The 72,089-nt window shown below is 41.5% G+C and overlaps 1 protein-coding gene across 1 annotated transcript; it reads right to left on the reverse strand.

Annotated features, from left to right (window-relative positions):
• Positions 1–6,406: 6,406 nt before the first annotated feature.
• On the reverse strand, positions 6,407–40,444 carry LOC124595888 (hemolymph lipopolysaccharide-binding protein-like). Its single transcript, XM_047134796.1, has 5 exons — positions 40,308–40,444; positions 30,515–30,678; positions 30,305–30,440; positions 12,113–12,367; positions 6,407–6,753 (listed from the first exon to the last, which is right to left on the reverse strand). The coding sequence occupies exons 1-5, from the start codon at positions 40,411–40,413 to the stop codon at positions 6,581–6,583; spliced, it is 834 nt and encodes a 277-aa protein (XP_046990752.1). The 5' UTR covers positions 40,414–40,444; the 3' UTR covers positions 6,407–6,580.
• Between the last annotated feature and the right edge of the window lie 31,645 nt (positions 40,445–72,089).

The raw sequence follows: 72,089 nt of genomic DNA on the forward strand, positions 1-72,089 counted from the left end.
CGTGTAAAACATAGCATCATAATGATGAAACGTTTCCAACAATCTGAATTTTCCAGTCTTATGAAATATTTTGAAGACATGTTGCATAAGAATCAGTATCTTTCAAACCCATACAGCCCCTCAGAACTCATCCGCATTTGCTTAATCAAACTGCCTGAACATTTACGACATATTATTTTGGCAGGACGTTGCAAAGACGACATTGAAGCATTTCAGGGACTCTTACAAGAATTAGAAATTGACATTGACAATCGCGGAACGCGAAACCAGGAACACAGCAACTACAGGTCACATACGTCACAATTCCGTGACGACAGAAACAATAACTGGACACGACAAGGCTATTCTTACAACGCAAATCGTGACCAAAACAGACACCACCCGTATGACAACCGTTGGCAGAGTAGTAATAACTACAGGGAAAGATCACCTCTCCGTGGTAATGACTATCACAGAGATAACCACAGAAACAGACAATATGGGAACCAAAACAATTATTACCAGGGGAGACAGAATAACTTCAGACGCAACAGTTCAGCGCGGAGTTACGATTCAGGGAGAAATTCTCCACCACGTGACCGACAAGGAAGAAACTACGGATTCTACCGAAATGACGACAGACGATATGATCATAACGACAGACGTCAATTGCATCAGAACTGGCGGGATTCAAACAGAGCAGGGCCCTCTCGGCAAGGTGAATTTGTAGAAGTTAGGTCTCCTAATCCCAATAACGACGCGCGCCAACAAAGAGACAGACAATGACTCGCACAGCAGGCAGCCGCGTGCGCCCGCTGGCTCCGAGAAAAATAACATAAGACGCTAACCTTGAGAAATATTCCAGTATTCTTTACCGACGTATACCGCACGATAACTGGGTTGATGTTGAAACTCTGAGTACTATGAAGAGTAAAAGATTGTACCACATTTCAAATGTAAAACCGTTTATTGAAAGATAATCTGCTTTTTAACTTTGTCATTACCATAAAACTTTTCACTTTACATTACTAGTATGTTTGTCAGACTTCGAATCTGTTAACATGCTACAATGTTTGAAGTACAATATCCAGTCTAGAACCTAGGGAACATTTTTAAACAGAAATGACGAATGCATTGTTATAGTGAACAGACGCCGCAGTGTTGTTGTGTGTGTACATTCTTGCTTGTTTGTTGCACGATTACGTAACGACTATAAGGCTCACATACTTAGAACATTTACCAGTACTGCTAATGAGATTTTAATGCAACATTTTGGTTTATTTGAAAATACATTCTGAATTTAAAGTGCTTTCTGAGAGATACCAGATGACACAGAGGTTAGTTTATGTGACAGCTACACGATTTTTATCACGACGCTACTAATGAGTGACAATTTACAATGTTGCTTTTGCAGTGTTTCTGTTTTATATCCGCACAGTTTTTCTGAATTCTTCTGGAAAGCAAAACATGTTTTAGTAGTAAGCTACAATGTGAGGGCCTTTTTCTTAGCACAACAATACTTTACAGTATAGTATTTTCTTGATCACAGTAATGTACATAATAATTATGATATCTATACACAAAGCATTTCACTTTGTTTATCATGAGGTAAGTACATTGACTTATGCAGAACTTAGCTTTCGGAGGACGATAAGTACGACACTTCCACAGAATTATCTTGCAGCAAGACGCACATTTAGCGCTACAGGACACGCATTTGAGTGATTAATTTTGTACTTAAAACATTTATTTTTAAAGATATTTGAAGTACAATGATACAAAGGTTTTCAGTGATACATTTCATTTCATTGCTGTAATCTGTAACACCTGAGGGTATAATTACATTAATCCTCAGGGGGGTACACGCTTGCTTTGTGTACCATGTGTTTGGCAAGCATAAGGAACCCTAGCTAATATGGTATTTGCTTATACAACTTTACACTTCGGTACCATATTTCTCTAACACACAATTACACAGCTATCTGATTATTTGACAGAGAAACAAACATTTTTTTTACTATGTCAGTGACAGATGTTTACGCAATTACAGAGTTGGATAACTTCACACTTATGAAATTTTATTTTGTCTGTACTTTGTAAACTGTTCATATTTTTTTGGAACCATTGTGATACTATGAGAGATTTGAATGATATATTTGGTAAGGGAGCATGATTTTAAAGTACGTTTGAGGTAGATGACACTATTGAAATGAGCAGAGAATTTTTTTTACGTTTTGAAATTATTGGAGGAAGTTACGACGATTTTAAGATTTGACTGAAGTGTTATGATGTTATTATTACGACGACGATGTGTATTATGCTGTTGAGGTATGTTTATGATAAATAAGCTGATGCTATATGAGGAATCTGATTATGCTATGTAGCTATTATGATGAAATATTGAAGACGTGTTGATGAATATGAATATGTATATGTGTAATAAGGTAAGGAATAAGGAGTAGGGGTTAGGGACTCTGATTTATGAAAAGGTTGTTGGAAACCAAGAATCGTACTTTAAGAGTTATGAAATGTGTGTGTATATACATGAATGTATCACAATGCCACTGAAAATTTTTTTGGACACTGTTATATTTATAGGGTTTTGTTTCTACAGATTTGCAACGCTAATTCTTGACCTGTGAAATATTTTTATATGAGCCTACCACGGTAGCAGAATCTCCTGTCGTAAATATTTCCATACGAAAGTTAAGTGACCACCTGCACGTAATGCGTCGCGGGCACCCAGCTGTGTCAGACGCCTGGAGAAAAAGCCATTATTGCGAGCCCTTTTCAGCGGCACAGGTAGCACAAAAAAAAGGGGAGGCCATTATCCTTGGAAATATTCTTACATCTGCAAACCTGATAATGACAAGTGCCTTTCTACGAGAATTGAGAGCTACTGACTTACGAAATGCCATATAGCTATTGAATGATGTTTTTATGCTTACTTCTATGTGCATTTTCTTTTACTGCTCGGACTTTGAGAAAAACTCTGCATTTTTACTGTGATGAACAATGTGGACTGTCTTTATGGACTGTGAGAAATTTTGATCTTTTGACCAACATAATATTAATAAGTGTGTGCATTTTATATCTTTGTTACTGTAATTGTGAAAAATTTTTGTCAAATCTGTGTTGGCCAGTGCCCTACACCATTTGTAAAAATTTTTGTGGGGAGCATGGGGGCTATGTAAGTAGGCTGTTTATGTTTTCTCTATGTAAGTAGGCTGTTTAGGTTTTTTTATTGGTAACGCCACCTCTGTATGACAATCACTGGCTGTGCTGTGGGCAGTCTGTGTCTGCTTTGCATTGTTGTAATACTCGCCATTGTAGTGTTAGGCAGCTGGCTGTGAACAGCGCGTAGCGTTGCGCAGTTGGAGGTGAGCCGCCAGCAGTGGTGGATGTGGGAGATTTGTAATTTGTCATGAACTGATATATATATATTATGACTTGTGATGATATCAAGGTAAATACATTGTTCGTTCTCTATTAATATCTTTCATTTGCTAACTATCCCTATCAGTAGTTAGTGCCTTCCATAGTTTGAATCTTTTATTTAGCTGGCAGTAGTGGCGCTCGCTGTATTGCAGTAGCTTGAGCAGCGAAGATTTTTGTGAGGTAAGTGATTTGTGACAGGTATAGTTTAATGTTAGTCAGGGCCATTCTTTTGTAGGGAATTTTGAAAGTCAGATTGCGTTGCGCTAACAAAATATTGTGTGTCAGTTTAAGGACAGTCTTGTAAGAATTGTTTAAAGGGGACGTTTCAAAGTGTTCCACCGGTACCATCCGACCGCCTTGTCATCCTCACTGAGGATGCGGATAGGAGGGGCGTGTGGTCAGCACACCACTCTCCCGGTCGTTACGATGGTTTTCTTTGTCGGGAGCCGCTAGTATTCGCTCGTGTATTTTCACAATTGGCATCACGAGGCAGAGTGCATCCCGGAAAATGGCAACAGCGAATGGCGGCCCGGATGGTCACCCATCCAAGTGCCGGCCACGCCCGATAACGGTAAACTTCGGTGATCTGACGGGAACCGCCGTATCCACTTCGGCAAAGCCGTTGCCTCCTCGATCCCACCAAGAACTTATCTGACATTTGCCTGAAAAGTGGTTATCTCAACAAAGGTTCATTCTCGAATATCCTGCTGTGGCCAAAGAATGATAATTACGTACAAAAATGCTGAAAAAAATGTTCGTGGCCTACGGCAGACGGACTGAAAGCGTTGAATATGCCATAAATAGAACTCCCTTAAACTCATAAACGGATAGTCAAACACACACGGTATTCTTATTTTTTTTTAGACATATTTGTCCAAAAGTTCAGCTCCGATTTTGCCTTACCGGCTAATATTTTCGGTTTTGATGTGCAGCAAATTCTGGAATTCAATCTCGCCCTCCAAACCACACACACACACGCACACACACACACACACACACACACATACACACAATGTAACATAGCTACAGCATGTAAATTATGATTGATATTCAATTTTTACACAGTTGGAAACATTATATTTACACTTAATATATCTAACATGTCATCAAGATTACATAAATGTGCAGAAAGTATAAAGTTACGTAAAGCTGACAGAAATGGGTCTGTTACCACTGAAGGCATTTGCATTTACATTTATGTTCATTTACGCACTACACAATCTAAGATCAGCATTAAGCTTTGAGACTTTGAAATGGTATTTTTTCCTGTATGTTCTTTGAACTTAGTATTTTCTAGACACCATATTGGCTCCCTTCAGTGTTCACAAATCGTGATCATGTATTTCATCTAACACAACAGGGGAAAAGTTTCTGTTAGCACTGGCTGTATTTTTATTTTACTTTAACATTTATGTTTTGTACATCCTTTCAGTCAAAGACAATCACAAAACTTTGAGGAACGTTCAGAAACACTGCTCGTTTTTCTCTGTTGCACAGTGACACAGGGTACTCCACAGTCGTAAAACTACACATAAAAGTCATATCAGGCCACATAAATTCATCTGGTGATGGAGATTTCAACACGTTGTGGGAATAAATAATGACTGGTAACAACCACCTAATCTGTGCTTTCGCCGTCCTGACAGATCACTGAAAACCAACACGAGAAATAACTGCCAAATTTTAGCTAAGTATGTTCACTCACTTCTCAGCTGAGAGCCTCAGATAGAACATTAGATTTTTAGAAACCCCCATCCAGTTCTGATTCGGAAACACCATCTGTTAAAGAAGTAAAGGAAATAATCAACTCTTTGAAGAACAACAAGTCTCTCGGCGAAGACGGAATCATAGCAGAAATATGGAAAATAATATTAATAATGACCGGTATCAGTAAAACTGTTGTTAAATTCGATAAGAGCAACTATTTCACTTCAGAAATGTGATATGAATTACCACTTTCCAGTAGTGGTCACCCTCAATAAGTGCAGTTTCGTATTGGAGGCCTTCACTTCTGCTCACCTGTACATTGCGAAGAAACTGAAGTCCACGGACAGATCCAACACTAATACAACGCTCTTGGTGGCCATCTTCCTAAAAATTTGAGTCATCACGGCTTATTATCCATCTGTATCGAGTAACTAACTGTTTCTGTGGTGACGCAACCGCTGTTTGTGGTTGACAACAATAGGCGGAGTCCTCGCTTCTGTTCGAAAGCGATGCTCACTCACTCACACGCTAAGACGTTTCCCACAGATTCAGGTACGAGAGATGAAGTGCGCAACAATGGGCGAGGGTGATGGCTACAGCTTTGTTCGAATTGCAAGCGGCAAATACTGAGAGACTATGTAAGGAGCACCGATCTGGAATTCTCTCGCAGTTCGTCTGTGCATGACAAGCATGATTTTAGTAACTTTACATCAGGGTCAGACAGAGATTCCGAAATTGCAGTGCAGCGTCGCTCATTCATCCGTCGCCCGCCAAAGTTTACATTTTTGCCTTTTCCATACATCTTTTTTCTTGAAGTGTTCCGCAAAGGGCATGATCAAACAGTGGCCTTCCACTTTACTATTTGAATACTGCAATAAATCGTCTCAAAACCGGTGTCTGCTCACATCTTTCAAATTGCGTGTGTTTCTTGAAATGCACATGCATAATTGTTGCCAATGAACGAAACCTAGAGTTCGTGCGAAAGCTTTCCTGTATGGTCGCTTAAAGGGTTAATTGTACTGGTCAGTAGAATGAATATGAATAAAAACTAGTTGCTGCAAGCTCTCCCTCAGAACTGACCGTTTTAAAAATATAAATTTGCCTATGATTCGACGTTCTTAAGTTTAAAGAATAAACACGGCAATAATAATTTTCATTTCGCACGGAAGGTAAATACACACTAGCGTTAATTTAAACGTGAAAAATTTTGATACAAATGGCAGTATAATAAATGCAACTCTTAGGAACATTCTCATTGGCTCCTTGTACGAATAATCAGCGCTAACAGAGGAAGAAATGATTTTTATTTTATGTTTTGCTTTGTAACATCTTCCTATTGGCAGAAGAAGCTGATGCGCAGTTTGTTTCTTCCATAATTTGCAACCAAGCGCAGGTGTTGAAGTTTCAGCAATTCACAGCTAACTGCAGGATACAAAATAGTCAGCCCCGACAAGCATTAGAGACTCTGTTCGCACACAAATGGCATCTCCAGGGTGCACCTGCAATCGTTGATGGTTCCGTCCGCGTAAATATTCCCGCAGTCCTCGCCTTCCGGAGAACCGGGGAACATCCCGTTATTGGGCTCCCCCTTTGCCCACCTTACGCGGCCACTCGATTTCAGAGGTTCACCTGAAGCATAGGAAACAATCATTTCAGACACGTAAAATTTATTATTGGAATAAATGTTAAATTTGAGCAGTGAGCAAAAACCCTTATTCCTAGGCTAAATACGTTTTGCAGGCTCGAAAAAATGGCACTCATTTATGATAATCCAAGTTCCCCACGTCATCTTCCGGTCCTTTTGCAGAACCAAAGTCGAAGTTTCAAATTTTTATTGAGTTCTTACAACTGAATATCAAATGTGAAGTGACCCAAACTGCTTCCTATTGAATCACTCATTTTCATGCTAATGCAGCCATAAAAAACGTGTAACGTGCTAGCAGCTGAAATGCGATTCAGAGGCCCACAGGCACGTCGTGTCCTAGAAGTTTACTCACTCGCGTGGCTCAGTTTCAGGACATGGTTAAATGTCAGAAGTTCACGGGACTTGGACGACAATGGGTGCACGCTGAAGGTGCAGGGGGAGTGGGGGATTTAGAGATGTCCCACCGACTGTACATGTAACGTGTTGAAATTATAACCTACATACTGTACTCATAGGAAAGAAGTAAACTGAAATTGTAACCTACATGTGATGTTCATGTAGTGTACTGAAATTGTAGCCCATATGTTGCACGTGTAGATGGTGATTCTTTCCATCGTGTACAAATTCTAGGGATTGATGGATGAGAAGATACGGAACAAAAAAAGTCTAATGAACTTAAGTTCAGAAAAGCTTTGTTTGCATGCCAGAGACCATTTATTCAATCATACTTTGTTGTAGAGACAGCGGTCTAATACGCGCTGTACAATACAGCCACAGTTACAGTGTGCATCGTTTCCTCCTAGAGGGTCGTACTGTATCTCATACGTCACGCCCGAGTGCCCTCTCCTGTCATGGTAATTGGTAATGTTGCGTTCGATTCACTTCTCTTGCTAACTCACCTTGTAGTGGATTTGATACAGCATTGTACACAATGGTTCCTTATGGTCACTGGCACACAAGCTGCACTTTGCATCGATGATAATCACGAATCCGCGGCTCTCAGTGCCTCTCTGATGATTGCTCAGTCCTCACGTCCTGTCTTCTCTCTAGGCTGAGGGCTCTCTTCTTGATGCTGTGTTCGGCCATTGTTCACCCATTCTTGCCAACACTGTCGAATAGAGACATCGCTCGTATTCAAATGTAGAGCGATTCGCCGATTACTGCAACCGCTTTACTCGACCCCCTTCGAATCGAGAGCTCGCCGACATGGTGTTTACTTATGGAAAGGCAAATGGTAGTGTGTGGCAGCCATCAAGGTTGTATCAGGAGACCCATCTTCGCCGACAACAAGCACAGCAGTCAATGTTTGCAACAGTGTTTCGTCATTTGAATGAGACAGGAATGTTTATGGAAGCAGGAGATCGTGAAGGACATACCCGAAGTGATCCGACACCAGACTTGGAGGATGCTGTAGAAGGCGACTGCCGTATCAGTACCAGGAGGTTGGCCTGCCAGTACAGAGTAAGCCATATGACCGCGTGGAACATTCTCCATGACAACTTTTACAACCCTTGTCACTCACAGCTTGTGCAAGTCTTATTACCGACAGACTTTCCACATCGGGAGCAGTTTTGTCACTGGTTTCTTCACCACACAACCACGATTTCGGTGTTGGTATCATCCACCCTATTCATAGATGAGGTCACCTTTACGCTCAGTGGCATCTTAAACTTTCATAACGATTATCCGTGGGATAGTATGCAGAACCCCATGGTATGATGACAGAGAATCATCAACATCGCTGACGCTGGAAACAGTGGGCAGGGAAATTGGCAACCATATTTTGGGACTAGTATTCTTCCCCCGACGCATAACAGGCCGGAACTGCCAGCGTTTCTTGAGGGTGATTTTGCTTCCCCTTGCCGGAATAAGGCCAGTGATAATTCAAGGAGATATGTGGCTGCTAAATGAGAGTGCTCCAGCCTACTTCACCATTAACATCTAGACGTATTTCAGTAGAGTCTTTCCTCGTCGATGGATTGGACGAGGGTTGTAAATGGCTCTGAGCACTTTTGATGTCATCAGTCCCCTAGAACTTAGAACTACTTAAACCTAACTAACCTGAGGACATCACACACATCCATGCCCGAGGCAGGATTCGAACCTGCGACCGTAACGGTGGCGCGGTTCCACACTGTAGCGCCTAGAACCGCTCGGCCACTCCGGCCGGCAAACTGGACGATGGGACCCGGTTCCATGGCCTACTCGTTCGCCGAATCTCAGCCCTTGCGATTTCGTCATGAGGTCGACTCAGAAGTATCGTGGATGCAGAGCCCTTTCCAGATGTGGAGACAGTGGAGCAGCGTATTCACGCTGCCTTTGACACTGTTCGTGTGCAGCCAGGCCGATATGAACGTGTGAGACAGAAAATGTTACGGCGCGTACACACATGAGTTGAGGCACATGGAAACCATTATCAACACATAGTATATCTGTGGCTGCATGGTACAGCGCGTATTAGGCCACAAACTCTGTAACGGTGTATTATTGTGTAAATTGTCTCTAGCATGGGAACCATGCATTTCCGGACATAAGTTCATTTGTCCTCCTTTGCTCTGTATCCTCTCATCGATCAGTCCCTAAAGTTTGTACACAGTGGAGAAGATCATCGTCTGGAAAAGGTGCATTGGTAGTAGTAAATGAAATTCTAACCTACATCTTATAGATGTATTATGACGCACTGGTTGAACATGTACTACGAAAATGTGATTGTAACACACTTGTCGTAGATATATTACGAAAAATGAAACGAAATAGTTCTTTATGAACTACATATTTCAGTGATTTAATTGTGATCAACATGCTTGGTAGGCTGAATACTCCACTGTGATATATTCTACCATAAGGACTGGAGGAACTGGTTGGTAAGGTAATCCTTACGAATATTTTAGCTCTAATATAGAAATATTATCCAGAGCAACGCTTGTCTGAAGTCAAGCTCGAATTGTTTTCATTCGTAACCGCGCCCCAACGAAGAAATTTTGTACTAGTCCTCACTCGTTGCTATGTACATGCAATGTGCTGTCCAATGTGTTCTTCGTTTCCACCTCAACGCAATTCGTAATCAGTTGCTGTACTACCAAAGGTAAGATAGTGTTTTATGGAACAACAGTATGCACTTACAAATGTAAAAACACTGTGTTGCTATGCGCAGTACATGGAATCTTTTGTGTGGAATGTACCTGCAGACATGCACTTTGCCTTTGGAGTAGCAGGAACTATGGATGGAACACGGAGTTTGTACGCATAACGTTATCCAAACAGACGAATACCAAATCAGAGGCCATTTGGGACTGTGGATCATCTTCTCCGTGAAAGGGGCACACTGAAAGAGATTTCTCTGGTCGACGTCGACCATGGAGTACACACGGTCATGATTTCGATAAACGAGTACATCAAATGTCCGACAACAAAAATCCAAACAGTGTACCTCCGTTGCTCATGTTCTAAATGTTAGTTCTAGCAGGGTTATGAGAACTCTGTGTGACGATCATCGTCATCTGTACAAGCTGAGTAAGGTACAGGACTTTGTACCAGCTGGTTTTCCAATTCGGGACGACTTTGCAGCAAAGAATACTAATTCCCCCAATCACAAACATTGTTCTGTGGACTGATGAATTGACTTTCAAAAGCCAAGGAATGTTCAACAGTCTCAATTCCCATATATGACCTCGGGAAAATCCTCGGGCTACGGCTGTCAACCATTTTCAGAAATGATTTTCAGTTAACATTTGGGCTGCAATTATTCACAGCCAAGCAGTGCCGCCATATATTCTGGCTCCGAGGCAAAACCAGCTTCCTCAGTAAACACAGTAGACCTCCACACTGCATTCACATAGCTCTTTCTTGACACCACTGATTTCGGAAATGGTGGTGGTGTCGTGCCAGTGGAATGTTGAGCTACAGGGCGTCTGGCTCGTAGCTGTCCTTGAATTAAGCGATTTGTAAAAGTTCGGTGTGTTACTTTGGGGCCAACTGCTACACTAATTTCTGCTGCCAAAGCCACACGCAGAACACGATGGTCTTCCCTCTCGATGGTGCCACGTGGCCGCCTGGATACTGGTCCTTTTGCGACAGTACATTGTCGTATCCACCGCTGACAGCAATTATACACTTGGACACGTTTCTGTCAAGTCTTTCTGCAATATCGCAGAATGAACATCCACATGGAGTTAATGTCTAGAGTGGGATTTCATACGATAGCAAGAGCCCTCTCGTGGTTTTTCCTTGCACCCCGACAGCAAATTTGTACGTTAGACTGGTGATTCGAACTGTCATCCAGTCTTTCATGAATGTTATTCTAGGGAGTGTTTTCCGACAGGATAGTGCCGGCATTCCATTCTGTACAGAGTGTCGACGTGTCGCCTTGATCTTGTCGATCACAGATCTATATCCAGTCGAGTACGTATTGGACGTCATCGGATGACAATTCCAGCATCTTCCATAAACAGCATTAACTTTCCCTGCATTGACCGACCAAACGCAATAGGCATAGAACTGACATCCGGCACCTGTACAATGCAGGCATTCGACATTATGGCGATTGCACCGGATACTAAGGTACCAGCATATCACAATTGCTATAGCTTGTCTCACGCTTGCAGTAACCAATTTTTTTTTCTATGTTAACCACATAGATATGTCATCCACACGTATTTCCGAAATATCATTACTCTACAGTAACTATTTTTTGGTGTTGCGATTTTTATTGGGTGATCAGAAACGCACTGAACAGCTTTGTAAGGGTGTTTCAGTGTAGGCCGTGTTAAGAAATAATTACTCAGAAAAAAATTAGCGCTCTCACCTAAGCTTCTAGAACAAGTGACACTAACTGCACCTGGCGGGCCGCTTGAATCTGGGCGCGCAGAGGCCTGGTTGGCTAACTTCAGTAGCAATTAATTAGGAAATGGTGCCATGTACCGAATTTTTTTCTTAACAATCCCATCTCAGCACAGATTACCTTGTAATAGCATTACGAGCATTTCAGCCTGTTTCTCATCGTCCTGTTTGATGAAAGAGAAAATTAGAATTCCTGATATTTGGGTGTTTCCTCATCCTGTACGAACCACATCTGAAGTCGTCAACAGGACATCAACCCTAAATGATCACTCCTGCTGTTAACGTCATACAGTTACTTACTGCAAGTACTATCAGCAAAAGATGGAATGCGGTGGAAAGAGAGAGTCGAAACTTCTCTCAAATACTGGGCATCTCTTCAGAAATTACACACGAAATACTGACTGATTTGTTCTGTGAGTTCCGTTTTTCTTTCATGTTGAAGGATTGAAATACGATTCTTTCCAGCCAATCTAAATATGTTACTTACATAATAGTGACACTCACCCAAGACAGTGACGTATTCCCCTTCCTTGAAGATATCGTGGAAACCGATGAAAGCAGCGAAGTTATCTGACGAGTGAGCTCTCATTACTTCGCGTATAGCATTTTCTTCCGCCTCAGAGTTCACAATGGCGAGGTGCGCACCTTCCTTTGCGCATGTTCTCCGAGCATTTTCCCAGTTCATTTTCTCAGTGTGCAGCTTATAGTATCCAACATTTCGAAAGAATTTGTAGTCGGCACCAACACGGGGAGAGGGTGCTGTCCGTGATATATCAAATGACACATTAGGTTCATGAAACAATAGGGAAAATAACGCTAATCATACAAAGGTATGTCAACAATAGGTTAGTACAGACCGTCCTGTAAAAATTGTGTGTACTCTTATAGGTAGGCCAAAGACTGTTGCTATCGAATGACTCTGGGATGTGGCTAATTAAACTAACTGTGTATTACTTTTTGTGTATTACAAAGAGTATGTTGGCTACAATATATTGAAACTTAGTGCATATTAGGTTGGTAACACTGCCTACATGTATGCGAGATTAACTCGAACATTGGCATTGTTGTTGCGGTAGTGCCAGGCTGTAAAGGTTGTTGAACGTCCGTAGGGGTCTTGATTACCCTAATGTGCGTTCCGTTTAGTTCATTTATTCACACTGAAAATAATAGCTTGATAAATACACAGTGTTGAAAAATATACTGTGTGTAACTTATAACTGTTTCCTTTCAGTATTAGCCCTATATTATTTTATTTTATTTTTCAGCGACATTGAGTTAAAGACTTATAACAGATGACGATATACAGTATATACTGCACTTTTGGATGGGTTGGACCAGGAAAAACATTCATTTGGAGGTCTAGATTCCGATGAAAATCCTGATTCTGTCGAAATACAGGAATCATCAGGTACAGAAGAGAGTGGAGAAGACGATGATGATAGTTATGGTAGTTCCTTCATTTCAAAAATCTTTCTAGGTGAGAATGGCTATAAGTCGTCTTCAACTACACCATCTAAGAGAGAAAGGACTAAATCCAGAAATTTAGCTACTCACCTCCCAGGACCAAGGGGTCAAGCATGTTTTATTTCTAGTCCAATTAAAGCAAGTCAGTCATTAGTGACAGAAGAAATGCCAGACATGATTGTCACTTATGAGAACGACGAAATTACTCGCAAAAGTTCTTCAACCTGAAACCCGGAAAGTTACCATAACACTACAATAGTATTGTAGAGCTAAGAGCTGCCATTGGACTCTTGTAACTCTGTGGCGAAAACAAGGCTGGTCACACAAATTTAGAAGAACTTTGAAAATGCCCTCTTTTGCGCTACAATGTCATCAAACGCTATTTCAGTTTTTGACTAGTTGTTTAAGATTTGATGACAAAGCAACCTGCATGAAAGAAAACAAGAAGACCAATTTGCACTCATTCAGGACATCTGGACTAAATTTAATGACAACTGCAAATCCCTACACACCCCTTTCTAATACTATACAATATACTAGCAGCTAATGGGCTTCCGTGGCAAATGCCCATTCAGAATATGCGTATCTTCAAAACCGGACAAATATGGAATTAAGATTTTGATGCTGAATGATTCCGAGACTTATTACATACTAAACGCTATTCCGTACATTATGTGAGAAAGTTATCAGAACCAATCCATGGCACTAATAGGAACCTGAAGTTGACAACTGATTTTCGTCCATTCCTCTTTATCAGACAATGATTGAAAACTTTGGTTTGACAATGTTGGCAACTGTAAGAAAAAATAAACCTGAAATACCATTTTTACGTTCTAAAAATGACAGTAAAACACAATTTGCCTTTAATGCCAAAATATTCCGTAAAAATCAAATAATCCACTATATTATATTACACTATATTACTTAACACATTCAAGTCAGGCTCATGTAATAAAAAATATATATAAAAACTTATTCTCAGCATAGTGCTGAAGTGTAACACTTACCAAATTTATAAATACCGTATGGTACTAATTGTAATAACTAAATAAAGTGATGTAAGACATTCTATTCCATTATACACATTCAAATATGAGACAACTAAACATAAAGTAATACAAAATATCATTTATTAATAATACTACGCACATTTTATAAATGTCATATGTTACTCATTCTTGTAATAATAAGAAAATCACTACAGGTAACTACATAGTTATTTACAACGTCATATATACGTAAGACAGTCCAATGTATGTGTTAATGAGGTAGGAACACATGATGTATGATAATATTTTTTGGGCTCCAGTGGACCCCAGTGTGAGGTGCAAGGTAATGCAAATCAAATTTGCGGTGTGATGGTTAATACACAGGGTGGTCAGAAAAGGTCTGAAAAGCTTGTAATGGTGTAGCAGGATACGTTTCGCTGAGAAATAACTGTTAAAGAAAAATTTCTAAACTTTTGCTGGCCCTGAGTCAGCATTGCATTTATCCAGTCAGGCCGTTGTGCGCACAAATTCAAGCAGCCCTCCAGTTTAGAGTTGTAAAACTGCACTGGCTACCGTAGATTATCACAAAGAAGCGTAGATCTCGACAGTTTTCATAGTAGCTTTGGTCAGTTAAGGTGACATGTTGGACGTGTTTCATAGTTATCGAACTTTATCCTATATCAATCGGTTTCCGTATGTACGCAATGAGGGTCTTACGAAATTCCACTATAAACCAGAAGCTATGAACCATCTAAAAAGTGAATGAGGATTTATAAAGGGTCATGTAATCTACGAAACATCTGCCCTACACAGTTATTCTCTTGTTTGTTACTAAAAAATAATCCATATTTACAGCAAAATTGAAAATGTCTATGTTTAATTCATATTTCATTCGAAAATTGTTGATTTGTAACTTCAAACAGAGGGATGTTGTAGTAAAAAGAATACAGCTATCCCATATGGCGATAGGAAACGCAGTTCCCTAGAAAAAAGTAAAATAAAAAAAAAACAAAGAAGAAAAATACATCAAACATCGCTACAATACTTCGTCGAATGTATATAATCCGTGTTACTTTTAGTCATAAAGAACTTTCGCATTGTCAATAATAATAGGAAACTCTTACTTTTAATAATGGTGAACATCATTCTATTGCATACAAATTAACAATAATTATATCTATATGGTTTTATATTTCTGCATGTATACTGTACTTGCACCAAAAGCAACATCTTTAGTTACGTAAAAAAACGAAAGTTACAATATCAACAAATTTTTGTTGCTTATAAAATAAAAATTAGTTTTTGTAGGGATTTGAAATACACAATGGACTAACACTGAATAATGTGCGATTCTAATTACGTGCAAAAGGAAGAATAGGTAAACAAGAAAAACAATGAGAAGTTGTCAGTGCCTAGTTTCTCTCTCACACTCTCATTTTTCTGTTCCTACCAGTGCTGCCAATACTATGGGTAATCCCACCATTTACTACGTCATTTACGCACTTTACCAAAAGCACCAAAACACAGATTTGGTATAGAGCAACTCTACGCCAGATACAATTAACGACAGTTGATCTCACAGCCTAGATGATAGTGCACGAGACTACTCAGCCTTTGGCTCGGGTTCGATCCATACTATCGAACCACGTCCAGTTTGTGTATCTCTCACATTTTCGGTTTTAGGACACTAAGCGAACTTGCGCACCTGTCGGCCTGACTGGCTAACATAAGTGCTAATTAAGACGGAAACGGCGCATCACATCGATTTTTCCCTTAACAATCATTTCTCAGCATAGACTACACTGCAACACTGTCAGAAGCTTTTCAGAATGTCTAACTGAAAGATAAAGGTTATCGTCATCTACAGTACAGTTGCGAAAGTTAATCAGTTCCAGTAGAAGCCGACTGTATCCGATATATCTTCATTAATATGACACGAGGCATGTAGGTGACTCTTTGTCGTGAGAATATCCCCTGCAAGGTACTCATTCCACAAGACTCAGGCCAAGTGTAGAGCACATACAAACATTACAAATATCAAGAGACGGTGTGAACAGATTTTATTGCATGTGCTCGGTTAATTTAGAACGAGGACCTTCTTCTAAATATACGGAGATAGACATAGCCTCAATGAAATTGCATAGAATAAACCTTCAGTACTTCTTGCTGTTCTTTTTTATATGACGTAAGTTCGACATTGTCAGACAAAATATACTTTCACTTATTCTAGAGCATAATTACTTTAGCTACAACAACAAACTGTACCAACAACATGAAGGTTTGGCAATGGGAAGTAGCTTAGCTGGGATATTGGCTGACATTTACATCAACCATATAGAACAAACATTTTTCTCAACCAACCAGCACCCCTCAAACAAAATAGTCTGCTACAGAAGATATGTTGATGATACAATCTTGCTTTTTGATGGTATAAGCAATAAAATAGGTACATTAGCAGCAGATCTAAGCAAAATGAACAAAAATATTAAATTCACAGTTGAACATTAACTTTCTTGAGCTGAAGATTTGCAATAGTAACAGTAAACATCAATTTAGTATTTACAGAAAACCTAACACCACACATGTCAGTATTGACAACTCATCTTGTCACCCCTGCCAACAAAAAATGGCATATTTCACAACGATGCTACACCGAATTAAAAAAGTGCCAATGAGTGACACACACCAACAAAAGGAAATGAATATAATTAAAACAGTTGCTCATAATAATGGAAATAAACCCATAATAATAGAAAAACTCCACAACAAAATGCAGACAAAAACCACAGATCCACTTCACAGCAGTCACCTGAAGCCAAATCAGTGTGCCACAGAAGCCAAACCTAAATGTGCTACTCCCCCATACATAGGCCCACTATCATAACGAATAGCAAACTTATTTAAAAAGAAAAATATCATAATCAGCTTTTCCACAAATAATAAATTACAACAGAACGTAATCCATGATGTAAATACCTCCAAGAGTTCCTACCGTAAATCAGGAATATGCAAACTGAAATGCGATACAGGCCCAAAATTCTACATTGGACAGACAGGCAGAAGTTTTGAAATTAGATACAAAGAACACATTGATACTTTAATACTTGGTAACTTGAACAAATCTGCATTTGCAGCCCGTATTGCTGAAGAAAACCATCCAGTGAGAAACACTGAGAACAACTTAAAAATTTTACATCTAGCAGAAAAGGAGCCACCATGAATATATTAGAAGAAACAGTAATACACACACACACAAACAGCACCCCAGACTATATCCTTAATGAACAAACAGAGTTTACGAACACCCCTTTCCTGAAAAATTTCCAAAAATTATTTTCCAACCTCCAAAGCAAATAATATTAGTACGCCTATCTGCAGATCAAGCAGCAAATTTATATGTTACTATAATTCTCATGATGCTAAATGTAATTAAATAATGTACTATACCTATACAGTAACAAAAAAAGAAACAACTTTATAATTAATGTAACAGTATCAACTCAAAAAATGAATGTCTATATACTAGTGTAAAATGCATTTCAGTTGCGTAAGTGAAAATATGATCCTTTCCAAACGTAGGACATCTTCAAATGTTACGATATATCATAGCATCTTTGACACTCATATGTTTGTAAGCTCTTTATATGTATCTAATCATGTGGTGCGTGGTAGAAATCTTCTCTGTGACAAATCTAAAGTGTTCAGTGAGAAAAATTTATATGTGCAACAATAAGAATGCAGTGGGATGTATTCTCATCTGTTGGACGAATGTTATGAAAACAAACACTCCAAACCGACATCTCACGTAAGTCACATGCAACGAAAATCTGTAACGCACAACCACTTGTGTGTTGCGTGCTTATAGTTATGCACTACTTATATTTTAGTACAATTAATCTGTAAAAAACACACCACATGTTATAAGGAAATAGTGTAAACCGTCTGAAGATGGATCACAACGATTTGAAACCGGTAACGGTACCCTTTGAATAAAGGAACTGAAAGTAAATTTGTGGCAGGTTGATGTCCCAAAACCATCAACATTTGTCTTCAAATAACAGCCACGGTCTCCAACCATGTCATCATGTGAGAAAATTTGCAAAACACAGTGATATTTGATAAAACTCTGAGTGTTGATTTGTTAATAAAACTTACCCAAAGCTAGACGTAATTGTTTTTTGATTACAATCCAAAACGTAGGGTAAGAAAGGATTATAATCGTTCCCGAAATTATTCATCACTAGATAGAGAAGTGGAAACGGATTGAATATCTGATGTCGCAGACTAAGTATCTATACGTATTTGCTGTCTCTAAGGATACATCTCTTCCCACTGATCTCGCTGGAAACGACCGAAACACAACTAAAGTGTTTTCACCATGTCCAGACTATAAAGGGTGAAGATAAATACGTGCACCCAGCCTTCGCAGCGCGATTCCTCACATACTAGTAGTACACAAATATCTATCACAAAATTTCGTTCTCCGCGTATTTCCGGCAGTGAATGAACGTTAAAGATTGGCAATCTGGCCATACGGTAATCTCACGTACAGTAACCACCTCTGCCAGAAGGGCGGAGCAGTGCCGTGCATTTGGTGGATAGCGGTTTGGCTTGGCTTGGCATGAAGGAGATCGGTCATTCGAATCTGGGTCAAGGTGTATTTGTTCTTGTAAGCTTCATTGTTCCAAGTAATACTGCAATATACACTGCTTCTTGAGCCACTCGTAACCGACATTTACATAGCACAGGCTTTTGTAACGGTGGACATAAAGAAAGGTGGTCATACGAGTCAAAAAGAGACAGTTGAAACAAATGACATGTCTTAGGACAGAACAACTACAAAAAAATATCAATTTCGAGATGCCAAAGATGACTGCACAGTTAAATAACTCTTCATCTGCTAGTCATTAATATTATATGCAGTATGGTTGCTCAGATGTAGCACATTAGCAACCAGTGACAATAATAATTTCCATATTAATAACCGAATGATGTTTAAAACTGGATATGTTGTTCTCAGAGCAGATCGTCGAAGTGACCTCCCTGTAGTCCAGTCATTAAACGACCCGACGGCTCATACGGCTCTGGACTCTTCGCAACGTGGATGCATTCACAGACACAAGAGCACCATGAACACGCACAAGCAGCTCTTCCACTTGTGTCGGCGGGGTAGAATACACGTGTCCTTCAAGTGTTCTCATGGGAACATGTTGATGTTTGGTTTGTGGGGCGCTCAACTGCTCAGTCATCAGCGCCCATACAAAGTCCCAATTTTTAACAGTCCAACTTTTTTACACAGTCCACTCTAGCCCCTGTTACGCATGATGATGATGATAAAACGACAACACAAACGCTCAGTCCGCTGGCAGAGAAAATCCCTAACCCGTCCAGGAATCGAATCCCTCACAGGACGAAATGCAAGGGATTTAGGTCAGATGAACGCGGAGACCATACAACTGGACCTCCCCGTCCAACCCATTCCCCTGGAAATATTCTGTCTCACGTGAATTCCAAAGTGTGGAGGTACACCTTCATGTTGGAACCATAACCTCTACCGAAATGAAATGGAACATCTTTCAGTGCGTCAGGCAAATAGTTTGAGAGGAATGTATGGTACATTCGTGCACTTAACTAGTCAGCTAACAAGCAGGGACCAAACTCCTGTCTCCCAGTTTTCCGTACATGCTAAAGCGAACTTGATATCCATAGTTGCGGGTGACGAACGGGTTAACGTCACAACAATTTTGTGAGCTTTGTGCATATTGAAGACACCTTCACGAGTGAAGGTTGCTTCATCCGACCATAATACAGTGTTTATGACGACTTCAATGGCTTCCTGACGTTGCTGGAGACTTTCACAGAACTGCACCCATCTACATCTACATTTATACTCTGCGAGCCACCCAACGGTGTGTGGCGGAGGGCACTTTACGTGCCACTGTCATTACCTCCCATTGCTGTTCCAGTCGCGTATGGTTCGCGGGAAGAACGACTGCCGGAGAGCCTCCGTGCGCGCTCGAATCTCTCTAATTTTACATTCGTGATCTCCTAGGCATGTATAAGTAGGGGGAAGCAATATATTCGATACCTCATCCAGAAACGCACCCTCTCGAAACCTTGACAGCAAGCTACCCCGGGATGCACAGCGCCTCTCTTGCAGAGAGTGCCACTTGAGTTTGCTAAATATCTCCATAACGCTACCACGCTTACCAAATAACCCTTTGACGAAACGCGCCGCTCTTCTTTGGATCTTCTCTGTCTCCTCTGTCAACCCGACCTGGTACGTATCCCACACTGATGAGCCATATTCAAGTATAGGTCGAACGAGTGTTTTGTAGGCCACCTCCTTTGTTGATGGGCCTACATTTTCTAAGGACTCTCCCAATGAATCTCAACCTGGCACCCGCCTTACCGACAATTAATTTGATATAATTATTCCACTCCAAATCGTTCCTTACGCATACTCCCAGATATTTTACAGAAGTAACTGCTACCAGTGTTTGTTCCGCTATCACATACTCATCAATAAAGGATCCTTCTTTCTATGTACTCGCAATACATTACATTTGTCTATGTTAAGGGTCAGTTGCCACTCCCTGCACCAAGTGCCTATCCGCTGCAGATCTTCCTGCATTTCACTGCAATTTTCTAATGCTGCAACTTCTCAGACGGATGTCTCCAAGAAGCAGGTTTGCGTTAAAGTATAATGATAGGGGTGCAGCCGATGCTCGCGCAGCTCATCAAACAACGTGCTGACTTGTTACGCTACGCGTACTTCACTGGGGTTCTTGGTGTATGACGTCAGTAGCTAAGAGTGCGACGAGTCCGTGTACAACTATTGTCACGCGATGGTGGAGGGAGAGAACCTGTCTCCCGAAGGCGAAACTCCAGATGACGAAATACATTTTTATCAGTATGACGACGACCAGCACATATGGCTGCATATTCACGAGCTGCAACACCAGTCCAGTAATCAGATGCACCAAGGACCAGAAGCATATCCACATATTCATCGTTTGTGTATGTGATACGTCTGCCACACTGTTTTGAATAATGCAAGAAGAAAATACTATTTGTATAAATGTACGTGGAGTCGGCCACGGGCGCGTTACTTCGCTATCAGCTAGTCCGTGTCTGGTGAATGGCGGATCCAGTAAAACAAGTCATACTTCGCAGCGGGCTCTTCCACCTCTTTTACAGCTTTTGTTCTGCACGATTTATCCCCACACTGCTGATTCTGCAATGTTTATTTTCGAAATACACTGTTTCCTTACCGGTAAGAGACATAATGTTCCCGCATTTCCATTGATGATAATATTAATAATAACAGTAACGCATGCAAATACCTACTAAACAGCATGCATTTACCAGATTCCACGTTGAAAAGCATGATTAGTGGAGACAATAAATACAAATGGTAACCGAGTTTGTAAATTATTTGTGAAGCAGTTTACTATCCCTACTGGTGACACAAGGCCGGAACGAAATGTAATGGATCGGAATGCGGCAAGAATAATAGTTGGTAATAATCGATGGGACCATTGAGGGAGTGTATGCGTATACAGAAGACAGGTTTGGAATCTCGTAGAGGGAGTGGTGCGAAACATTTCGCCTCCATGATGTGGTTCAAATGGCTCTAAGCACTATGGGCCATAACATCTGACGTCATCAGTTCCCTAGACTTAGAAATACTTAAACCTAACTAACCTAAGGACATCACCCACATCCATGCCCGAGGCAGGATTCGAACCTGCGGCTGTAGCAGCAGCGCGGTTCCGGACTGAAGCGCCTAGAACCGCTCGGCCACAGCAGCCAGTTCCATGATGTCCAAAAATCTACTTTAAAAGCTAACCAATGAAAACTGTGGTACTTCCATTCCTGTTTCGTTTTACGTAAGTAAAATCATTTTGTAGAATACCCACTGTAATCACTGTATAACGATTAAGATGCAAAATAATGTACCATGCAGCCTACATTTAGCACATAAAAGCACTTACGCCTCGATGGAGACTCGAACCCTCAACCTACAGCATGCTGACCCAAAACGCTGTCTACCGCAGCAACTTCACGGTACTACTGCTCTTTTCTGACAGAGATAGTTACCGTACATGCGGTTACAGTGTTGCTGATTGCCAATCTTAAACGTCCATTTACTGCCGTAAATACGTGGAGGACGAAATTTAATGACTGACATTTTTTTTTATTGCTTGTATGTAAGGAGGACCGAGAAGGTGAATTTTTCTTCACCATGTATAGTAATTTTCTGACACATACTACAGAAGGTACCATCTTCGTAATGTGTCCCATTTGGCGATGCACTGCTGTTCACGTCGATATTTTTCCCTTCATTTGCTGCAGAAAATTCACTCTCCGTCATTTACGTTTTTATAGTTTACAATATAACTAAGCACTATAAACACTTCCGACAAATTCGATCGGATTCGTTTTATTTTTTGACACTATGAAACTTTTCTGAGAAACTCATCTCTATCATCGAAAATTTTGGACCACATTCACCTTCCTTATCTTACACAGAACTGAAGCACGTTTTAATTCTGTTGCTGTAACTGTTGACAATGAAGTAGAAGATAACTCATAAATATTCACCAACTTGAGATAAATATCATTTGGCGATAAATTATAAATAACGGAAGTCTGGCCGGCCGGAGTGGCTAAGCGATTCTAGGCGCTGCAGTCTGGAACCGCGCGACCGCCACGGTCGCTGGTTCGAATCCTGCCTCGGGCGTGGATGTGTGTGATGTCCTTAGGTTAGTTAGGTTCAAGTAGTTCTAAGTTCTAGGGGACCGATGACCTCAGCAGGTAAGTCCCACAGTGCTCAGAGCCATTTGAACTATTTTTGAACAGAAGTCTACAAAGATGCAGTTTTACATGTCACTGATCCAAACAAAATAAATATAACACTGTAACTAAATTAAAAGTCTGTTGCCGCTGATAAAGATGACTTTTGAGTAACATACTTTCACTATATCTGCAACGTAACATATATCGTAATATTTCATTGATATGAATACCATTTTTGCGCCACTTACAGAAATTGTCACTCTCATCTTTCATGGCAGCAATATTGGAAGTATATTTGCCTTCTTTATGAATTATCCTAATTGAATATTGGCTAAAAAGAAACGAGCAACATAGTCGGTAGTTTCTCAACTACCCGCACCAGCCTAGGATGAGGCATATTTTTTTAAAAAAATGTAAGAATATTTAAAGATTATTGGGCCGTTAACTTCCGACATTGATATGCTTCGGAAAATCCTCAATAATCGGAAACATTTAAGACTTGTTTTTACATCTCACATTTGTTTATGTATTTATTTGACGGATAACATTCCACTCTGCATGAAGTGCTATTGCGGTTATCAATGCGAGGCATCTCGCAGATGTAAGTGGAGCTGCGGTAGGAAATGGAGAAATTGCAGTGGAGTGTAGAAGTTACGAACGAAAGTAACTTGCGTGATGTGTGACTGGCAATAAGCAAAGCTCGGTGAAAGTTGCACTATATGTAGATAGAAAGATAACTGAATCAATTACAGAATGAGATGAACAGAAATGAAACGTCTGTTATACAATAATAACACTTAAGTCACTGCGATTTATAGTGAGTCCAAAGACATCACAAAAGCCGGGACATGGTTCTTAATAGTGTGTGTGGCGACCATGGGCAACAGTGCAACCTCTGCATCGTGTTCCCATGCTAGGAACAAGGCTGCTAGGGAGTTCTTGCGGTTGTTGTTGTTGTGGTCTTCAGTCCTGAGACTGGTTTGATGCAGCTCTCCATGCTACTCTATCTTGTGCAAGCTTTTTCATCTCCCAGTACCTACTGCAACCTACATCCTTCTGAATCTGCTTAGTGTATTCATCTCTTGGTCTCCCTCTACGATTTTTACCCTCCACGCTGCCCTCCAATACTAAATTGGTGATCCCTTGATGCCTCAGAACATGTCCTACCAACCGATCCCTTCTTCTGGTCAAGTTGTGCCACAAACTTCTCTTCTCCCCAATCCTATTCAATACTTCCTCATTAGTTATGTGATCTACCCATCTAATCTTCAGCATTCTTCTGTAGCACCACATTTCAAAAGCTTCTATTCTCTTCTTGTCCAAACTAGTTATCGTCCATGTTTCACTTCCATACATGGCTACACTCCATACGAATACTTTCAGAAATGACTTCCTGACACTTAAATCAATACTGGATGTTAACAAATTTCTCTTCTTCAGAAACGCTTTCCTTGCCATTGCCAGCCTACATTTTATATCCTCTCTACTTCGACCATCATCAGTAATTTTGCTCCCCAAATAGCAAAACTCCTTTACTACTTTAAGTGCCTCATTTCCTAATCTAATTCCCTCAGCATCACCCGACTTAATTAGACTACATTCCATTATCCTTGTTTTGCTTTTGTTGATGTTCATCTTATATCCTCCTTTCAAGACACTGTCCATTCCATTCAACTGCTCTTCCAAGTCCTTTGCTGTCTCTGACAGAATTACAATGTCATCGGCGAACCTCAAAGTTTTTATTTCTTCTCCATGAATTTTAATACCTACTCCGAATTTTTCTTTTGTTTCCCTTACTGCTTGCTCAATATACAGATTGAACAACATCGGGGAGAGGCTACAACCCTGTCTTACTCCCTTCCCAACCACTGCTTCCCTTTCATGTCCCTCGACTCTTATAACTGCCATCTGGTTTCTGTACAAATTGTAAATGGCCTTTCGCTCCCTGTATTTTACCCCTGCCACCTTTAGAATTTGAAAGAGAGCATTCCAATCAACGTTGTCAAAAGCTTTCTCTAAGTCTACAAATGCTAGAAACGTAGGTTTGCCTTTCCTTAATCTTTCTTCTAAGATAAGTCGTAAGGTTAGTATTGCCTCACGTGTTCCAGTGTTTCTACGGAATCCAAACTGATCTTCCGCGAGGTTGGCTTCTATTAGTTTTTCCATTCGTCTGTAAAGAATTCGTGTTAGTATTTTGCAGCTGTGACTTATTAAGCTGATAGTTCGGTAATTTTCACATCTGTCAACACCTGCTTTCTTTGGGATTGGAATTATTATATTCTTCTTGAAGTCTGAGGGTATTTCGCCTGTTTCATACATCTTGCTCACCAGATGGTAGAGTTTTGTCAGGACTGGCTCTCTCACGGCCGTCAGTAGTTCCAATGGAATATTGTCTACTCCGGGGGCCTTGTTTCGACTCAGGTCTTTCAGTGCTCTGTCAAACTCTTCACGCAGTATCATATCTCCCATTTCATCTTCATCTACATCCTCTTCCATTTCCATAATATTGTCCTCAAGTACATCGCCCTTGTATAGACCCTCTATATACTCCTTCCACCTTTCTGCTTTCCCTTCTTTGCTTAGAACTGGGTTTCCATCTGAGCTCTTGATATTCATACAAGTCGTTCTCTTATCTCCAAAAGTCTCTTTAATTTTCCTGTAGGCGGTATCTATCTTACCCCTAGTGAGATAGGCCTCTACATCCTTACATTTGTCCTCTAGCCATCCCTGCTTAACCATTTTGCACTTCCTGTCGATCTCATTTTTGAGACGTTTGTATTCCTTTTTGCCTGTTTCACTTACTGCATTTTTATATTTTCTCCTTTCATCAATTAAATTCAATATTTCTTCTGTTACCCAAGGATTTCTACTAGCCCTCGTCTTTTTACCTACTTGATCCTCTGCTGCCTTCACTACTTCATCCCTCAAAGCTACCCATTCTTCTTCTACTGTATTTATTTCCCCCATTCCTGTCAATTGCTCCCTTATGCTCTCCCTGAATCTCTGTACAACCTCTGGTTCTTTTAGTTTATCCAGGTCCCATCTCCTTAAATTCCCACCTTTTTGCAGTTTCTTCAGTTTTAATCTACAGGTCATAACCAACAGATTGTGGTCAGAGTCCACATCTGCCCCTGGAAATGTCTTACAATTTAAAACCTGGTTCCTAAATCTCTGTCTTACCATTATATAATCTATCTGATACCTTTTAGTATCTCCAGGGTTCTTCCATGTATACAACCTTCTTTCATGATTCTTAAACCAAGTGTTAGTTATGATTATGTTGTGCTCTGTGCAAAATTCTACAAGGCGGCTTCCTCTTTCATTTCTGTCCCCCAATCCATATTCACCTACTATGTTTCCTTCTCTCCCTTTTCCTACACTCGAATTCCAGTCACCCATGACTATTAAATTTTCGTCTCCCTTCACAATCTGAATAATTTCTTTTATTTCATCATACATTTCTTCAATTTCTTCGTCATCTGCAGAGCTAGTTGGCATATAAACTTGTACTACTGTAGTAGGTGTGGGCTTTGTATCTATCTTGGCCACAATAATGCGTTCACTATGCTGTTTGTAGTAGCTTACCCGCATTCCTATTTTCCTATTCATTATTAAACCTACTCCTGCATTACCCCTATTTGATTTTGTGTTTATAACCCTGTATTCACCTGACCAGAAGTCTTGTTCCTCCTGCCACCGAACTTCACTAATTCCCACTATATCTAACTTCAACCTATCCATTTCCCTTTTTAAATTTTCTAACCTACCTGCCCAATTAAAGGATCTGACATTCCACGCTCCGATCCGTAGAACGCCAGTTTTCTTTCTCCTGATAACGATATCCTCTTGAGTAGTCCACGCCCAGAGATCCGAATGGGGGACTATTTTACCTCCGGAATATTTTACCCAAGAGGACGCCATCATCATGTAATCATACAGTAAAGCTGCATGCCCTCGGGAAAAATTAGGGCTGTAGTTTCCCCTTGCTTTCAGCCGTTCGCAGTACCAGCACAGCAAGGCCGTTTTGGTTATTGTTACAAGGCCAGATCAGTCAATCATCCAGACTGTTGCCCTTGCAACTACTGAAAAGGCTGCTGCCCCTCTTCAGGAACCACACGTTTGTCTGGCCTCTCAACAGATACCCCTCCGTTGTGGTTGCACCTACGGTACGGCTATCTGTATCGCTGAGGCACGCAAGCCTCCCCACCAACGGCAAGGTCCATGGTTCATGGGGGGGGGGGGGGTTCTTGCGGTATGGCGTTGCATTTCTCCACCAGCGCGGTTGACAACAACGGTTTGACAACTGCGGGATGTTCGTTGGTGCAAGTGTCCGTGCTGCAGCAGTACATCACCCGTCGCATTTTACTCGTGCCGCATGACATTTAACTCGGGCGAGCGATCGAATCAGTCTATGCGCCGAATATTATTTCGTACCAGGAGCTACTTCACTTGTGCCGTTATACGCAGTCGCCCATTTTCATTCATAAACACGAAGTCAGGGCTGAATACACCCCTGGAAATCGCACATAGGGGTTAAATACAGTCTCACATTAACGTTGACCGGTGAATGGAGATATGGAAGTTAGTGCACCCATGCGATACTATTCCTACTTCACAACAACACTGGGACTACCAAAGAAATCTTTTTCGACAGCGCTCCTGGGTGCATTACATTCCGTCATATGGCGAGACGTGGGAACACGCGTTACACTCAGAAACAGTTCTGAATGTCTTGTGATACCTAATGATGATAAGAGAACTGAAACTCGTCAGTGAACTAAACACCCGAAAAAAATGGCAACACTATGTAAGGGGTTCATTAGGGGTCCATTACTATTTTCTAGCGCACTTGAGGAGATGTAATTTCGATCGATTGCTCACCCGCTGCCTGCGATATTGAATATCTATGCTGCAATAGAATCGCAGGTCAGAGCAGTGCTAGCAGTAAGTCGAGTTTAGTAGCTTGCAGAGAGCAGTTATGTTTTGTAGCTCGCACAGAACACTTGAGTTATGGATTTCGGACAGGGCAGTGCTGCAGTTGACTTGTGTTGGGCCGGTCGTGCATAACGATGGTGGTGCCTGAGCGATGCGGTATAAGGTAAAAAAAAATTATTGTTATTTGTTGCCCCACGCATATGTTAATTGCCACAACTGATTTAACCACAATTGTAAAGTTAAAGTCCCATGTAATTCCTTGCAGAAATGTTTGAATAATAACTTTTGTTCTGAAGAAAACTTTTGCAGTCATTTATCTGAGTTTAAAGATTTTACGAATTTTTCGTGTGCTTACTCATGTTGATTAAGCAAAAGAAAATCAGTTGTTTTCCTACAAATGAAAATCTGTTGGCCAGCATTGCACTGGGCTGCGCCAAAAATTTCTCATAGAAGCAAATATATAGATAGCTTTATCTGGCGACATCATTGTGAGGTAAGAATTTTTCAGTTTACTAAGGATGCTTTCACAGGGCCATGACGCAGCGCTGCTGGCGTCAAAACTTATGAATCTCGATATGCAGTCACTCTTTAATGCAAGATCACATTAAAAGTTGAAATTTTATTATTGGAAAGAAATTTTTCTATTGGGAACTTAAAGGAGATTTTTCTGTGGGGAGGTTACACTAAATGTGAATATTATAATTATTTTTTCTTTTGGGAGGTTACAACCAGAAAGGAGTAGCGTGACATAAACGGAAGTTGGTAGGTGTGTTTCTACACCTCTCGAGCGTTAGTTACCTATGAGACTGGACGTGGTGAATTGATGTTAGCCACCACTCCCTTGTAGACGACAAAGACGTCATTGTCAGCACTTCGTTGAGTTTGAAAGATGTCGTGTAATAGGGCTACGAGAAGATGGATGTTGCTTCTGCGATACTGAAGAAAGACTTGGCAATAATGTAGCCACTGTATGTACCTGATCGGTGGCAGCGGTGGTCACGAGAATGTATGATCGCAGGAGGACTGCGCTACAGACGGCCACGTGGCACTACTGACAGGGAAGAACGTCGTGTCCAGTGTATGCCTCTGGTGCATCGTACTGCATGCATCATAATGCATCTACAGCAGTAATGTGAGCAGCATGTGGCACCACTGTGACACAACGAACTGTTACAAACCGGTTACTCCATGGACAGCTCGAGCGAGACACCAGTATTATGCGTTCCACTGACCCCAGTGACTTCAGTAGCGTAAAGCGAGAGCTCAGTGGAGGGAAGGTTGGAGGCCTGTAGTGCTTTCTGATGAAAGCTTGTTCTGCCTCGAAGGCAGTGATGACTGTGTGTTGGTATGAAGGAGGTCAGTTGACGGTATGCAACCATCCCGTCTGCGTTCGAGACACATGGGCCTACGTGTGGATTTATGGTCTGAGGTACGATTTCGTATGACAGCAGGAGCAATCTCGCGGTTCTTCCACGCATCCTGACGTCAGTTTGGTGATTCGGCCTTCTGTTCTGCCCTTCATGAACGGCATTCCAGGGGCTGTTTTGCTACAGGACAACGCTGGTCCACATAACGCTGTTGCAGCCAAACATGCTCTTCAGAGTGTCGACATCTTGCCTTGGCCTGCTCGATCAATAGACCTGTTTCCAATTTAACACATATGAAACGTCACCAGTAGACAACATTACCGTCATGAACAACAGCATTATACGTTCCTGTATTAGCCTAGCTACTGAAACACACATTGATGTTCATCCCACAAACTGACATTCGGCACCTGTACAACACGATGCAGGCACGTTCGCATGTCTGTATTCATAATTCGGGTGTCTATACCGTTTATTAATGTACCAGCATTTCACATTTGCAGTATCTTATCTCGGGTTTCCATTAATCTGTGATCTTGCGATGTTAATCACTTGAATATGTTACTTAGGAAAATATAATGCAGAAATTTCATATCCCTACACTGATTACTTTTGTTCTTTCGATTTTTTTATTTCTTATATGAAGCTTTTAGAAGGAAGAAAGAATCGTTATAACAATCATTCGTCGTAGAGGTCATGAGAGATGGCGTAGAAACTCTGATTCTGGGATAGAATGGAGGAAAGCGGCGAGGCCTTTCTTACGAAACTATCCCGGAATTTTCCTCAGACGACTGAGAGAAGGGGCGGAAAACCTAAAACTGGCTGGATGGAAGGAGGTTTGAATCGCCCTCCTCCTGAATGCGAGTTCAAATACACACAAGCAAAGTGTGCGAACAACACTCTGATGACCATGGAAGGAGGGGAAAACCAACAACATCAATGAGTAGCACAGACATTCTTCGCTACAGAGCCTAATTCGCGAAGATTAAAGCAACAGGAGAAAACAGAGAAGAAATTTCTTTCATTCTGATAGAACCAAGGTTTTCTTCCTTCATTGGTACTCAGAGGCGAAACTACACTTAACTAAAATAAAAATTTGCTGGAAGTCGAAAGCTCCTTTCGTGATGTTACGTACTGACCTACAACACTGAAAAACGTCGTCAGGGTTTCGTCGTCACCACAACCTTGACGGGTAACCTCGATGTCGTAATGCAACGGCCTTTCCTCAGCCAGCAGATCACTGACGTCTCTTCTACTTTTGCGGATGAGAGCCGCCTGTAACAGACCAGACAACTGATGAGTTTCGCTAGTGTGAGGGTAGTGTTAGCAGCCGGCGAGTGTACACCCACCTTGGTTATCCAGTGACCCGTAAGGTTGCGGAAGCTGCTCGCAGAGAGGCTAACACTGCTTGCAGAGGACGACACACAGTCGTCTGCGAGGAGCTCTCGAGGCGATGCCACAATGAAGAGTGTCAGCAGAAGCTGCCAAGTGCATTCCCAGACCATACTGACCTCTGGAAAAACAGACAGAACACGATTAGGAAGACTTGGCAAGGTACAGAAGTCGATTCGAATGCACAAAACCCGACAAAGTACGTAAATCATCCAGATTTCATGGACGGATGTCAATGTAACTTTGTACACATACTCTCCTTCATCGGGCGTGTAAAGGGTCGTAATTCTACGTGATATGTTGAATTGCCACCAGAGCACATCATTAAGTGTTGTTCGTGGTAGGTATTATTACCAGTCTTGGTAATATATACAGTGAAGTGACAAAATTCATGACCCTTCGTAATATCGTGTCGGACCTCCTTTTACCCGGCGTAGTGCAGCTGTAGCTGAACACCACCAGACCACCGTTCCACCAACCTCAAGTGCTTGATCTGCAGCCATGGATGCAGCAGCGAAAAATAAGGGAGGTTCCTCAAATATTCAGATACCCCAAAAGCGTAACCATTAAGGATGGCTTCATGTTACCTACGGCCTGGCTGCCAGCGATTCCATCCCGGGTGACCGCATGCGTTCACCGGCCAGCAGCACCACTCGTCCCGAATTTAATAGCATAAATGGTGGCGTTAACGCTTCCACACAGGGAAACACTGCACATTATACAAGCTGCCGATTTGTTATTGTCTACCAATCACCACGAAAGCTGCCTACCAATCACTAAGTAGTGGCACAGGCAACCTGCCAGTACGCTGTTTCCTACCAGTTTCATGCCAGAGTTGCCTTCCAATAAGCCACCAGAGTAAAACAGATAATACCCTGGCGTTCACTGATCCCCCCCCCCCCTTGCTCCAACCCCTAATAGTACACATAGCAAGTGTCAAGTGACATCCCAGAGGTGTGACTTTGGTTTTTTTTTTTTTTTTTTTTGGTCATCAGTCTACTGACTGGTTTGATGCGGCCCGCCACGAATTCCTTTCCTGTGCTAACCTTTTCATCTCAGAGTAGCACTTGTAACCTACGTCCTTAATTATTTGCTTGACGTAACCAATATCAAAAACGATATTTCATGTATACATGCTGACAGCTCGCATTCGAGAGGACGACGGTTCAATCCCGCGTCCGGCATTCCTGATTTGCATTTTACGTGATTTCCCTAAATCGCTCCATAAAAATTCCGGGATGGATCCTTTGAAAAGGTACGGCAGACTTTCTTCCCCGTTCTTACCTAACCCGATGAGACCGATGACCTCGCTGTTTTGTCTCTTCCCCCAAACAACCCAACCCAACCCATGCTGACAGTGCAAGCCGAAGATGAGTTAGAGAACGTATACGACGATACTGCATGGGTAATTCAGTACATAACTGCATATTAATATCTAATATTCATGGGGAATTGGAATGCGGTTGTTGGGGAAGAAGTAGAAGAAAGGATTACTGGAGAAAACGGATTTGGTACTAGGAATGAGAGCGGAGGAAGACTAATTGCGTTCTGCAATAAGTTTCAGCAAGTAATAGCGAATACTCTGTTCAAGAGTCGCAAGCGGAGGAAGTATATTTGGGAAAGGACGGTAGATACAGGAGGATTTCAGTAAGATAACATCGGGGTCAGGCTGAGATTTCGAAACCATATACTGGACTGTAAGGCGTACTCTGAAGCGGATATACATTCAGATCACAATTTAGTGGTGTTGGAGAGTGGGTTTAAACTCATGCGGCTACTCACCCGTGGTCTGGGGGTAGCATGTTTGATTAGTTATCAAAATGTCCTTGGTCCCGGGTTCGAAACCCACTAGGGTTTACTTTTCGGTTAATAATCAGCACTGGCGGTCGAAGGCTTCCGACATAAGACATGACCCTCGTTTTGTCAAAGAGGTCGGAGGAGTGGACAGAGGTTCAGGACACTCCTTTGCCCTTGGGCTGAGAAACTACCGCTAATGGAGGAAGAATCAATAATGATCAACGACATGAGGATGCAGAAGGCAATGGAAACCACGGCATTAAAGACACAGAACGTGTATCCACAGGACATGTGGCCTATAATTAAAAAAACTGTCGTGAAGATTTCTCCATTGGCAAAAGATTGCGGAGTAGTCCCCCATAGAGGACTGGCAATAGGGAGATGACCTTCAGAAAAAAATTGAATAACCAACGAAAGGATAAGATTCTACGAGTCTGGGCGTGGAATGTCAGAATCTTGAACGTGGTAGGAAAACCAGAAAATTTGAGAAGGGAAATGCAAAGGCTCAATCTAGATGAAGTAGGGGTCACTGAAGTGAAATGGAAAGAAGACAAGTATTTCTGATAAGATGACTGCAGGGTAATATCAGCAGTAGCAGAAAATGGTATAACGAGAGTAGGATTCGTTATGAGTAAGAAAGAGGGGCAGAGAGTGAGTTACTATCAATAGTTCAGTGGTAGTGTTGTTTTTATCAGAATCGACAGCAAACCGAAATATTTATTATTTTTAATGATTTCTTTTATCGATTCGCTAATTTTTTTTCAGTAAAACGTAACCAAAAAATTTAAGTGTCAATAGTGAATGTGACTTTTCACAAGATATGGCATACTCATACTTCCGGAGCCTTCTTAGACGTCTGCAGGATGTTGGAAAATTTCCGTTACAAAGTTCTAGGTAATTGTGAAGGGGAGTGAGTAAATAATATTTTGAACAGGAACCACGTGTCATCAGTTACTAGTGCATTGGCAAGAACTCATTCTAGCAGATCTTCCTCTGCCTCTACAGAGTCTCGTAAAGTAAATTCTGTAGGCAGACATCAGATGATCGTCTGACGTAGTACGCGTTATCCTATCTACACTATTGCATACCACCACAAGCAACTCTGAGACTTTTCTCTTTCCCTCAGCAGCCGTGGACGCGTGACACATCTCAACTGAAACCTCTATAAACCGGAAACGGTACGTTTCCGGAAATGGATTCATATTCAAAGTATTATGTATTCACTCCTCTCTACAAGACCTAGAAGCACAGAACGGGGCGAACACACCGTACACAGCATTAAAAAGTATGCTGTAAATGAAAATCAACGACAATTAACGAAATTAATAGTTTTTTAAACTTTTTGTGGTGGTCAAAATGTGTTCCACCACTCGGTGAAACACTGGGAAAAACTGGGTGGTGTTGTTATCACTGTACTAAATGACATTTTCAGGTTCTGTATCCTAGTTATAGAAACACATTTCATGAAATTTGGGTTCTTTAGGTTTTTTTTTTATCTTGGGCAAGCATAGCGTCTCCGCCCCCCCCCCCCCCCCCCTTTGCTTACGCGTTAGGGAAAATGCGTCGACATTGCTATGATTACTCTGGGTAAGAAGATTGGGGTATCAATCGAGTGATGCTAGGTTCATTTAAGCGGAACTCAAGCAAACAATGCGTATAAGGCAGCAGCAATTTGTCCGCACCTTTCCAAAGGAACAATGCTGGTATTAACACTTGTTTGTATAAGGAAATAACGGAAACACCAATCTGAATTTCTAGAATAGAGTTTGAAGCTTCTTCTTTCGAACTAGTGTTCACCGCTTATACCCTCGCAGTATTTTAACCGCAATTCTGTGCCCTAAAGCCGGCCAGTGTGGCGGAGCGGTTCTAGGCGCTACAGTCTGGAACCGCGCGACCGCTACGGTCGCAGGTTCGAATCCTGCCTCGGGCATGGATATGTGTGATGTCTTAGGTTAGTTAGGTTTAAGTAGTTCTAAGTTCTAGGGGACTGATGACCTCAGAAGTTAAGTCCCATGGAGCTCAGGGCCATTTGAACCATTTTTTTGTGCTCGAAATATCTAATAAGTCCAATTAAACCATCACTTCACATGAATTATTTCGCAATTTGCTAGTTTTTATCCATTCGTACACCGCAAAGGCGTAGGAAGCGGTCTATAAGAAAGGGCGGTAGAATGGGCAGAAAAGACTGACTACAGGTTAAGCTCAAAAACAAGACCAATGTAAACATTAATAATTCGTTTCCGTTTCTAAGCCACTAGATTTAGATAGGTTGGATAAATCTGCATGGTTTCTCTATCAAATTTTTATTACAAAGTTTGCTATTTCTCCTCACATGAACGCATAAGAATTTGTGTATACAGTCCTTCAAACGGTGGTTGTTTCTCTTAATTTAGAAATCAGTCGTTACGACAGAATAGCTTTTGGATATTTATGGTCCTTCAATCACAAGCTACAAGGCTACGGTTACGTTGTGGAAGTTACAATATGAATAACTGTCCGCATTGACAAAGAGTGTTTGTTTCCAAAAACTCTCTTCCTTTACACTACCAAAGATCACTCGAAATCCACATATCCTGTGGACACACATTACACTGGGGTGACAAAAGTCACGGAATACCTCCTAATAACGCGTCCGACGTCCTTTTACTCGCCGTAGTGCGGGAACACAACGTGGCATCGACTCAATACGTTCCCTGCAGGAATACGCAGCCACGCTGCCTCTTCAGCCGTCCATAATTGAGAAAGTGTTGCCAGCGCAGGTTTTTCTGCACGTTGTGGACTCTCGATTATGTTTCATGCTGGGCGATCTCTGTGGCCAAATCATTCGCTCAAATTACCCAACAGCGAACTACTGTGGCCCGTCGATATGGCGCGATGTCATCCTAGTTTGGGAACATGAAGTCTATGAATGAGTGCAAAGGGTCTCCAGGTCACCGACATAACCATTTCCAATCATTGATAGGTTGAGCTAGAACAGAGGACCCAGTCAGTTCCACGTAAACACAGCCCTCACCAATATGGAGCCACCACCAGCTTACACAGTGCGTTGTTGACTACTTTGGACAATGGCTTCGTTGGCTCCGTGCCACATTCGAACCCTACCATCCTTTCTTACCAACTAAAATAGAAACTCATTTGACCAGGCTACGACTGTCCAGTTGTCTAGGGTAGAGCCCTGGAGAAGCGCTCCGGGCGATATCGCTGCTGCCTTAGCCCATTAACGCCATATTTCGCACCATTGTCCTAATGGATGCGTTTGTTGTACGTTCCACACTGGTTCCTACGGATATTTCACGGACTTTTGCTTGTCTGTTAGCAGTGAAAAACCTACGCAAACGCCGCTGCTATCGGCCGCTAAGCGAATGCGGTGGGTTGTCGGAGGTGTGGGCTAATGCCTGAAATTTGGTATTCTTGGCACACTCTTGACACTGTAGGTCTTGGAATACTGAATTCCTTAACGATATGCGAAATGGAATGTCCCATTCATCTAACTCCAAATACCACTGCGCGTTCAAAGTCTTAATTCTCGACGTAAAGCCATAATCACATCGGAAGGCTTTTCACATGAATCACCTACTTACAAATGACAGCTCTGCCAATGCACTGCCCTTTTTTACCTTGTGTACTCGATAGTACCACCATCTGTATGTGTGCACTTCGCTACTCCATGTGTTTTGGCACCTCACCGAATATGTCTTTAATGCAATGGTTTCCATAGCCTCCTGCCTCCTTATGTCGCTGAGCATAGCTAATTCTTTCGCCTGTTAGGGACATTTCCCACCCCATGGGCAAGACAAGGCCCTTAAACTCTGTCTACTCCTCGCCCTCTTTCACAGGGCTGCCCATGGTCATGATTTCAATACAGAATGTAAGCAGTGATGAGGAAGCAGGACATTTTATTGCTAGTCAGACACTCTACCCCTTGACCGCAGCTGTCAAGATCTGCAAAATATTTATGTCATTCCATCTTTCTCATGCAGATTTGCTACCCTGCCACAAAATATACGATAGATACACTTTTTTAAAATAATTAGAGGTATTGTTGCCGAGTGGAGAGGTGCACTCGTAAGACCGCGGACTTTAGTACCACGTCCAGATATCCAGATTTACCTAAAACCAATGATTTATTGTAGAGACACGGCCGAATTTGCTTCACCGTCTTTCTCTTAAATCAAATAACAACGTCATCGACGTTACGTTAAACCTTAATTTTCCTTCTTTTTCTTGGCTGCTCGTATTATGTTAGAATATGTTGTTCACATGAATTTCGGTTGCGTAAGCACATACGGTATGTGACCCAAACAGGGCAGCAGTAAAACAAACTGAAATTTGGTGATATGTAGTTGAATATTTTTTCATAAAGTAATAGTAATTAATGTTCGTACCATTTAATTTCAAATATCAGTGCTGTAAATGTGTCTAGGAGTGTAGAACTTTGCACTTAGGCGTCTACTAATAGTATTTTAAAAAAGGACCAATAATCGATGAGAAAATTATTTGAAAATTTTTTCGGCGAAATTCCTATTGTGTATCGTAAGTCTTAATTAATTCTTAATTAATTGTAAGCGCCAGTTTTAGATAAAGTTATCTGGTATGCATTGTTGGTTGTCAAATCATTGTCAAATATGTGAAATCTTCCTTCCCAAGTGAGATTCCTACCAAAAAATATTATTCTGTCAAACCTGCCGTCGTACGATGGTCGACAGGTTGGAATTTCTGTGTGTCGGGTGTTTCTGCGATCGCTATCATCCACAATAATGCACCAAATAGTCCTCAAGAACAAAGAGAAGAGTAAAGTAGAGCTAAAGGTGTTAATATAAGACCTGATATAAGACTGAAATATAAGAATATGAAAATTTAAAAAGATTACAACTCTGAAAATTCCATATGTACAGGAAACAAATAATGTATGATATTTATCGCAAAACGTAGGTGTAATTTTACGATTAATATGACGTCCTTTTATCCCCTAACTTGATAGGAAACATTCGTTTAATATCATTCTCCAGACATAGGTAAATAAATAAAAAATAAAAGAAAACAAAATAAGGCAAATAGAAACATAATTCGGTTGAGAAAGCAGGCCGCAAAACTGAGAGACCGTGGCGGTATCCACTGCGCCACCAATACAGCTGAAGTTTTTGTGTCGTAAAAATCGTCTAAATCACGTCGAAAACTTGGACCGCCGTTTCTTCAGAAGTTGCTGGGAAATTCGGTTGTGGCAGTGGCCGTGTTCTCGTAGGTTCCTCTACATATAGTACCATAGTATTATAAGGATCATGGTTATGTTTAATCGCTGTTTATACACATTCATACAACTGGAAGTTTAGTACCGCATGCAAGTTTATTAGAGAAAATACCATTTAACCGGACACAAAGCTAAATTTAAGAGTGTGATGTCAAACACAGACCATTATCCCGTTTCGCTGGTTCAGAAATCATTCTCAAAAATCGCATGTGGTAGGCCTATTGTCATTAATGTAGTACACTATTAATATAATATGTTGCTAATGTACTAGATGTTGTTATCTGAAAATCCCTACATGTAGCGCTGATAATACTAATGCCTAGTTCTCTTTCTGAGATAAATATCTCTTTCGTTATGAAGGAATGCAGATTCAATTTTTCAGGCAAGCAAATGGGAAGCTAAGCTTTGTAAAGATCAACATCAAAAGGAGAAATCAACATCATAATTATGGACATGTTGACAGCTGATATAGTGTGTGTATGTTGTGTGCAGTGATTGGAGTTGAGAAATAAATTCTATATGTCGAGTGCAGTGACTATTGATAAGAAATGAATGTACAGTCTAACATTAGCTACCTACGTTACGAAAAGACTTTTTTGCAGTAATGTATATGCGAGACACTGTTGTTCACCCGGGACAAACCGAAGAATTTTGCTATGTTTCAAGCGGATGGGTCTCTTGTTCGGTTCTATGGAGGCTCTAATACCACCGGAACTTTCTGATTCTAGCTTGCTATGTTTCAAGCGGATGGGTCTCGTGTTCGTGTGTATGGAGACTCTAACACCACCGGAACTTTCTGATTCTAGCTTTACGCGATTTGCAAAATTACTTCAGACAAATAATGGGATAATTGCCCTATAAGGTCACGGACAGCTAAGAGTGCCAATCTTGTGAAAGTAGACCGTTAATGACGTTCATGTGAATTACTTTTTGTTTTGTAACTTTAATAACATGTCGTGTACAATACCGTAGTACAAATTGTACCAAGATCAATAACACTACTACAGCTACAACATCTTACTCCCCCAATGGACTATGACACTGCAAATCTCGTAGATAACAGGATTTACGTTATTGTACATCGTATTTAAAACATAAAGAAATCTGAGATCGCGTCTGAAGTGAAAATTCACAAATGCAGCTATCAAAATAAAAGATATCCTCAAAACAATTATTATGAGAACATCGACAAAAGGATAAATTTACAAAAATCGTTTGCGGTGTTCCTGCACTCGAATTTGTTGGATAATTGTTATGTTGGATTAGCGAAGGTTAGCATATATGCTTACAGGCTCGTTCACCTTACTAAGTTATTAATCTTACATGTAACATTCCGTAACTTGATTAAGGTGGCATCACTCTTTAACACTGTGCAATACTGTGATAGTAATTGCGTCCTGCAAGCGTAAGCTTGATAGTTTGTCAAAGTAACTCGGCTGTGCGACGCTCTCGCCATTTCCGTGCAGCATACTTTAGAATGATGTTGAAAGTTTTTTGTGTCAAACGAATTTTTTCTATACTCGGTAGTGGAAAGCGTTAATGAAGATATAATATATTCCGTACGCTGTGCAATATAAATTAATTTTTCATAGATATAAACATCACATCAAAACTGAGGTCTTTTTAATTGCTCTTATGCTGTAATATTGTGTTGTCGCATAAGTTCGTAGCGTTTTTCTATACAACAAACATAACAAATACACATAATCGAGACTTAAGCCATCAGTAATGTATGACGAAATAATCGGCAATGAGTTGCATAAAAGAAATTTTGTTTCCTTAACCGGTTACAGGCACTAAGTGCCCTCCTCCAAAAGGTTATAGCAACCTCATTATTTACAAGTGTCAACAGTATGATGCCTACAGCATACAGCTACGTTCAAGTGGTTCAGAAATATGCTGCGTGCATCTTAATTGTTGACACTCGTAAATCATGTGGGAGTTGTAATCTTCTCAAGAAGGGCTCTAAGTGCCTGTTAAGGAAATAAAATTTTTTTTATACAACTGGGGGTCATTATTTCAATGTATGCGACTACAGTTTCTGAAGATGGATAAAATACTAAACATCAATAATATATTCTACCTCAGTATTTACAACATTCTGCCAACACCGGAGTACCTTTCAGATTTCGTAACTGTAGAAATCACGTGGCTTTGAGACGAAGAACACGTCATGTTCGAAGCGTAGTTTCATCCGCAAATAAAGTACCTTTTATCTACTGAGTACATTTGTATTTATTATATGCACAAAAAGTATAACCTACGTTCATATGTTCATTAGAGTATCGTGTAAAAATCTGGAGTAAAGCGGTTAAGAATTTTTCTATACTTTTGGTGACAATGTTTCCCCTTTATACATTACATACTTACTAATACAAAAAGCAAGTGTACAAAAACACACACGTATTCAAACACAACATTGTGTTAAAATTTTAGGTGAATCGACTAACTACCTTTCAAGTTTTGCGAGCACAAACACACGCAAGCGGAATGTTTATATATGAAGTTATCAAGATGCGTAAAAGTGGGAAAGACATTAGGATCAGAATGTCACATGGAAGAAGACGATATTGCAATTAGAATGTATTCTGAAAACTGTTACCATATTCTATTGACGCAAACATCTCAATTCCATCGGTTTCATTGCTTGATAATGTTTTAGTATGTAACAGTACTGCCATTTCGCGAGGCTGACTTTTACTTACGATGATGAAGATCGGTGGCGCTGTCTCCTTCAGAACAGAAACGACTGCTGGCCCTCTCAGTACAGAAGAGTTGGAAGAGTTGGAGTAATCGTAGTGACCCCACCATGGGTCAGTCCCACTTCCTTTCAAGGAGCAGCTGCGTCTACGGAAAGTACAGAGACAGCGCTGTATATACAAACACAGATCCGGATAAGGACGATAAACGAGATTCTTTGTTGGTCCACAACTGCTTTAATTTTTTTAGAGCCTGGAAGAGTAATCTTACTAAAAATACGTAGTCCTAACATTTACAGCTGTAACCCGAGAGGCTGTCTGTTTTGTACATGCCTGGTGAACGTAGTACTGTTACTTCAGACATGAGAACGGAGTAGAGCTGTCATCTGCGGATTCATCCGTTTACGTTCCTGTTACCTAAGCAATACTGGCTGATGGTGCACATATTAATAAGTAGGCGTACATGTCTTGGAGTCCATTCTTTGACTTTTACCGGCAGATTTATTACACGCAACGTAGTTTGCATTAAGTTACGTTGTTGCACGTTAGCCTATAAATGCATTAGTTACTTTCTTCCTTTCGTGCAATGAAAGCGTTCCACGCACTTCTGAAATGCAAATGGTTCCTCAGTTTGTCACTTACGGATGTCGAAGTAGACAATAGAAAACAAAGAAGTCTGAACAATTCGCCAGAAAAGAGATCGTTGCGCATATTATCAAACAGTATATTTGCACGTGAAACGTAGCACTGTATCTTGACCTCACTATCCGCTCAAAATATGACGAGAATATGTTAATGGACTGTTGGTCGATATTCATATTCTGTAAGTTCCTAATTCTCGTTATGTTTTAAGGAATGACGAGGCCAAGATACACAGTACGTAAAAATAGTAAAAAATTTCAGAGTGTTGGATTCGGAAGCACTATATCGTTTCAACCAGATTGCGAGTAGGTACGCATGGCAGTTAATAGATTTGACATTAATGGGTACTTTGATTAATTTTCTTCTATTTTTGAACAACGGAATGATTAAGAAACGACTGACGATTAGTGTAAATGGTTTTAACAAAAACTCATTAAATAGCAACAACATTTAGAGACACTTTCTCTCCACAAGCGCACACTAATACATTCCAACCACTAGATTAAAGTGGGTTCATTGACATGATTGAATTAAATCGCAAGCTAGAGCGTGGAAATCCAGTAACATTAATTTAAATGAAATACTGATACGCAAATGTCGTAATGAAGAAAAATCCTGATATAGCAGTATAAGACTACATTTTCTTTTTTTTTTAATATGAATGGACTCCATTTCCGAAGTGCTGCTTTGTATGGTCTGCAAAATAACCTTCGGCACACATACTCTTCTCATTCCTTAACATGCGGAAACACGCAACTAATTATGGTGAATGACATATCTGTAGCAATATTCATATCTCAAATTTATATCACGTTTTCTTCGAATCCACGTAATTATCTCCCATTGCGACGAATTTTTAAAATTTGGCTCGAAGGTGCGTGATGCGCTGCGACATCAACTGCGGGCTCGGCGGAGTTTCAAACAGTAGGGAATCAACACATGTAAAGAGGGTCACAGCTGAGAAGTTCATGTGGCCAGTAAAGTGAGTTAATGATCTCACATTGGCACCAAATTTCATCACAATTCTGTCCAACGCCACTGTAGTCGTATCAAATTATGAGAAGGTCGTCATCGAACCGAGACACACAGCGCTGAAATCGGGCGGTTTCTAATTGGTGTCTGAGGAAAGCATTCAGATAGATCACCGCTCAGAACCGATACGAAAAATCCATTAGGGGTTTCTTAAAGGGCGTCAGTAATAACACCCCTTTGTCTGGGGCTTTGATTCCTAGATATTTTAAGGATTAAACGAGCAGTCCACCGTGCGATGAGCAAGAGGACGGTGTTCTTCACAACCTTTGACATTACTGACACACTCGTACGTTTCCCCCTTGGAGTACAAAGCGGCCGCAATTTTTCGTTTCGTACAAAATTTTGGAACCACTATGGATCGTTGAAAACAATTCGATGAAGTTTGAACGTGACGTGAAGCAGCAAAGAGTATTTACACTCTTTGATCTCCTGTTTCCCGCCATCCTGCGACGTAATTACGCGGGTGTGCAACGTTACTAATTGCTTGAATAAAACGGGACCCTGTACGGCAACACCCTTGGTGTTTCGTTTCGCACATTAGAAATGTACGTGTCAGATATTCTTGACACCAATCCAGCTGGCGGCTGTTCTAGCGCCTAATGTTAGGCAAACCACATCGAAGAGGTGTCGTAAGGCTTGCCTAACTCTCAGGTGCTACACCAATGACCATTCTGATTTGTTATAGAAATATCTGAAAATGCATTTCTTAAGTGCTGTTCGAAGTTGGTTGTGTTGCACCGAAGATGTTGCCGAATTATGGGAATGGGGAGGTTGAACATAAAGCGATATTTTTGCCGTTTTATTCAGGCACATGTTAATGTTACACTCCCGTGTTATCACGCCACAGGGATACAGAAAACAGAAGGGTTGAAAAAGCGGAAGTTTCCATTCCTACTTTGAATCACGTTCCAATTTGGTGGAATGGTTTTGTGTGATCCCTAGGGATTCCAACTTCTACACGAGAATCAAAATTGCTTTCGCGATGCACCTCAAAGGCCAGCAATCACGTTCAATGGAAATACAACGCCACAACTTCCTTAGAGCAGCCCTGAAACGTCTCAGGGTGTCTGCAGTGTGAAATTTCGTCAAGAAAATCTGCATCTGCATGGATACTCTGCAAATCACATTTAAGTGCCTGGCAGATGGTTCATCGAACCACCTTCACAATTCTTTATTATTCCAGTTTCGTATAGTGCGCGGAAAGAATGAATACTTATGTCTCTCCGTACGACCTCTGATTTCTCTTACTTTATCTTGGTGATTGTTCCTCCCTATGTAGGTCGGTGTCAACAAAGCATTTTTGCATTCGGAGGAGAAAGTTGGTGACTGGAATTTCGTGTTTAGATTCCGTTGCAACGAAAAACGCCTTTGTGTTAATGATCTCCAGCCCAAATCCTGTATCATTTCAGTCACACTCTCTCCCATATTTCGCGATAATACAAAACGTGGTGCCTTTCTTTGAACTTTTTCGATGCACTCCGTCGGTCCTATCTAGTAAGAATCCCACACCGCGCAGCATTATTCTAAAAGTGGACGGACAAGCGTAGTGTAGGGATTCTCCTTAGTAGGTCTGTTACATTTTCTAAGTGTCCTGCCAATAAAACGCAGTCTTTGGTTAGCCTTGCCCACAACATTTTCTATGTCTTCCTTCCAATTTAAGTTGTTCGTTATTGTAATACCTAGGTATTTAGTTGAATTTACGGCATTTAGATTAGACTGATTTATCGTGTGACCGAAGTTTAACGAGTTCCTTTTAGCACTCATGTGGATGACCTCATACTCGTTTTGCAATTTGTTTTGGTCTTCTGATTACTTTATTAGTCGATAAACGACAGCGTCATCTGCAAGCAACGTAAGACGGCTGCTCAGATTGTCTTCAAAATCGTTTGTATAGATAAGGAACAGCAAAGGGCCTATAACACTACCTTGGGGAACGCCAGAAATAACTTCTGTTTCACTCGATGACTTTCCGTCAATAACTACAAACTGTGACACCTCTGACATCTTCCTGAGGCTCACCGCACAGCAAGCTGTTGCTTTCAACCGCGAAACGTTTGGGAAGCAACGCCACAGGGAAATGAGTATTTTCATTGGCGTCTCTTACAGCTCACATGAACTTTCGATGTGTGCGCTTATTTTTATTTATGTCGACACCTCGCTGTCTGAAGCATTGCAGAGCCGAAGGGTGACACCGCAGGCCGCTACGCTTTTGCAGCATTACAGAGGAAGGTTATAGGTACCTTTGAACCAAATTTCAAAACTATGTTTCGCAGTGAGAGACAGTTACGGGACTCCGAAGAAGAGATCTGTTTATTCTGTTACACGGTATGGTTCCCATTACTAAAGTAACTTTGAGAGCTATTGCGTTATCCTGATGAAAAACTGTTCTCTTTGATTTACTGCCCAGAATATACGGTAAAACAGTAAAACAAGAGGAGAACATGATTTCAGGTCTACAGCTTTTCTTCCGCAGTTTTGCAATATATGCAGTAGCGGCAAGTGGTGGTATAGGGGGTACGTCATAAGTATCATCGAATAAGATTTGACTTTTGTAAACATAACGCCATCATGTTATTAGTCGATTTGTGATTGCCTTATATAGTTGTTCTCCACTGCTCGTAGTAAAGAACTTGTACAGACTGCTCCGTCTGACGTCGAAAACCGGTGGAAGAGAGTAGGTTGTCGAAGCTACTGCAACCGAAGGAAACATTCACAGGAGATCGTTCTAGAAAGGAAGTGATGAGTTTGAGTCAAGCGCTGAAAGATAAATCGTCACAGTACAGCGGTAGATGCGAAAAGATGTTTTTGCAGCATGGCAGTCCTCGATCTAATATCACAAAACGCGTCAAAAATCAATTGCAAACGGTGAAACGAGAGTCCCACACTAACCGCTGTATAATCTAGACATTTCTCCCTCTGACTACCATCTTTTTCGATCTATGACACACAGCCTCGCTGACCATCACTTCCATTGATATGAACAAGTGCAAAATTGGATGATTTGCGGATCTCTTCAAAAGACGCAAATTCTTCCGCCGAAAGATTCATATGCTGCCTGAAAGATGAAAGTAGTGGCCAGTCTTAGCCAGTACTTTGTATCGTAGATTTTTTGTAAGTTTTTCGCAAAAAAGCCCCGAGCATCGAGAAAAAAACGCGGAAGAAAAATTGTAGACCAAATAAAATGGTAGCAGTATCCGTTTTTAATTGAAAGGCAGGGAAATGAGTTGCTTGTCGTGAACGATTCAGTGATACTACTGCAAACCGTAGCCACTAACAACAGTTTAGTTAGTCATGCTGATGTCACTAGCCGAAGCTGAAAAGAAGGCTGTTACCAGGCTATTCAGATTGTAGAGGACGACAAAAATCTTAAACTCATTGGAGATTGGAACACTGTAGTAGAAGAAGGAATGAAGTAGAGAGTGGGGCATAAGGGATTCAGAATGAACTAGACAGCAGAAAGACCCGTTTATGTCTTCAATCATTTTCAGCAAGCATTATCAAGTACACTTCTCAAGAATCTCAAGACGAGAAGATACACTTGTCAAAGGCCTGACGGCACATGAAAGTACCATCTGCGAGGTAGAAGTTTCGAAATCATGTATTGGATCGTATTGTGTTCTCAGGAGCAAATAGAGATTCAGATCACAGTTTAGCAATTCTGAGGAGTCCATGTAAAGAAACCTTATTTAACGGAAGACATAATTCAATTAAAGAATGGAATACCCAAATAATAAGTTATTTAGGAAAGGAATAGAAGCAGAGATATAAAGTTTTTTACTTTAAGAATGCGTTAAGGCTAAGGTTAATGCCACACTACAAGCATAGAACACGTTCGGCCATGCTGTCCATACCATCACTAATGCGGTCACGGACGGACAAAAAACTCTGAATGCGAATGCAAGCGAGATTCATGCTCTGAACTAATCATTCAAGGAAAATGAGAATAGGGAACGATTGTTCGAACAAAAACTTATCAGGTAGTCTGATTACCTTGAACAATATCAGAAACGCAATAATCTCATGCTGTTCGGGATTGTAAAGCATAGCGGAAAGAATACTGACGCATTAGTGATGAATAATGTCATCAAAAAGCTACGCATGCGGGCGACATTGAATGTCATTGTCAAAAGTCATAAATGGGACATAGGGCACCATGATCTACAAATCCTAGATCGATAATATTAAAGTTTGTTTCGTACAGGAAAACATATGAAATCGTGACATCGACGAAGGAAGTAGTGAAGTCAAGTCTGACAATACGAGAGGATCTCACTCCTAAAAGATTAAAAACTTTGAAGAAGGCGATTTTGAGAACTGGCCTACAGAACGTATGGACAAATGATGATAGGATAATGGTGAAGACCGAAATTAGAAAAAGATCAGTTTGCAATGTAAAGGAATTCAAAAGCCTGTGCTTCAGGAGCTAAACACATGTTAATTTCTTCTGCCGCTAGTCTGTGTGTTTATACTGAAGATTATTCCCAGTAATAACTTAAGTAACGTGTTAATTGTTTTTGTTATATTTCAGTAATAATTACTGTTTTTTGCTGTTTCTTACATAAATTGTCGATTATTGTACATGATCATCTTACTTCAACTTTTATTTGGCACTATATTATCATATTATTCTTGTTACTTATAATTAGCGCCATTAATTGTACACACTGTTTATATTCCGTTTATCTTGTTTTCAGTTCTGTTGTGCACATATTATTCTAGCTCTGTTCAGCGAGCCTCTTTTCCTGTGACCACTTGGCAGTTTAACAATTGCTGAAACCTCGCTGACATTGGCCACAAAACCTCCCTCCTGCCTGATATTACCGGTCACTTTCACGTCCTGCAACATGCACTCCCCACTTTAGCGTTTTCGTACGCTTTGTTCCCACGGCAGCGCGAATCCAGAGTCGCAACTGCCCACCAGCTGCATCCTCGAACGTCATGCACCTGGATGCACTATGCATCAAGTTGCACTCGCGAATGTCTTTTCCCTTCCAGTTCATCTCTTTAAGTTCAGTCATTTATATCAAAACATAGACATTCATGTAACAGTTCTGTCGGAAACCTGTCTCAAACCAAGTACACCCATAAGCTCAGTGAATCTAGATGGCTACATCTTTCTAAGACACGACAAACATGACGGACGATGGGTGGAGCAGGAGCCTACATACGCTCTGATTTAAAACCTGCTATGCTAAACACATCGAACAACGATAATGAAGACAAAAAAGAGAAATATAAGTTCACAAAATTAAAGTGCGCGATATGTGACCTTCGTCGAAACTGCTCTTTCTCTCTGGAATCGTAGTAGTATAGTATACAAGACATGTATATCCATATACACTCCTGGAAATGGAAAAAAGAACACATTGACACCGTTGTGTCAGACCCACCATACTTGCTCCGGACACTGCGAGAGGGCTGTACAAGGAATGATCACACGCACGGCCCAGCGGACACACCAGGAACCGCGGTGTTGGCCGTCGAATGGCGCTAGCTGCGCAGCATTTGTGCACCGCCGCCGTCAGTGTCAGCCAGTTTGCCGTGGCATACGGAGCTCCATCGCAGTCTTTAACACTGGTAGCATGCCGCGACAGCGTGGACGTGAACCGTATGTGCAGTTGACGGACTTTGAGCGAGGGCGTATAGTGGGCATGCTGGAGGCCGGGTGGACGTACTGCCGAGTTGCTCAACACGTGGGGCGTAGGTCTCCACAGTACATCGATGTTGTCGCCAGTGGTCGGCGGAAGGTGCACGTGCCCGTCGACCTGGGACCGGACCGCAGCGACGCACGGATGCACGCCAAGACCGTAGGATCCTACGCAGTGCCGTAGAAGACCGCACCGCCACTTCCCAGCAAATTAGGGACACTGTTGCTCCTGGGGTATCGGCGAGGACCATTCGCAACCGTCTCCATGAAGCTGGGCTACGGTCCCGCACACCGTTAGGCCGTCTTCCGCTCACGCCCCAACATCGTGCAGCCCGCCTCCAGTGGTGTCGCGACAGGCGTGAATGGACGGACGAATGGAGACGTGTCGTCTTCAGCGATGAGAGTCGCTTCTGCCTTGGTGCCAATGATGGTCGTATGCGTGTTTGGCGCCGTGCAGGTGAGCGCCACAATCAGGACTGCATACGACCGAGGCACACAGGGCCAACACCCGGCATCATGGTGTGGGGAGCGATCTCCTACACTGGCCGTACACCACTGGTGATCGTCGAGGGGACACTGAATAGTGCACAGTACATCCAAACCGTCATCGAACCCATCGTTCTACCATTCCTAGACCGGCAAGGGAACTTGCTGTTCCAACAGGACAATGCATGTCCGCATGTATCCCGTGCCACCCAACGTGCTCTAGAAGGTGTAAGTCAACTACCCTGGCCAGCAAGATCTCCGGATCTGTCCCCCATTGAGCATGTTTGGGACTGGATGAAGCGTCGTCTCACGCGGTCTGCACGTCCAGCACGAACGCTGGTCCGACTGAGGCGCCAGGTGGAAATGGCATGGCAAGCCGTTCCACAGGACTACATCCAGCATCTCTACGATCGTCTCCATGGGAGAATAGCAGCCTGCATTGCTGCGAAAGGTGGATATACACTGTACTAGTGCCGACATTGTGCATGCTCTGTTGCCTGTGCCTATGTGCCTGTGGTTCTGTCAGTGTGATCATGTGATGTATCTGACTCCAGGAATGTGTCAATAAAATTTCCCCTTCCTGGGACAATGAATTCACGGTGTTCTTATTTCAATTTCCAGGAGTGTAGATCCATAAACAAATCTATCGTAACGATTGAATTCTCAATTACGGGAGACATCCACCGTTTCAAGAATTACATACACTATGTCTTTTGCCTTCGTGTGTGGTAAAAAGATATAACTTCCAATAAAGATTTGATACAGATATGATGAAGATTCTGCCACCATGTCTAACTCTAGTGGCTTAAAAACGCTAATGATTTATTAACGTTTACATCACTGGTGTTTTTTAGCTTAACCTACAATCAGCCTTTCCTGCCCGTTTTCCCGCCCTTTCTTATAGTCAAATTCCTAATGCTTTGTGACGTAAGAATGAAATAAGGTCAGAAAACTGAAAAATCATTCATGAGCAGAAACTGTTTAATGAGGCTGCTCAGATATTTGGGGGACAGAACTGCGTTTAAAATACTGCAAGGGTATAAAACTATGGACACTCGTTCGAAAGAAGGAGGTTCATACTCTCACCCAACAATTCAGATCTGGTCTTGGGTTATTTCCTTATACAAACGAATGTTAGTACCCGTATGGTTCCTCTGAAAAGGTACGAACAAATTTCTGCTCCCTTATGTGAATTGTATACCTGTGTTCCTCTTAAATGAAAGTGGCATCACTCGATTCTGATATCTCAATCTTCCTACGCACCTTAAAAATGGAAATTCCAACACATTTTCCGCAAGGCTTAATACGAAGGGAGGGGTAGGGGCTACTTTGTTTACCGACCTCCCAGTTCAGATGATACTGTTGCTGAAAGGTTCAAAGAAAACTTGAGTTTGATTTCAAACACGTACCCGACTCATAAGATTATAGTTGATGGTGACTTTAGTTTACCCTCGATATGTTGTCGACAATACATGTTTAAATCTGGAGGTGCGCCTAAAACGTGATCCGAAATTTTATTAAACGTATTCTCTGAAAATTATTTCGAGCAGATAGTTCATGAGCCGTATACGAATAATAAACGGTTGTGAAAACACACTTAACCTCTTAGCAACAAATAATACTGAGTTAATAACGAGCATCAAACCGATACAGGGATTAGTGAACACAGGGTTGTCGTAGTGAGACTGAATATTGTAACCCTCAAATCCTCAAAAATAAATGAAATATGTACCTATTAATAAAATCAGATAAAAATTCGCTTGGCGTCTTCCTGAGAGACAATCCCCACTCTTCCAAATTAGTAATATAAGTGTAGACCAGATGTGGCTTAAATTCTATCCGCAGCTCGTGGTCGTGCGGTAGCGTTCTCGCTTCCCACGCCCGGGTTCCCGGGTTCGATTCCCGGCGGGGTCAGGAATTTTCTCTGCCTTGTGATGACTGGGTGTTGTGTGATGTCGTTAGGTTTAAGTAGTTCTAAGTTATAGGGTACTGATGACAATAGATGTTAAGGCCCGTAATGCTCAGAGCCGTTTCAACCATTTTTTTGGCTTAAATTCAAAGTAGTAGTATCGGCAGCAGTTGAGAGATTCATATCAAATAAATTAACAAACGACGGAACTGATTCTCCTTGTACACAAAACGGGTCAGAACACTGTTGCATAAACAACAAAACAAAGACGCCAACTTTAAACAGACACAAAATCCCCAAGATTGACGATGTTTTATAGAAGCTCGAAATTTAGCGCGAACTTCAATGCGAGATGCTTATAACAGTTTCCACAATGAAACTTTGTCTCGAAAACTGGCAAGAAACCCAGAGATTCTGGTCGTATGTGAAGTGTGTTAACGGCAAGAAACAATCAATGCCTTCTCTGCGCTATAGCAATGGAGATACTATCGAAGACAGTTACTAATCACAGCCTTCCGAAATGCCTTCACAAGAAGTAAACATTCCAGAATTCGAATCAAGGACAGCTGTCAACATGAGTAACGTAGAAGTAAATATCCTCGGAGTAGTGAAGCAACTTAAATCACTTAATAAAAGTAAGTCTTTTGGTCCAGACTCTACACCACTCAAGTTCCTTTCAGAGTATGTTGATGCATTAGCTCCGTACTTAACAATCACATAAAATCACTGGACGAAAGATCCGTACCTAAAGACTGGAAAGTTGCACAGGTCACATCAATATTCAAGGAAGATAGTAGGAGTAATCCACTTAATTACAGGCCCATATCGTTAACCTCGATATGCAGCAGGATTTTGGAACATATATTGTCTTCAAACATTATGAATTACCTCGAAGACAACGGTCTATTGACACAAAGTCAACATGCGTTTAGAAAACATCGTTCTTGTGAAACACAACTACCTCTATATTGTGTAGACAAGGGATTTCAGATCATTCCGTATTTATGGATTTCCGGAAGGCTTTTGACACTGTACCGCGCAAGCGACTTGTAGTGAAATTGCGTACTCATGGAATATCGTCTCAGTTATGTGACTGGATTTGTAATTTCTTGTCAGAGAGGTCACAGTTCGTAGTAAATGACGGAAAGCCATCGAGTAAAACAGTTCCCCAAGGTATTGTTATAGGCCCTTTGCTGTTCCTTACCTATATAAACGGTTTGGGAGACAATCTGAGCAGCCCTTTTAGGTTGTTTGCAGATGCCGCTGTCGTTTATCGACTGTTAAAATCATCAGAAGATCAAAACAAATTGCAAAACGATTTAGAAAAGATATCTGAATGGTGCGAAAATTCGCAGTTAACCCTAAATAATGAAAAGTTTGAGGTCATCTACATGAGTGCTAAAAGGAATTCGTTAAACTTCGGTTTCACGATAAATCAGTGTAATCTAAAAGCCGTAAATTCAACTAAATACCTAGGTATTACAATTATGAATAACTTAAACTGGAAGGAAGACATAGAAAATATTGTGGGGAAGGCCAACCAAGGACTTCGTTTTATTGGCAGGACAATTAGAAAATGTAACAGACCTACTAAGGAGACTGCCTAAACTAGGCTTTTCCGTCCTCTTTTGTTAGTAAAACTCAACCCAAAAATTTAGGTTTTAATAGTGAATATGACTTTCCTCAAAAATGTCATATTCATATTTTCAGAATCAGGAGCCTTCTTAGATATCTGCGGGTATTCGGAAATTTCCGTTACAGACGTAGGATTTGCAAAGAGGAATGAGTTACGAAATATTTTGAACGGGCTCCTGGTGTCCTCAGTTTTTAGCAGAGCGGCAGGAACTACTACCAGCAGATCTTCCTCTGCCTCTACAGAAGTATCGTAAATCAAATTTTGCACACGACATTAAGTGACATCACGTCATCGTCTGACGTAGTACACGTGAACCTGTCTACTCTGTTGCATACCAGGACAAGTAATTCTGAGACTTTTCTCTTTACCTCAGCAGCCGTGGACGCTTTACACAAGTGAACCGAAACCATCGTAGAACGAAAACAGTACATTTCCGGACGTGGATTCATATTCTAAATATTATGTACTCATTTCCCTCTAAAAGCCCTAGAAGTTTGTAACTGGAGGAAAACGTCGTATATTTGAAAAATATGATGCGAATGAATGTCCACGACAATCAACGAAATTGGTACATTTCTACATTTTTATGTGGTAGTCACAAAGGGCCCCACAACTTGCTGTGAACACTGTACAAAAAGGGCTGGTTTTTCTACCACTGTTCTAAGAGATATTTTAATGTTCTGTTCATCGAACACAATTGTCTATTATTCCAATCTCGTATAGCGCGCGGAAAGAACGAACACCTATATCTTTCCGTACGAGCTCTGATTACCCTTATTTTATCGTGGTGATCGTATCTCCCTATGTAGATCGGTGTCAACAAAATATATTCGCATTCGGAGGAGAAAGCTGGTGGTTGGAATTTTGTGAGAAGCTTCCATCTCAACGAAAAATACCTTTTTTTAATTATGTCCAGCCCAAATCCTGTATCATTTCAGTGACACTCTCTACCATATTTCGCGATAATACAAAACGTGCTGCCCTTCTTTGAACTTTCCGATGTACTCCGTCGGTCCTATCTGGTAAGGATCCCACCGAATCTGATACAAGAAATTTATTTTTGCATCGCCGGATCATCTGTTTGGAAATAGAAACACCTGAATCCTCTGGCTACTACTATGTGAGGTTTGTCAGACTACTGAAGTTCACCGGCATACAACCAAGCATTGTTGTCTCCTCAACAAACACAAAAAGTCATTGAATTTATGTCAACAAAGTCACATTATCAAGAGTCGAACGATAGTCTCCTATAACGTTACGGTTCTAAAATCACTTAAAAGATTTTGTTCAAAAGTGTGATATAAAGGATAAGAAAATATTAACTATTGCGACTTAATTTTTCGGTTTATTATTCGCATCTTCATTAAGCTTGCTATCGTAAGTGTTCATTGTCACTCACGTGAATGTATGTCTTTATGCATAACTGTGCATACAATATAAAATGTTTTAAGTTATAAATAATAAAAAGGAAACAGAAAACAGCGATTCCTTTCATGAAAGGCGTATGTTTTTTGATTTTAATACATTACCAATCTGCAGTGGCGTAGCGTGAGGGGAAACTTTGAGACTTAGTCTCCCCTGTATTCGTGCTTAAAAAAGATGCAATAGTAATTCATAACAAAAATATAAACAACTTTCTACTAAGAGCTCTAAATGTGCGAAGACATCAGTTTTGCAGCCCACGCTTGTAAGGGGTCCGTAGGCCCTTACTATAGGTTTGCACTCGGCACAGGTCGATAGGGCGTTGCGGTCGATAGTGTTGCGAGAGCGAGTGTGGAGTTGCCAGTGCCATGTTGCGGGTAGAGGTGTGTGGAGCCCAGTTGTTGTAATGCAAAGCTTTAGCGACAAAGGGAGTTGCCATCGCCGTGGTTTAACCCCTTTGTTCTAGAATAATATCGGGAAGGTGAAGAAGTATTATTACGAAAGTGATTAGTGATATTCTAGTGCCGATATTTTGGTTTCGCGTTTACCGCGCCGACATCACTTTGGATTGCAGTGTTGGATTGCAGTGTTGGATTGCAGTGATGGATTAGCGTGTGACGATAATGAAAAACGAAGCAGCCTGTGCTGAGATTAGCCGTAATTAGATATGTATGACGAAGGCAGTGGCTGTCTCCTCCTTTTGTGTTTTTGAGACGAATATAGGTTCGTGATTAGTGAAACTGTGTTGGTGTTTTTCTTGTCACCAGACATTTCATTATTACAGCATTTGAGAAGGACGAACTGGAAAGTAACAACTTCCGTAGCAGTCAATTCCGATTGCCAGCCCCATTAGGTACACGGTTACATTAATAATAATTATTGGGCTGCTATTCGATCAGAACAGGTCGGGTCGGAATAAAACGGAGGTGTTACACCTTGGCTTACCGTGAAAGGACCAGTGCAATCTTCGGACGAATCGTAAAGAACAATAGGCAATTTTATCTTGCTTAATGCGAGAAAATATTTTTTTCAATTTCGGATCGAGACAGAGCATAAACTTTAAAATCGCGACAAGAAACAGTGCATTTTTGAACAATACGAAGTAATAGCATCTTACGATTGTGAATAAATTGTTTTTTGAGGAGATGGGATCTGGATAAACTGAAAGAACCAGAGGTTGTAGAGAGTTTCAGGAAGAGCATAAAGGAACAATTGACAAGAATGGGGGAAAGAAATACAGTAGAAGAAGAATGGATAGCTTTGAGGGATGAAGTGGTGAAGGCAGCAGAGGATCAAGTAAGTAAAAAGATGAGGGCTAGTAGAAATCCTTGGGTGACAGAAGAAATACTGAATTTAATTGATGAAAGGAGAAAATATAAAAATGCAGTAAATGAACCAGGCAAAAAGGAATCCAAATGTCTCAAAAATGAGATCGACAGGAAGTGCAAAATGGCTAAGCAGGCATGGCTAGAGGACAAATGTAAGGATGTAGAGGCTTACCTCACTAGGGGTAAGATAGATACTGCCTACAGGAAAATTAAAGAGACCTTTGGAGAAAAGAGAACCACTTGTATGAATATCAAGGGCTCAGATGGAAACCCAGTTCTAAGCAAAGAAGGGAAAGCAGAAAGGTGGATGGAGTATATAGAGGGACTATACAAGGGCGATGTTCTTGAGGACAATATAATGGAAATGGAAGAGGATGTAGATGAAGATGAAATGGGAGATATGATACTGCGTGAAGAATTTGATACAGCACTGAATGACCTAAGTCGAAACAAGGCCCCGGGAGTAGACAACATTCCATTAGAACTACTGACAGCCTTGGGAGAGCCAGTCCTGACAAAACTCTACCATCTACTGAGCAAAATGTATGAGACAGGCGAAATACCTTCAGACTTCAAAAAGAATATAATAATTCCAATCCCAAAGAAAGCAGGCGTTGACAGATGTGAAAATTACCGAACTGTCAGTTTAATAAGTCACGGATGCAAAATACTAACGCGAATCCTGTACAGACGAATGGAAAAACTGGTAGAAGCTGACCTCGGGGAAGATCAGTTTGGATTCCGTAGAAATATGGGAACACGTGAGGCAATACTGACCCTACGACTTGTCTTAGAAGCTAGATTAAGAAAAGGCAAACCTACGTTTCTAGCATTTGCAGACTTGGAGAAAGCTTTAGACAATGTTGACTGGAATAATCTCTTTCAAATTCTGAAGGTGGCAGGGGTAAAATACAGGGAGCGAAAGGCTATTTACAATTTGTACAGAAACCAGATGGCAGTTATAAGAGTCGAGGGCCATGAAAGGGAAGCAGTGGTTGGGAAGGGAGTGAGACAGGGTTGTAGCCTCTCCCCAATGTTATTCAATTTGTATATTGAGCAAGCAGTAAAGGAAACAAAAGAAAAATTCGGAGTAGGTATTAAAATCCATGGAGAAGAAATAAAAACTTTAATGTTCGCCGATGACATTGTGGTTCTGTCAGAGACAGCAAAGTACTTAGAAGAGCAGTTGAACGGAATGGACAGTGTCTTGAAAGGATATAAGATTAACATCAACAAAAACAAAACGAGGATAATGGAATGTAGTCGAATTAAGTCAGGCGATGCTGAGGGAATTAGATTAGGAAATGAGACACTTAAAGTAGTAAAGGAGTTTTGCTATTTGGGGAGCAAAGTAACTGATGATGGTCGAAGTAGAGAGGATATAAAATGTAGACTGGCAGTGGGAAGGAAAGCGTTTCTGAAGAAGAGAAATTTGTTAACATCGAGAATAGATTTAAATGTCAGGAAGTCGTTTCTGAAATTATTTGTATGGAGTGTAGCCATGTATGGAAGTGAAACATGAACGATAAATAGCTTGGACAAGAAGAGATTAGAAGCCTTTGAAATGTGGTGCTACAGAAGAATGCTGAAGATTAGATGGGTAGATCACGTAACTAATGAGGAAGTATTGAACAGGATTGGGGAGAAAAGGAGTTTGTGGCACAACTTGACAAGAAGAAGGGATCGGTTGGTAGGACATGTTCTGAGGCATCAAGGGATCATCAATTTGGTACAGGAGGGCAGCGTGGAGGGTAAAAATCGTAGAGGGAGACCAAGAGATGAATACACTAAGCAGATTCAGAAGGATGTAGGCTGCAGTGCGTATTGGGAGATGAAGAGGCTTGCACAGGATAGAGTAGCATGGAGAGCTGCATCAAACCAGTCTCAGGACTGAAGACCACAACAACAACAATGTCTTCTGTTTGGTAGTGAAAAGGAATGATGCAATGAGGGCATTTGTACAATAAAGGACTTTGATAGGAAAGCACAAAAGCATCAGATATCAAAACGTCACCTACAGAACAAAGAATCATTTCAGTTATTGGGCAAAAGTAGAATGAGAACGCCCTTTCTGAAGCCGCTGGTCTGATAGCAATAAAATACGACATACAAGTTGCATCCAGCAGGAGAGTATTGGCTCGTCTTATTCAGGCAATTGTATTAATTTGTAAACAAGAACTAGCCTTTCGCGGCCATCGAGATGACGGATCTTCCAGCAACAAAGGTAACTATCTGCAATTGTTGGATTTACTAGCCCAAGGAGAGCAGTTAATCCGAGAGCATCTGTCATCATCTTCAACCTTTAAAGGAACTTCTCCAGATATACAGAATGATCTAATAGAAACCATAACTCAGGCAGTTAATGAGAAAATAAAATCTGCAATTCAGAACTGCAGTTTCATTTCGATTCAGGCTGATGAAATATTAGACGAGTCATGCAAGAGTCAAATCAGTATAATATTCAGGTATTGTATTGCAGACAAAATTGAGGAAAGATTCGTTGGATTTTATGATGTTTCTGGAGATAGAACTGCTGAATGTTTGTCAAACATTATTCATGCAGTATTGAAGAAATGGAATGTGGAAGAAAAAGTGGTTATTCAACCATATGATGGCGCTTCAGTAGTGTCGGGCAGGGAAAGAGGACTACAACAATTGTTGAAGCAGTTCTGTCACTATGCGCTGTTTATTCATTGTTACGCACACCAACTGCATTTGGTACTGTTACATTCCCCCAAAATCATACGACAAGTACGCATGTTTGTAAGTGATCTTACTGCATTCCATTCGTTTTTCAGCAAATCATCAAAACGAACTGTATTGCTAACTGAGAAAGGATTGAAACTGCCGCATGCAAGCAACAATCGCTGGAACTTTCGTTCCAGGGCAGTTTCAACAACATCTAGTAATTTCTCAGGGCTATATAGTGTTTTTAATTGTATATTTGATGATACAGACTCTCAGTGGGACCCAGAATCTTTGAGCTGTGCTGTGGGATTGAAACGACGGATGGATGATCCTACGTTTGTCTACTTACTTTGCTTCTACCGAGGGCGCTTTGTTTATGTTGATCATCTCTTTAATGTTCTTCTGTCAAAATCTGACAGTATAACATTCTGCCATGACGAAATAAGAAACTTACGACCGTTAAGAACGGAAACATTAGTTGATGAATGCATTAAATCCAGCTTGTGTTTGAATGGCAACTTATCATCATGTGACAGTCAAAAGACATCTCTCAGGGCACTAACTTACGAGATACTGGATTTTCAAATTGTTCAGATGGAAAGAAGGTTTCAAGACTTCCCCAGATTCAGTTTGTTGAACTTTTGAACGAAACGTGCTTCCCGAACTATCAAAAACAATTCCCAAAGTTAAAATTGCTTCAATTGTTAGAACAGTGCCCTTTTTTCAAACAAGAACAACTTGAAAATGAGCTGTGTAACATATACGCTGATGAAAAAAACACTTATCTTCAAGAATCCTCTTAAAGTACATTGTCAACAATGATTTAGACTCTGTTTATGAAGAAACAACTGGGTGTTTGACCCTACCCGCAACTACAGCAAGCAGTGAACGAAGCATGAGTACTCTTAAACGAGTGATGAATTATTTAAGGAATTCAGTGTCCAACACCCGGCTGTCGTGTTTGAGCACGTTAGCAATAGAAAAGACACTACTTGGGGAGCTACCCTACCCAGTGATCAGATCCTTATAGACCCAGTTAGAGACTTATTCGAGGAAAGAAAAGACAGGCGCGTTGCACTTGTGTACAAGAAAATATAAGAGCTTCTTCTCTTGCTGCTGGAGTTCTATAAATCTGTCATCGTTTTTTGAACAAGTTACTTATTATTATTATTAGTGGCGGTGGTAGCGGTAGTAGTAGTAGTAGTTGATGTTATTGTTTTATTTGGTGCATTTTGTTTCATTTGTTTAAATTATTGGTTATTGTACCAATTTGTCTCCCTACAATAACTGGAGAGTCTCCCCAACCTTTACAACCACGCTACGCCACTGTTTTTCTGTAAGCTCAACAGTGATTAAGATGCTTAAAAGTATTTCTTTCTGCCTGCTTTGTACGAAACGCAGATCACATAACATTCTTTCCGGTACAGTCGTTTGTTTACACAAAACGGATACTACACGAGACAACCAGAGGACACTGCCCTGTATGGTTATCAGTCAAGATGCAAATTAATATCGTGAGAGCACAAATATCAGGAAACGCGTTGTTAGAAATGACATAACATTTAATGTTCGTCATCTCAAATTCATTATAATGAACAAAATTTAAAAAGCAGATTTCAACTTCATATTACTTTCTGAAAAATTCTTTTCTGAAACAGGATCCCGATATCATAACCAGAAACATTCTCCTCAGTTATCTAACAATGAAGGACAGAGATGGCTGTCATGTGATTTTATTTTAGTGATTACAAAACCAAATCGAATAAACTTATTGGATTTTCTCGACAGCTGTTCTAGGATACACCAATGAGCAAATAAAAGAATTTTCGAACAAGCTGCATTCTAGTTCCTGGAAGTCAGTATTCTCATCGAGAATGAAGTATCCTTCGTTACCAGAAAATCATGAGCCAGCTGCGTGCGTGTAGATCGCTAGTCTGTTGGAATTATTATGACTTTATATGCTCAATGCCTCAGTTCGATCCACATATTAGAAAACAAATTTCAATAAGCACGAACAGACGCTTCACCTCTGGGAACAACACGTGAATAGCGCAGGCTTGAACCTTTTCTTCCAAATCCACATTAAACATGATGTCCCTTCCCTACCAACGAGAAGAGAGTGGATGTAGGGTGGAAAGTCGCGGCAAGTTTAAACGCTATCAGCAGTAACCGTTCTTACACCACAAATTTTACTTTATTAATAAACCAATCGACGTAAGGTCACAGAGCACTCATTTCTTATTACATTTGTACCTGAGATGTTGGAAATACATGTGATGGATTGGAATTTAAAGAGAGCTCTGTTCTTTCGCGGGTTTGACCTCTTCGGGGTGATACAGTTTCATCTTTTCGTGCAAACTGTTCGAGGTCTCCACGGAACGCACGTGTCTGTGTTCGAATCCTGGTCCTGCTCAAAAATTAACTTCATGTAACATGAACACAGAAGACTACAGGTAAATATAATCTTGGTTTCTAACGTTTTTTCGTGAGTTGTCAACAATCTCGATTAGTGCCAGTAAGACACGGAACTTTTCATCACTTCGTTTCCAGTTCAGACATGCGCCCATGTCGCTAATGCTCAAAGAAACCGCTATTTGACCTCTATTTGTGTCTATAAATCAATGGCGACAGGTTCTGTGTTCACACACACATGGCTCTGAGCGCTATGGGACTTAACATGTATGGTCATCAGTCCCCTAGAACTTAGAACTACTTAAACCTAACTAACCTAAGGACATCACACAACACCCAGTCATCACGAGGCGTGCTGTGTTCAAATGCGGGTAAGCAGAAAAATTTTTCTTCTCGTCGTTTCAGTTTCAGTTATGTCTATTATGTCTGTTGAAGAAGAGCGGTATCTAACATTTGACTGTGCTTATTATTATTCCTATTATTAACATTTAACAGTCAGTTTATGTGCTGGATTTGAATCACCGTCCAATATATACTATACCTAACAGTTGACTGTGCTTTTTATTATTATTGTTATTATTATTTAACCGTTAGATTATGTGGTGGATTTGGATCAACGTCCAGTGCATACTTCACGCTACCCATTTCGATTTTAAACGTGCGAGTACTTTGTTTCTTGTGACTGAAACCATATTTAAGATGTTTCATGGTTAATTAACAGGGATATTAGTTTTTGAGTAGAATATCCTTGTCCTGCTCCAGTACAAAAATTTTTGTTCCGTAATATCAAGTTGAGAATTGCTTTTTAACGTTTCTTTGTTGTAATAAGTTTGAGTTTATGAGCGTTAAAAGCTGTGACACCTCTAATAATATGCTTTGTGATATTTGCATTATCACGGTATTAATTTGCACCTGGACTGATAGCAATACAGAACATTGTTCTTACGCAGTCAATAGTAGTAACAATTTTATATAGTCAAACGAGTGTACCGAAAGGAGATTAGAGGACCTGCAAGAAAGTTACGTTTTATTCAACCACGAACGGCACCTGTGTAGTATCCTCAGTTTAAAGCAAGCGTCAGTCGTAACCAGAACAGTGATCTGTGTTGTGCTATGTCACGAATCAAAGAATTTGACCGTGAGAAAATTGTTGGTGGTCGTATGGCATGTAACCAAGGGAGCCGAAGTGTTTGGTGTTTCAAGACGCCCCTTACCAAAGATTTATACAGCATACGGGGAAAGCGGAAAAACATCATCCACTAAGTCTAAACGATGGTGATAATTTGTGATGAGTATCGTGACACACGGTCATTGCAGGCGATTGTGGCGAGAAATGAAACGACGACAGCAGTAAAAGTCGTTCCAGAACTGAATGTCGGCCTCGTGATCCTTGCCAGCACTGAAACGAAACGAATAGGGCTCCACAAGAGGTAACTGCAAGGTGATCTGGAAATTTATACCCACTTATCACTGATCCAAATTCCCGTAACAGAAAAACGTAGTGTGGAAACATTTTGGCGGATCAGTCTTGTTTTACTGTCTCAGCTTCCCATCCAACGTCCCAAGAGTGAAACATGGCGGGGATTCGGTAATTATCTGATCAGCCATATCGTGGTATTCCATGGGCACTATGGTTACTCCGGAAGGCACGTTACTACCAAGGATTGTGTGTCCATAACCAAATTATAATCAACTAGTTCCATAAAAAGAGTTTAATTTTCTTACCCGTTTCGGGCACTTGGTGCCCTTCTTCAGAAGGTTACACATACCGCATTACTTCTGAGAGTCAACAACAAAATGCATACAGCAAAATGCCATGTTCCAAAAAAATTTGCAGGAACGCAAGTAATACAATACTGAATCCGGTAATGGATTCAGTGTTACGGTCATTGCTTTTAATTCACGGAAGGTTGATTTGACTTTTCTATACGCTGAGAAAATCCTTCCAACAATCGTTTCCTTTTCCATTTCTTCACATTTTTCCTGCAGCCATTTCGCATTATCTTACTTGAACTCCCCATTTATTTCATTCCTAAGTGACATGTATTTGCGCACTCCTGAACTTCCCTTAACATCTTTGTTCTTCTGTCATCAACCAACTGAGGTATTTCTCGTGTTACCCATGGTTACCTCCTTTGTATCTATTTCTTTGTTTCCAACTTCCATCACTGCTATTTTTAAGAGACGGCCTTTCCTCTTTATCTGTACCTCCTACTGAACTATTCCTTACCACAGTATTTACAGCCTCAGAGAACTTCAAGCGTACCTCCTCATTCCTTAGTACTCTTATACTCCATTTCCACGCGCATTGATTCTTCCTGACTAGTCTCTTAAGCTTCAGTCTACTCTTCATCATTACTCGGCTGTGATCTGAGTTTATATCTGCTCCTTGGTACTCCTTACAGTCCAGTCTCTGATTTCGGAACCTCTGCCGTAAGTCTTCAGGTATCTCCCGCTATTTTCCAAGTACCCCTCATGCTCCTTTGATTCCTGAGCGGAGTATTGGCTATTAGTAGCTGAAATTTATCGCAGAACTCAATTAGCCTTTTCCTCTCTCGGTCCTAGTACTGTGTCCACATTCTTTAATGGTGGCGCCGGCCGCGGTGGTCTAGCGGTTCTAGGCGCTCAGTCAGGAACCGCGCGACTGCTACGGTCGCAGGTTCGAATCCTGCCTCGGACATGGATGTGTGTGATGCCCTTAGGTTAGTTATGTTTAAGTAGTTCTAAGATCTAGGGGACTTATGACCACGGATGTTGAGTTCCATAGTGCTCAGAGCCATTTGAACCCTTTTTTAATGGTGGCTTTTTATTATTACTTATTATTATTCCATTTCGAAATTAGTAATTAATTTTTTATTATTCTGGCTTTTAAAATGTTTGAACTCAAATGCAAGTGTGACTCAAATTAAAATTATCTTTGGTTACATGAATCGTCAATTGAAGCAAAAAATTACGTACTTGAAAAATTATGTAAAAAATGTTTTTAAGTATTGAAATTTGAATGCAATTCTCCAGATATTACTACCATATTTTTTTAGCTAGGTCCTCTACCGGGACTGTCTGTTGGCGAGTATAGTTTCGGAACGTGATTTACGCCCAAACGTTATCGGACTTAGTTTTGTGAAAAGTGAAATTTTAGAAATAGGTTCTATTCTGAAAGCAAAGCAGACGTATTAAACTGACTGCCGTTAACACGTGATCACTCACTAACAGACATCCCCATACAAAGTAAGCCACATTTAATTTCAAATTCATCAAAAAAAGCTGAGTATAAAAGATATAATAAGCCGTGATAATAAACACAATGAAATTAAATAGGGCCGTTTCCCATGACAAGGGCAAGAGAGTGCCCTGTACCTCAGTCCACTCCTTTGCCTGCCGTTGGCAGAGTTCTTACCTCGGAAGTCTTCGGCCACCGTTTCTGACGGTTCTTATTCAAATTTTAAGCGGCGGCTGCACCCAGAACGTTTTGACAACCTAGTGAGCGACAAGCTTTCTACCTTTGAACATTTTGTAAAGGTTGTCGGAGATAAAGTCTCGTAAAGATTTGAAATTAAATATAATGTTGGTTGCAGGTCACTAAGTGCTACCATTCTCACGTAATGTATGAATATACTCTAGCTATTTGTGCGTCGTGAGCTATACTTCCTCCCCCAAATCCCATTCCTTTGAGAGTATGTATGGATTTTTCAGTGTATAGGCGGGCAGTTAAATGAAATCGAGATAGATGGAAGAGAGTAACTAATCTTTTTATCATTTCAGAAGTAACCGTTCATACTTTTATCCCAGTGTGAGACAACACGGTCAATGCCTTCGTGGAATAAGGTAATGAATTACAGAAAATAAAAACGAGAAACCAACATTCACTGAAAGCCTACAAATATTCACGAGTAATAAAGACGCCAGACATTGATTAACTAATCTGAAACTTACCTGTTGCTCTTTACAAATTGAGTAAATGATATGTGTATGAATTCAGAAGTACGTACATAGAGGCAGACTGACCATTCCGAAAGTGAATAATCTTCAGCACTAAAATGAAAAAGAGAAATTTGTGGTATGACGTGACGTTTCGTTCACGATGCTGTCATGGACGGAAACTGATATTGGCTATAAGGTACAGAGTCGGCATTCGACTCAATCGTTTTAAAGAAATTCAGAAGGACTACATCTAGATCACAGACGAGGATTTGAACCCACTGCTACAGAAGGCGAGTTGACTAACAAAAATACTGCCGTACTACGCTCGGTGATGTAAAAAAGTGTGCCATATTTGTGCACTTTGTTTCAGGGTGTGGACATGACAGAAATATATAATCCACATTTTCTTTGTTTCCATCCATTATTGGCAAGAAAACAAAATATTGTCGAAAGTATGGATACCCTCACGTTTGGTGAGACACATTTTCCTGGTCATTTTGAGGTACAAGACTCACTGGTGTCATAGAGTAAACAGGCGTCCGCAACTTGTGTGTGTGTGTGTATGTGTGTGTGTGTCTTTGGACGGGAGGGACCGGGAGGGACCGGGAGGGTGGGGAGTCGGGAAAGAGAGGGCGGAGGGAGCAGTACTTGTCCGCATCCCCCCACCTGGGATCTGGAGCATGGTTTTTATTCATTTCAGAAGTCTCTGAAATATTCTTGACGATAATTGGTCTGGGATGTGAAAAGTTTTTGAGTCAACCACAAAATTTAATTATTTTGATATGCCAACACCTCGTAACTAGTCAACTAATTTTTATGAGAATGGTAATTTTAAAGTCTTCCTCTCCTACACTCTCTTCTTGGATAAATTTCTGCATGCTCAGACAGTCCGCAACATGGCCGTAGTAGCTACATTTGAGAAAAGAAGCGGGAAAGTACTGTCGCGAAATCAATATGTGCCACGACCACAACACAGATTTATCATTTGCCTGACTCTTTAAGGACCGCTTGTTAAAATAGAATCGTAGGGGTAATCACGGGACGGTACTCCGTGCTGCTTTAAAGTGATTCTACTTACAAAATATTTTCAAATGTGCCATTTTGAAAGTAAATTAAGTGAAAGATTCATGAAGAAACGTACTTTCATAAACATGCGGTTTACTCGTGTACGTGCAGCTGGTCCGGGCAGAAGTTCGAGTCCTCCCTCGGGCATGGGTGTGTGTGTTTGTCCTTAGGATAATTTAGGTTAAGTAGTGTGTAAGCTTAGGGACTGATGACCTTAGCAGTTAAGTCCCATAATATTTCACACACACATACTCGTGTATTTGACATTTCCTTCTTTAGGAACTTGTTGAACTCCCGAAGGGGGATACAGAACAAATTGAAATTTTACGGCGTGAAAGGAGGTGTGCAATTATTTCACTGAATACAGAGCCGAGCAAAAAACTTGACATTACGAGCTTTGTTGCCAGTATGATGCTACACCCTCTCTGCCCTCGATGAATGCTATGATTCGTCTGGGAAGGGTCTCGTAAAGCCATTGTGTCGTCTCCTAAGGCTAGCTGGGCCACAAGTGATGAAACTGGTCCTTGATATACTGCATACTGGTCATGGGACGGAATGGACGTCTCAGCTGAGGGGAATGGACGTCTGAGCTGGTCCCAGACATGGTCTATTGGAGACATGGAAGTACAAGATCACGCAATAATGCCCTGTTGTTAAATGGAGCCACATTACCGTCGCATGAGAGGTAATAAATGAGGACTCAAGATGTCCATGACGTACAGTTGTGCCATCAGAGTTCCCACAGCAATAGCCAACTATAACGTGAGGTCAAGGCGTATCCTGCAGGCAAACGCGATCGTTTCCACACCATGATCCCAGAAGTGTCTCTCTACAACACTGCAAGAACGGAATTTCTCCTCAGCTCGCCGCAATACTCGCCAGCGGTGGTCGTGCAGAAGCTCGATTCATTGGTAACACACTGTAACATCATCCATCAGCAGCTTCTCCGCATCATTCCAAACACAGCCATATGTGTTGTGATGTTAATGGCAATCTACGCATGGGATGATAATTCCCCGTTTCTGCTGCTGCCAGTCTCCAACCAACGGCAGGGAAGGTCACAATTTACCGCATCGAGTCCATTACATGAAGGTACGCGCGGATGTGCTTGGTACAGAATACGGCGATACTCCCGTCCGGTTGTCAGACGCGTTTGATAAGAACGTTGGTGACGATTATGCTTGACCTCACATTTTCATGCAGCTCTAATATCGGGCCACTGTCAAATGCGAATGCCGCAGCAATCTGTATATCACATGATTCGATCAGCCGATAGAGTTGAGACCAACAGCGTCACGGCTTTCAAACTCAGTCAGGCCCCGATAATGCTGTCTCACACGCGTACGCAGTATCTCCGAGTCCTTCAAACTGGTCACGCAACATCGGACGTTGCTCACGCTTTCTATGCTGTAATGTGACAGATGACGCAGGACAACGGTATCACGTATAGAGATGGTGGTATTACTGCGTACACAAGATGTAATAGGGCAGTGCAATGACGGAGCTGTAGTTTGTACATAGATTATTCATGTGAAAAAATTATTGTCATGGTAACCCGAAAGGAGTTAACAGACTCTGAATGCGTAATGGCAGTTGGAGCTATATGCATTGTACATCCCATTTCGGAAATCGTTAGGGGTTTCAGTATTCCGCGATCCACAGCGTCAAGAGTGTGCCAAGAATACCAAATTTCAGGCATTACGTCTCACCACGGAAGACGCAGTTGCCGACGGCCTTCACTTATTGACCAAGAACAGTGACGTTTGCGTGGATTGCCACTGGTAAGAGACAAGCAACACTGCTTGAGGTAACCGCAGAATTCGTCGTGGGACGTACAAAGAACATATCCGGTCGGACAGTGTGGCGAAATTTATCGTTGACGGGATATGGCAACAAACGACCGACGTTGGTGCCTTTTCTAAAAGCACGACATGACATGCAGCACCTGCCCAGGGTTCGTGATCGTTTTGCTTCACCATAGACGACTGCAAAGCGGTGACTTGATCCAATGAGTCCCAATTTCAGTTGGTGAGAGCTGGTTTTAAGGTTAGAAACTCGTGCAGCTCAATGAAGCCATGGACCCCAATTGTCAACAAGCCACTGTGAAGCTTGGTGGTGGCTCGATAATGGTGCTAGCTGTGTGTGTATGGAATGGTCTGGGTCCTGGAGACCATTTTCAGCTATTCATCGAAGTGATGTTCCCAAACAACGATGGAAGTTCTATGAGTGACAATGCGCCATGCCACCGATCGCCCGACATGAATCCCATATATCATTTATGGAACTTAATCGGGTTTTGCACAAAATCCTGCACCGGAAATAATGAAGGCTATAGAGCTTCCTGAGATTTATTGAGTCCATGCCACGTCAAGTTGCTGCACTCTGTCAGGCAAAAGGAAGCATCCCATGAATTTTATCAGCTCAGTGTGTACCTCACCAAGGCTGGTTACAACACTCAACAAGAACATCATTTGTGTGTTCTTGTGGCCATTCAACTGAATTGGTTCAAATGGCTCTGAGCACTATGGGACTTAACATCTATGGCCATCAGTCCCCTAGAACTTAGAACTACTTAAACCTAACTAACCTAAAGACATCACACAACACCCAGTCATCACGAGGCAGAGAAAATTCCTGACCACGCCGGGAATAGAACCCGGGATCCCGGGCGTGGGAAGCGAGAACGCTACCGCACGATCACGAGCTGCGGACCAACTGAATTGCAACCTATTACATACCCGACGATGGAGCGTACGTGAACAGTTACTTAGACATTTGACCATGTGTTCTGCATGTTTTACGTATCTTGTCAGGCATTGCGCTTTCGAATCGACCTCTGTATCGTGCCTGGGTACTTCGAAGTGTGTTGTGTCTGGTTCTGAAAAGGGCAGTATGGGCTGGGAATGCATGTGGCAGCTCCTGGTGGCACTTCTCATTATGGCATCGCTTCGAGAGCTCCTCGCAGACGATTGTGTCTTGTCCTCTGCAAGCAGTGTTAGCCTCTGGGCGAGCAGCTTCCGCAACCTTACAGGCCACTGGTTTACCAAGGTGGGCGTAGATTCCTCTGTCGCTAACACTACCTTCACACTAGACAAACTCATCAGTTGTGTGGTCTGTTACAGGCGGCTCTCATCCGCAAAAGTAGACGAGATATCAGCGAGCTGCGGTTTGAGCAAAGGCCGCTGCATTACGGCATCGGCATTACCCGTCAAAACTGTGGCGACGTCGAAAAGCTGACGACAGTTTTCACTGTTGCAGGACAGTATTAAATATCACCAGAGGGTTCCCGCAAATTTTTGTTTTGGTGAAGTGTAGCTTCAATTCCGGGTGCCAACGAAGACAATTAATGGAGGAAAATTTTGTTTTGATGAGAATCAAAGACTTATCTTGAGAATCCTGAAATCCTTTCATGCGTACGTATCGTGTTTCTGTTGCTGCTTCTTTTCTTGCGAATTAGGCTCTGTAGCCAATAATCCTTGTGCTGCTCATTGACTTTGTTGGTTTTCTTTTTCATCCATGCTCATCACCGTGTCATTCGCACTTCTTGCTCATAAGTATTCAGGAAGACGGTGATTCAAACCTCCGCCCAGCCATCCAGTTTTAGTTTTCCCGTGCTTTTTTTGAGTCGTCTGAGGCAAAATTCCGGGTTGATTTCATTCAAGGACACGGCCGTTTTCCATCTTTCTACTCCGGAATCACAATTTCTGCACCATCTCTGACTACCCCTTCCACCAATTCATATATAAAGGGAACTTTCTTCCCTCATACACTGACGCAAACAACTTGCAAGTCCAAAAAACATTGAAACCAGAGAAATGAAATTTTGGAAATACATTTGTCTGGATAACATAATTATTTAAGTGATTAACATTGGAAGAACACAGATTAATGTAAATTCAAGATAAGCCATTACAAATGTCAAATGCTGGTACATTAATAACCGGTGTAAGCACCGAATGTTGAATGCTAGCATGCAAAAAGGTGCCGGATGTCAGTTTATGGGATGGAGTTCTATGTCTGTTGCAGTCGCTAGGCCAATACAGGCACTGTTAAAGCTGTTTGTGGATTACAGCTGGAATTGCCGTCCGATGATGTCCCATATGTGCTCGATTGCAGACAGAGCTCGTGCCCGTGCAGATCAAGCCACGATGTTGGCACTCTGTAGAGCTTGTTGCCCTCCAACAGTAGTACGTGGGCGAGCGTTATCCTGTTGGAAAATAGTCCCTGGAATGTCGTTCATAAATGGCAGAACAAAAGGTCGAATCGATAGATTGACGTATAAATTTGCAGTTAGTATGTATAGGATAACCACGGGACTGTTCTTGCTGCCATACTAAATCCTTCTCTAGATTGTCGCACAGAAGACAAAACGGTAGATATCGAAATAGACGACAGAGGGATAGAGAAACAATTAAAATCGCTCAAAAGAGGAAAGGCCGCTGTACCTGATGGGATACCAGTTCGATTTTACACAGAGTACGCGAAGGAACTAGCCCCCCTTCTTAGAGAGGTGTACTGTAGGTCTCTAGAAGAGCGAAGCGTTCCAAAGGATTGGAAAAGGGCACAGGTCATCCCCGTTTCAAGAAGGGACGTCGGTCAGATGTGCAGAACTGTAGACCTATATCTCTAACGTCGATCAGTTGTAGAATTTTGGAACACGTATTATGTTCGAGTATAATGACTTTAGTGGAGACTAGAAATCTACTCTGTAGGAATCAGCATGGGTTTCGAAAAAGACGGTCGTGTGAAACCCAGCTCGCGCTATTCGTACACGAGACTCAGAGGGCCATAGACACGGGTTCGCAGGTAGATTCCGTGTTTCTTGACTTCCGCAAGGCGTTCGATTCAGTTCCCCACAGTCGTTTAATGAACAAAGTAAGAGCATATGGACTATAAGTCCAATGGTGTGATTGGATTGAAGAGCTGCCAGATAACAGAACGCAGCATGTCATTCTCAACGGAGAGAAGTCTTCCGAAGTAAGAATGATTTCAGGTGTGCCGCAGGGGAGTGTCATAGGACCGTTTCTATTCACAATATACATAAATGACCTTGTGGATGACATCGGAAGCTCACTGAGGCTTTTTGCAGATGATTTTGTGGCGTATCGAGAGGTTGTAACAATTGAAAATTGTACTGAAATGCAGGGGGATCTGCAGCGAATTGACGCTTGGTGCAGGGAATGGCAATACAATCTCAATGTAGACAAGTGTAATGTGCTGCGCATACACAAAAAGAAAGATCCCTTATCATTTAGCTACAATATAGCAGGTCAGCAACTGGAAGCAGTTAATTCCATAAATTATCTGGGAGTACGCATTAGGAGTGATTTAAAATGGAATGATCATATAAAGTTGATCGTGGGTAAAGCAGATGCCAGACTGAGTTGATCGTGGGTAAAGCAGATGCCAGACTGAGATTCATTGGAAGAATCCTAAGGAAATGCAATCCGAAAACAAAGGAAGTAGGTTGCAGTACGCTTGTGTGCCCACTGCTTGAATACTGCTCAGCAGTGTGGGATCCATACCAGATAGGGTTGATAGAAGATCCAACGGAGAGCAGCGCACTTCGTTACAGGATCATTTAGTAATCGCGAAAGCGTTACGAAGATGATAGATAAACTCCAGTGGAAGACTCTGCAGGAGAGACGCTCAGTAGCTCGGTACGGGCTTTTGTTAAAGTGTCGAGAACATACCTTCACCGAAGAGTCAAGCAGTATATTGCTCCCTCCTACGTATATCTCGCGCAGAGACCATGAGGATAAAATCAGAGAGATTAGAGCCCACACAGGAGCATACCGACAATCCTTCTTTCCACGAACGAGACTGGAATAGAAGGGAGAACCGATAGAGGTACTCCGGGTACCCTCTGCCACACACCGTCAGGTGGCTTGCGGAGTATGGATGTAGATGTAGATGTAGATGTATCCCAGACCACCAGATGTAGGTGCAATATGTCTAGGATGCAGACAGCTTGGTTGCAGGCCGTCAACTAGCCTTCTCCCAACCAACACACAGCCATCTCTGACATCGAGGCAGAACCAGCTTTAATCGGAAAACAAAGCAGATCTTACCCTGCCAATGAGCTCTGGCTTAAACCACTGATGTTAGTGGGGTCAGTGGAATGCATACCACTGGGTGCCTGGCTCTCAGCTGTCCTTAAAGTAACCGGTTTGTAACAGTTCGTTGCGCCACAGTGGTGCCACCTCTGCTCCAGTTGCTCCTGCAAATGTAGTATGATGCACCAGTGGCATACACTGAATAGGACGATCTTCCCTCTTGTTAGTGCCACGTAGCCGTCAGGAGCACAGTCTCTTGCGACCGTTCATTCTCGTGACCACCAGTTCATCAATCATGTACAGTGACTACATTACTGCCAAGTCTTTCTGCAGTATCGTATAAGAAACACCGATCTTCTCTTAGCCGCATTACACGGCCTCTTTCAAATGAATAATGACGTCTTTGTCGTCTTCAAGGCGTTCTTGACTAATATTAACTCACCACGTCCAGTCTCAAACGTAATAGACGCTCACGACCGTTACGACGTGTATTCCAAAGAAAATTTAATTCTCACCGTCGTAGTGGTGCTACTAGCCCGACTGGCCCGAAACTGGAAGGGACATCATCTTTGAGCTGCAGACTCGTCTGCGTCGCACAGCGACTTCTTGGTGTTGCGTTTTTCCTCCGTTTCTCTAGTTCACCGCCAAGTTTCAGTGCTCTTACCATCATCAGGTATCATAAGACATGTAAAACAGTTCCTGATTGCATTACGTGTTCCCACCTCTTGCCATATGAGGGTATGTAAGGCATCCAGGAGCGCTGTCGAACACGATATTGTTGAGGGTCCGATTGCTATTGTGTGGGGAGGCATAGTATCTCACGGACGCACTGACCTGCACGTCTTGGAATACGGTACATTCAACGGTAAACGTTATTGTGACCCTGCATTACTTCCCTGTTTGCATTTTTCCACCAGTGCGTTCGGTCCTGGTTTCATGTTTATGTATGACAATACGTGACTGTCTAGACAGGGCAGGTGAAGGAGCTCTCGGCGCGAAACGATATTTGGTGGGTAGACTGATCTGTTCGTTCCTCCGACTTAATTCTCATGGGGCAGGTGTTAAAAGCGACAGATGACGTACTGCTGAAACACGTAAAATTGCATCAACGAGCACCCCGCAGTTGTCAAACCAAAGTTGTCAGCCGCACTGGTGGAGGAATGCAACGTCATATCGTAAAAAGTCCTTACCAACGTTGTTCCCAGCATGGAAACACGATGCAGAGCTAGCAGTATCGTACATGGTGACCACAAACGCTATTAAGGACCATGTCCCGCATTTTGTAATGTACATGGACTCATCAAAGATCGTGGTGTCTTCATTGTAATTATTTTCTTGGAATGGTAGTGTCGTTTTTGCTCGTCTCATTGAAAGTTCTTTCAGTGCCTTTGTGCTATGCTGCGCAGTTCATTCTATGTATAGTCCAACTTTCACCGAGTTATGTTACTTGGCACACATCACACAAGTAACTTTCGTCCTTAATTTTTTACACGCCACTACAATTTCACACTTTCCAACCACAGCTCCATTTAAATCTGCGATAT

The sequence above is a fragment of the Schistocerca americana genome, chromosome 2 (genome assembly GCF_021461395.2).
Source record: "Schistocerca americana isolate TAMUIC-IGC-003095 chromosome 2, iqSchAmer2.1, whole genome shotgun sequence".
NCBI classification, from domain to species: Eukaryota; Metazoa; Arthropoda; class Insecta; order Orthoptera; family Acrididae; genus Schistocerca; species Schistocerca americana.

Bases quoted from the DNA above. Each gene is read 5' to 3' on its own strand.
- LOC124595888 (XM_047134796.1), bottom strand. From the start codon at position 40,413: ATGGTGGGGTCACTACGATTACTCCAACTCTTCCAACTCTTCTGTACT. The intron at 30,441-30,514 runs GTGGGTGTACAC...GGTCTGTTACAG, and splicing joins CGGGTCACTGGATAACCAAG to GCGGCTCTCATCCGCAAAAG. The intron at 12,368-30,304 runs GTCAGTACGTAA...TATCACGGACAG, and splicing joins GACGTTTTTCAGTGTTGTAG to CACCCTCTCCCCGTGTTGGT.